The sequence below is a fragment of the Mustela putorius genome, unplaced genomic scaffold, assembly GCF_011764305.1.
Source record: "Mustela putorius furo isolate JIRA1106 unplaced genomic scaffold, ASM1176430v1.1 tig00000127_pilon_pilon_pilon, whole genome shotgun sequence".
In the NCBI taxonomy this organism is placed as follows: Eukaryota; Metazoa; Chordata; class Mammalia; order Carnivora; family Mustelidae; genus Mustela; species Mustela putorius.
Window position 1 is genome coordinate 2434408 of NW_025421288.1, and position 72089 is coordinate 2506496.

At 36.1% G+C, this 72089-nt stretch overlaps 5 protein-coding genes across 5 annotated transcripts; 2 read left to right on the plus strand and 3 right to left on the minus strand.

Moving 5' to 3' along the window:
- Positions 1–2516: 2516 nt before the first annotated feature.
- LOC101682500 (olfactory receptor 4C46-like) lies at positions 2517–3446 on the minus strand. The gene has a single exon (XM_004782177.2). It carries the CDS (start codon positions 3444–3446, stop codon positions 2517–2519), a length of 930 nt encoding a protein of 309 aa, XP_004782234.1.
- Positions 3447–8420: 4974 nt separating this feature from the next.
- LOC123388483 (olfactory receptor 4P4-like) lies at positions 8421–9356 on the minus strand. Its single transcript, XM_045068151.1, has one exon. It carries the CDS (start codon positions 9354–9356, stop codon positions 8421–8423), a length of 936 nt encoding a protein of 311 aa, XP_044924086.1.
- Positions 9357–27965: 18609 nt separating this feature from the next.
- LOC101680493 (olfactory receptor 4C46-like) lies at positions 27966–28895 on the minus strand. The gene has a single exon (XM_004782170.1). It carries the CDS (start codon positions 28893–28895, stop codon positions 27966–27968), a length of 930 nt encoding a protein of 309 aa, XP_004782227.1.
- Positions 28896–45671: 16776 nt separating this feature from the next.
- LOC101680186 (olfactory receptor 4C46-like) lies at positions 45672–46601 on the plus strand. Its single transcript, XM_004782169.1, has one exon. The coding sequence runs from the start codon at positions 45672–45674 to the stop codon at positions 46599–46601; it is 930 nt and encodes a 309-aa protein (XP_004782226.1).
- Positions 46602–61407: 14806 nt separating this feature from the next.
- On the plus strand, positions 61408–62337 carry LOC101681934 (olfactory receptor 4C46-like). The gene has a single exon (XM_004782175.1). It carries the CDS (start codon positions 61408–61410, stop codon positions 62335–62337), a length of 930 nt encoding a protein of 309 aa, XP_004782232.1.
- Positions 62338–72089: the final 9752 nt, after the last annotated feature.

Below are 72089 nucleotides of genomic sequence, written 5' to 3' on the forward strand. Positions count from 1 at the left end.
TTCACATTTTTCTCTGAAAGGTAAAGGGTTTACTTGTGACAAGTGAGTCCTTAGACTTGAAGAACAAAGGAAACAGTATTCTAACAGATAATTCTGATTCCATTGTTCACGCCTCAGTAACTGTGTGTAATGACCCAGTGTTCTTGGAATCATCTAACATTATGTAAGCATTTGTTGTATGTAGAATTCATCATAAGTTGACCAGAGCACACTCTTTTGATATTAGAATTCACAGTGATAGATGGGGCTCCATATCTTTATGTCAGGTCAAACATGCATGCCATCAATTCTGAACCTGTCATATTTTAATCATGAGGTTTACACCAATTGGCTTCATGTCCATGTACCTTCTTGAATTACTTAATCTGCACATTTTAGATAAGCAAATGACTCAAAAGAGGTTTTTGTTGTTGTTGTTGTTTTGTTTTGTTTTGTTTTGTTTTTAGCAATGCTAGGATAGCCAAAATATGGAACATCATCACCAACAGATGCCGGTGAGGATGTGGAACAAGAACTCTCATTCATTGCTGATGGGAAAGCAAAATGGTGCCGCCAATTGGAAAGACACTTTGTCAGTTTTTTATAGAACTTAAACAATTTAGCAATTCCACTCCTTGGCATTTACCCAAAGGAGTTAAAAACTTATGTTTACAAAAAACCCTGAATACACATGTTTAAGTGCATCTTTATTCACAATTGTCCATACAACTGGAAGCAGCCAAGACGTCCTTCAGTAGGTGAGGATAGACAAATTGCAACATCACACAGTGGAGTATTATTCATTGCCAAGAGAAATGAGCTCCAGACCATGAAAAGGTATGAAGACCCTTCCAATGTGTTCCCCAAGGTTCTTGGCATTCAGCTCTATCACAGATATGAGATTTTTCTTATCTTCCCTGTTACTAACTTTCTAGTTTCATATCTTACTAACTAGACTTTTAGGAGCTCAGTGTCCAGCTTATAACCTGATACACAGAAGAAGCTAAATAATTAATTATTGAATAAAGAGATGAGCCAATAGCCACAAGCATATTGAAATGATTGTGTTTTCTGCATACTCTTTTTCACCCTTGGTCTTTATTATGCAACCTCTCCTAAGAATATTCTTACCCTAACACATGCCTATTCACTCTTATGAATCCCTTTCCTCCTTTGTGCCCATTTTTGATGTTTTCATCTAGAAATCTTCCTGAACTCATGGTCTTTGTTGTGTGTCCCTCAAACATGTTTTCATTGTCCTCCTGTGCTGCCACTACCTTCCCATTTATAACATGGTCTTATCATATTCTTCTCCCCTCTGGGTTCCTCTCAGTGGATCTGAAGCTTTTTGATGGCAAGACCTTTGTTCTGCTCTATTCACCACTGAAGGTCCAGCAACCATCAATGCTTCTGATATATTTTTTGTTAGAAGTATCTATTGATTGATAAATGAGGAATAGTATACACACACACACACACACACACACGTATATAAATGTAACATACTTATACTAAAGTTGTTTTGTGTATTTATGGAGCCACATATTTTTATAACTTTTCATAATGAAATGTTACCTAGAAATAATCTAATTAACAGAAAAATGTCATGAATAGCTCACATTCATATGATGATGAAATCTTGCGGAAAGCAGGGAAAATATCAATATAAGATATTCGCTCCATTGAGAATTTCAGTTTCAATCTTTGTAAATACATTGTTAATCAGGAGTTCAAAAAATTTGTGGTTTCCTAAAAAGATTTTGCTAGAAATCTCAGTCTGAATCAGATAAAAGCAGGAAATAAAGTCCATTGTCTCCACTATTATTTCTTTGATTTAAATTTTCTTATGTTATTTAACTTCCTTCATGCCATTATTCACTCATGCAATATTTATTGTGCCTGAGACATTGTGCTGACTTGTAGAAACTATTTTTAACAAATAGTCAAGTACTCTATGGACTGTGACTTTATTTAATAGAAATCCCTCTCAAATAATAAGATGCTCATTAATTTGAGTCATGATTCTTTGTAATGGGTTAGTAGCCTATTATGAGTAACATGAACAATACAATATGACTCTGAAGTCTACAAGGGAATTTGAAAACTTGCGGTAATCTTCGTTATCCCTCAGAGGTTAAAGAGCTCTTCACTTTTACAATACTATAGTCATTTTATACTCTAATTTTATAGAAAACCTGTTATATCATCATTACTGGTATATAAAAATAGGCAGAATTCTTAATAAAATATTTTAGATTTTATAGATAGTGAATATATGGATAATAATATTCATAGTGAATATGAAAATATATATGCCTATACTACACGCTGTATATATACATACATATGTATGTATATATGTAAAAAGCTATGGTAATTTTTTTCTTTCTTGCACACATTTCTGCTCCACTCAGTTCGGAAGTTAGCATTCACAGTAGATTATTTTTTCTTTATTTAGTAGGTAATCCTTTCTAAGAACTTCCAAAATTTCCTTTTGACCTTTGTTTTATTGAATCAGTGCTGAGCTCCAGGCATATTTATTTCTTACTTGAAATAACTTTTCTACTACACAATTTCCTAATGGCATTTTTCATCTGATCGTTTCTTAAGGTATAGATTAACGGGTTTAACATCGATGTTATCATAGTGTAGAATACTGAGACTGCTTTATCAATAGATAAAGTAGCCACAGGTCTCATGTACTCAAATATGCAGGGCACAAAAAATAGGATAACTACTGTGATGTGGGGGACACAGGTGGAGAGGGCTTTGCGCTTCGCCTCCAAGCTGTGGTTCCTTAGGGAATGCAGAATGACCACATAAGAGATCATCAAGAGGAGGAAGAGGAGGACACAAATGAAACCACTGTTGGCAGCAACGAAGAGGCCTAGAGTGTGGGTATCAGTGCAGGCAAGATTGAGCAAAGGGTTTAGATCACACATAAAGTGATCTATGACATTAGGGCCACAGAAGGGTAAAGGGATGATAAAGAGGATCTGTATGGCTCCATGAAGAAAACCTCCCACCCACACCACTCCCATTAACAGGCCACACACCTGCTGATTCATGATGGTCGTGTAGTGCAATGGCTTGCAGATGGCCACATAGCGGTCATAGGCCATCACAGTAAGTAGGATGATATCAGCACCTCCAAAGAAATGTTCTCCAAAAATTTGGACTATATGTGCATTGAATGTGGTAGTGTTCTTTTCACAGAGTGAATCTATGATCAGTTTAGGGTTATTAACAGAAGAATAGCAGGCATCAATGAAAGAGAGATAGGCCAGGAAATAGTACATGGGAGACACCAATAAATGGCTGGTAGTGATAGTTACCATGGTGAGCATATTTCCTATCTCAGAGATGATGTAAATCACCAAAAAGATGACAAATATGATTTTCTGCATCTTCGGATTCTCTGTGAGCCCCAGTAGAACAAACTCTGTCACATTATTTCTATTCTCCATTATTTCATATCATGAATAATTGCATTACCTGAAAAAAATTCCTTTGGATTAATGAAACCTTGAATATATTAAGCTTTTTCATCCAGTAGGTAATAATACATACCTAGATTCTATTGAATTGTGGATTCTCATGTGGTTTTCTGAGATAGAAAATAAATTATGAGTTCTTTAAAATTACATAAATTATTTACTAGTTGACATTTCTGTTGAGTATGGCCATGGGGAACTTTATAAACACACAGACAGGAGATCATTTGTGCACACTTCGTCATCTGAGGTGATTAGTCCTGTAACAGGAAGCATTCAAATGAATACATATTGACAGCTAAGTTAGAAAACGGAGGTAGTTAATGATGTAAAAGCTGTGAATGCATGGTTAGGAATTTTCCGTTTATCCTTAGGAAATGGGAAGCCATGAGAAGATAGTGAGAATATACATGGAGAAGTGAAGGGGAATTTGGAGATAAGAGATAATAATATGAGAGATAATAAGGGATATAATTCTAATAAAGATCTTTATGTGTTGGATGAAGTGGGGTGAGTTTTAGTAAGGGGTTAGAAGTCAGAGACAGAAACCCCAATTAAGAGATTATTTATAATACTTGACCTAGGATTTGTAACAAGGTATTGGTTGTGGGTATGTAAGGTATACAAAAGCTACTATAAAAATAATTAATAATGTTTATTGTTTATATACAATAATATTATATTTGATAATTATATACATATATATTTAGAGAGAGAGAGACTGAAATAATTGATTAATATGTTCATGTCATAATAGCAAGTGTTGTATAAATAGGATCTCATTAAATATGATAACATCCCATTTGTTTGGTATTATTCTATCCTTTTTGAGATGAGGACTCAGTGTCAGAGAATTAGTTTGATGGTAATAATAACAATAACAATATTTACTAAAATTGAGTATTTAGTGGGCTTCAGATTTTTTGAAGATTTTTGCTGATTTAATCCCCACCACAAACCTGTAAGATAACTCCAGCTCTTGTTTTGGCAATTATTTTATATGTTAAGTAATAGAAACATAGAGGAGGTAAGGATCCTGCCAAGATCAATATGCTAATAAAGAACAAGAACTATGATTAGCTCAGATAATACTTCTTCATGGTTCTTCTTCAAATTACTACCCATGTGCTATATTATTATTATCATTAACAACATTGAACTAGTAATCTTTTTATATGACCACAATAATTATAATTGCTTTATTACTACTTTGGAGGCCAGTGTCTATAGCACAACTTCATTAGGACACACACACACACATGCTTGAACTCCCAGTTATCAAATTAAAAAAAAAATCAAAACTAAGAAAATCAAATAAACATTAAAAATATGGTACTGTGTTCATTGAAAGTTCTTTCTATCTTGACTTCTACTTCAGACATAGTTCTCCCTATAATATATCCATCTCCAAATCAAACCTTCTGTTTTTGTTTATTTCTTTTTTTATTTTTTTTTAGTTTTCAATCAAGTTTTCAAACCATGTGTTAAATGTTGAAAAGGATTTCCACTGTGGCTAAGTGCTTTCATCTGAAACTCAAAAAGACAAGGTTAGGATTCTGGTTTTCCACTAGCATCTGCTTTAATCTGCAGTACCTTTCCAACACTTTACATCCTTCTTTTCTCATCTATAAAGCAAGATTAACCATTTCCATCCCAAAGTGTTTATGAGAATTGTTTAAGGAAAACTATTTAAACACATCACCACCATGTCATATGCACCGAGGACTTTCATCTATTTTGTAACTGTGTAGGCACCTAGGATATAGAAATTATCGATATTTTGAGTGATAATTAAGCAATCATTTAGTTGTGCAAGAAGTTCAGGAAGAATCCTCTCCAATTCTACTTTTAAAGAAGGCACACAGACTCAATTATCTGTAGCCTTTGTGACCAGAAAGAATTTTCCATTCATGATCGGATAACACAGCTGATGCTGTTATTTGTTATTTGTTATTTGTTATTTGTTATTTGTACGTATATATCTTCTATGTGAGAAGTGTATTTACATTGTGTTTTCACTCTCATGATTAGTCTAGATTATTAAACTAGTTGTCTCATGGCAAAAACATGGTGTTTGGTGACAAAGAACAGGGTCCTACAATTGGCTTCAATTCCTTGAGTTTCAAATTTTTTTTCTGTCAGCTTAGGTGAATGATATTTACCAACTATCTTTTCAAGAAATGGGGTGAGAATGGAATACTTGAATACTATATTTAAAGGGACTGAAACAATGATTAATATATATGGGAGGCAACAATATTTAAGATGCATCAACAATACTGAACACTTACCTTACAGGCTTAGAAGATCTTAATGACGTTTGGAGGTGTTCAGAAATAATCCCATCTTCAAACTGACCTCCTCTCAGATAGGTAACTTTCAATATGAAAGATACGACACACCCAGGAGGAGACTAGTCAAATAATTTAATACCAAATCAAGTTTTTAAGAACGTGTTTTTATCAATCAAAAGCTTCCCTTTTAGCCTAAAGCCTCGAGTAGTTTTTACAGAACAATTGAGATTTCAATTTAGAATGGATTATTTTGGAAAAAAATATGGAGACATCATCTACATGTTCCTTCCTTTGTCTCCTCTAGGAGACGCGTGGTGATGAATTGTGGTTTTAATTTGTTTTCTCTGATGACTGATGATGTTGAGATTTTCTTTCGTCTTACTATTATCCATTTGTATACCTTCTTTTGTACATTTTTGTTCAAGTAGTTTGCATAATATTTAAACCTAAAGGGTTCTGGTTTCCTTATTACTAAGTTCTAAATATTCTTTACATATAAAACTGGTATTTGTCAAATATATGTTATGTATATTTTTAAAATTTTCACTTTATCCATAGATTGCCTCTTCATTTTTCAAAGTGATATTACCTGATAAGCTCTGAGTTTTAAAACTTTGATGAATTCCAATCTTATTTTTTTTTCTTATGGTTCATGATTATTTTGTATCTGATGAATATTGGTCTACTCCCGAGGTAAAAAAAAAAAAAAAAAAAAAAAAAATGCTCTGGCAGTTTCTATAGATTTAGCTTTAACATGTAGACTTCACACTCATTTTAAGTTTATTTGTATATATGGTATGAGGTGAGGTTGTGGTTTAGATTTTTATTCCTCATATGGATATCCAATGGATCCAGTGTAATTTGTGGAAAAGTCTATATTTTACCCATTGAATTACTTGACTTCTGTGTAAAAATTCATATAATTAGATCTATTTCTGGACATTCTATTGGTTTCAAGGTCTCAGTGTCTACCTTTGTGCCAATACCACACAACATTGATTATGCAGCTTAATAGCAATTCTTGAATTTCAATAGAGTAAGCATCCAAACTATATTCTGTGTGTGTGTATATGTGTGTGTGTGTGAAACTTCGAGATTCCTTTGAATTTGTATATTTTTATATAAATTTCAGAATAGAATTGTTAATTTCTTAAAAAATACTGTTGAGATTGTTACTGGAATTGTATTGAAAACATAGAATGACAAGGTAAAAGCAGAATACTTTTTTTTATTTCATCATTTGTTAAAGTCTTTTAAATTCATAACTATCAATTGAAATTTATCAATATTTTTTACAAAAATAAAAATACCCTTGTGATAGTGACACACAGTAGTGACAGCACAGGGTCAAGCATGTTTGAGAGACACACAGCAAATTCCAGGGGGGTCAGGAAGATTTCCTAGATGAAAACACACCAAAAGGGGCACAAAAGTTGAAAGGGAATCATCAGAATGAATATGCATGTGTTACCTTAGAGGATGGATTCCCAGGAGAGGATTTATAAAAAAGACCAAGGGTGAAAAAGAGTGTGCAGAAAACACAAACATTTCAATACCTTTGTGGCTATTGGCTCATCTATTCATTCAATAATTATTATTGAACCCAGTTATGAGCTGGACACTGAGCTCCTAAAAGTCTAGTTAGTCAGACATGAAACAAGAAAGTTAGTGACAGGGAAGGCCAAGAAGAATCTCATATCTGGGATAGAGCTGAATGCAAGTACCATGAGGAACACATTGGAAGGGCTTTCAAGCCTTTTCATGGCCTGTAGCTCATTTCTCTTGGCAATGAGTAATACTCCACTGTATGATGTTGCACTGATCTATCCTCACCTACTGAAGGACGTCTTGGCTGCTTTCAGTTGTATGGACAGTTGTGAATAAAGCTGCTGTTAAGTATGCATGTGAATGTTTTTTGTGGACATAAGTTTTTAACTCCTTTGGGTGAATGCTAAGGAGTGGGATTGCTAAATTATTTTAGTTCTGTAAAAAGCTGAGCCTTTGGTTAAGTTGCCAGGGTCCTTGGATGGAGCCCTGCATCAGGTCCCCTGCTCAGTGGGAAGTCTGTTCCTACCTCTCCCTTGACCCTTCCACCCCAAAGCCCTGCTCCTGCTCACTCATGTGCGCTCTTTCTCTCAAAAAAAAAAAAATTCTTAAAAGAAATAAAACAGATTCTACTCTAAATATTTGGAAATAATATTCAGAAATTTAAGTTAATTGTTTCAGTTTATTATTATTGTCATTATTGTTGTTGTTTAACATTACAACTTCTGAACTACCAAAGAACGTCCATCACTGTGTGGTCTGGCCTCTAAGTGTAATGTATTAAGAAAACTATCATTAAGGTATTTCCCTTTATAATTCACTAATAATATATCATTGATTTATTTGCTTTGGCTCAATTTTTTTTTAATGAACTTTCCCCTACCTATACCATCTTTATACCCACAAAATTAACTTATTTCACAATTAATTTTGGTAGGCAAGCATCAGTACTTGTTCAATGATCATTTAAATCCTTTGGTCCTATTGCATCCATTCATTCCCTCATATCAGTGATGGTCCATAATCCCCATGATCTAGTCCCTGCCTTCTTCATTCACATCTTCCTCTTTTCTTTCTCAGAGTCGATTAGTCAATGAACTTCTTCAAATTAAGAGTGTGTTTCCTTTGAAAACAATGATGAGCACCAAACCTTTCTCACTGCTTTTTTCATCTCTGAATTTCTCAGAGTATAGATTAAGGGATTGAACATAGGAGCGATGATGGTGTAAAATAGAGCAAATATTTTATCCTCAGGAAAAGTAGTAGGTGGTCTAAGGTAGATAAAGATTGCAGGCCCAAAAAATAAGATGACCACAGTGACATGAGACCAACAGGTGGAGAGGGCTTTGCGTCTTCCCTCAGCTGAGAGATTTCTTAAAGTGAACAATATTATCCCATAAGAAACAAATAAGACAATAAAGGTTACTAAGGAAATCATACCTGAAAAGGCAACCACAAGGACACCAGTGATGTAGGTATCAGTACAGGCCACCTTTAGCAAAGGAAAAACATCACAGAAGTAGTGATCGATTTCATTAGGACCACAGAAGGGCAAACCAATTGCAGTAGAAAACAGAGGTAAGGCATGGATGGCCCCACCAGCCCAAGCAGCTAAGACTAGGAGGTGGCATCTTTTCCTGTTCATGATAATCACATAGTGGAGGGGTTTGCAGATGGCAGCATAGCGATCAAAGGCCATGGCAGTAAGAATGAAGATCTCAATGCCTCCAAAAAAGTGCATGGTAAAGATCTGTAACATGCAATTACTGTAGGAGATGGTTTTTCTTTGCACTAACAGATCAGCAATTAACTTGGGTGTAACTGTAGAGGTGTAGCAGATGTCCGTAGAGGATAAGTGGCTGAGGAAGTAGTACATGGGTTGGTGAAAAAGGGAACTGCATCGAATGGAGACAAGGATCAGAAGGTTTCCTGCCAACAGGGCAACATAACAGAATAAGAAGAGCACGAAGCAAAATATTTCTATGTTCTGGTCATATGAAAGTCCTAGAAGTATGAATTCTGAGATGTTTCTCTGGTTTTTCATATATTTGGTTTTTTTGTAGGCTTCCATAAGGACTTGTATTTCTGAAAGTAAAAAGGATAATTCTAAGTTAATATTAACTGTAGCAATACTATATATAAATTTTTTAATGTATATTTTCATAATTAGTGTTTAGAATAATTTTATGGAAGTGAGCTGCTTATTCTAATTATGCTGTTTTGTAAATCTATCATGAAATAGTTATAATGTCAATAATGAGAATAATTATGTTTTTATCACTATTACTTAGTAATTATTTAAATATTTAAATACTATTTTGAAAACACATTTTATTGCTATTATTATGTTTTAATTAGTATAACTAATACTTTTAATACTTTATTAATGTTATAAATACTTTAATCCTATGAATATTTATTAATGTTCTTATAAATACTTTCAATAAAGAAATACTAATCACATTATTAAGTCTAAAACAAGGAAAGGTTTTTTTTTTTCACTCGTATTTCCTAATTTTTATAACTTACATATAAAATCATCTTCCTTCTTTTAAAATGATCTCAGGAAATGGCCTTACTTTTCTGGGAATAAATCCTGAGGAAATGCGCATTTGTTTGAACTATTGAATTATAAGTCATGTTGAGCATACTATACTTTCCTACCAGGTCAGCTATTGTCAATGGGTGATGTTAAATCAATGGAGTTGCTCTCACAGTAAAAAGCAAAGAGCAGGAGAAAACAATATAGCAAAAGAGAGAATATCAATTAATGACTGAAATCCTGAAAAATATTCAAGAAACCCATTCATTTGCTGTATTTATATTTCATGAGTTAAATGCAATTTCAAAAACACATGCCGTCATTGATGTTTGTGATAGCAATTGATAAAGGAAAGATAAAATTGTCAAGAAACCCATTCATCTGCTGTATTTATGTTTCATGAGTTAAATATTTCAAAAATATATGTTGTCATTAAAGTTTGTGATAGCAATTGATAAAGGAAAGATAAAATTGTCAAACTGCCATATATTTTTGAATTATGCCCTTGTCATGGATTTGTCAGAAAATTTCATATTGAGATACAATCTAAAGATCAAATGCCAATAAAAGGGGATGATACTGAAAGTAACTTGAAGACACTCTTTCTGTTGAGTTAGAACTCAGTGATATTTTTTGTAATAAGGAATAAATGAAAAATTAAGGAATTCACATCTTTGTGTCCAATGTATTATCTTAAGACATCATTTAACCTCATAAATAGACAAATTTTCAATTTGTTCCTACTTTGCTTTCAGGGTCAAGGATCCCTGCCCTCCTTTATTTAATAGAATAAAACAATTATGTCACAGAGTGTTCAGCAGGTAATTATAACTAAGGAATACTTACGGTGTGAGAAAGAGTGACCAATATTCTGCTTATTGCAACGAATAGTAATCTTTGTTTATGAGGTAGAAACAACATTGATATTTCAGATATACCTAATTACTAAACAGCCCCTCAGTCTGGGGCTGTCATTCATGGGAGAGCAGTGAGAGGGATGTCATGAAAGACAGTGTGGAAAAACTCTTTTGAGTCCTTCTCTGAGCAGAAAAGAATACATGTATTCTAGGATTTGCTGATTCTAAAACATTGGAAATAAATTGCCCTCAGTTTTACAAAAACTGAGGATACAAGCAGGATTCCTGCTTGTATTCTAGATCCTCTTTGGAATTTCACCTCCAATAGTACAAAACCCCAGTCTGTATTCTGAAGAAAGTTACCCTATGATCAGTGCTGTTAGGAGAGGTATAAAGGAAGAGGGAAAAGTCAATTGAGGAGACTTATTCTCATGAAGCAATACAGTGATACTTAGGACCCCAACCATGGAAAAACTAAAGGCACAATTGGTAAATAAAGAACTTGAGGCAACCACTGAACAAGGGGTTGAAACAGCAGAAACAGGAAAAGATGTAGAAGCATTGAGGCATTTCAAATAAACTGAGCAGCGTGATTCTTGAGCAAATGGATTCATCTTTTTAGGTCTCCTCTTTCTCATTTCACAACTAAGATATCAATCCAAAATTCAGAATTTTAGTGAGGAATACATGAGCTAATGTGAAATAGCCAGTGACATGTGTGGCTCAAAACCATCATTTTTCTTTCACAGTCTTTCCTCTCTGAGTGACTATTTCAGGACACAGATTGTCATGCACACACACACAGAATCAAGGAAAGAATAAAGAAAATAAAAAAAAGAGCATACATAATATGGGTTTACCAAGTATGATCATGATAAACTCCAATTTGAACAATCTGTTACTGAAATTCTGTTACTATCATAATCCATTGGTTATCCTAACCCGTTCCTTAATGCTAATCACTATTCTAATTTTTTCTCTACAAAAAGGTATGCAAATGCTTACTTTTGATATCATTGAATAAAACTTATGTGTACCTTTTTATTTTGCTGTTTATGAATGAATAGAACCTGTCATATTTAGATAAAAGTATCTACTACACATTCAAACTTTCCCTTAGTGTAACAGAATGTAAGGTGCTATAACTTACCATGGTTGGCTCAGATGAAACTACTCTATTTTAGGAAGGCAGATGTTTTGAAATATAAGAAATTCTGTTATAGTACACACTGTCCATTTCTTAGAGTACAGAAGACGGCCTTTATTCAAGAGTTGGGGAAACAATGAAATTCACTGCCTACTTGAAGATGGTTATCTAACTGTACTCTTTTGCTGCACAAAGGCAGAACTTTGCTTATAGCTAATGTGCCATTTAAACTCACGTATGCTTCAAAGGATTTTATATGCTTTCAAATGAAATTATATAGAAGTGAAATAAGAATAATGCAATTATTCTTCCACATGTATGGTGGGAACCTTCACAAACCAAGGTGACAAAATAATTGACTAACCATAAGATACAAGTGACTGTCTGGTTAGATTTGGGGCTGCATCAGGAAGCATTTCATTTTCAAATACTCACTCTGCCAGTTTGTCTCTAGTACCAAAACCTGGAATCCACTGCAGAGAGTTACAAACCTGGAATTCAAACACACCCACATGAATTCTCTGCAAATATTTTGAAAATTTCAACAAATCGTAAACCTTCTACAATTTACAAGGGAAGTGTACTTCCAATATTCAGTAAGACTCTTTGAAGCAAGAAGTAGATCTTCATCCCTCGGGAAGTGGGCTGCGAATTACAAAACCTGATTTAGCTGTTTAATGATAGCTCAGGAAGAAAATAAGCAAAATGGATTATATATATGCCTGCAAAACTAACGCAAGTATATAGGACCTAGGATTCATCCCTTTATTTTATGTTTATGCCTGAAGACAATTTAGTTCAGCAGAACAGAATACAAACATGAGGCAATGTAAGAATTAATAAGTTTTTGAAATCTTTATGTAATTATATCCCCAAAGGCATTTCTAGACAGGTCTTGGACCAAGTGTTGCAAAGCCATCATCACATAGATGTGCTTGGTACTCTTGGGTATAAATGATCCACAGTTGCCTATATGGGGGAAAAAAAAAATTGACCCATTTTCCCTGAAGGCCCACAAAGATACAGTGTGACTGCCGTGTGCTCTTCCAGAGTTCTGAAGGATAGAAGGGAAATTGTAACTTACCATGGTTGGCTCAGATGAAACTACTCTATTTTAGGAAGGCAGATGTTTTGAAATATAAGAAATTCTGTTATAGTACACACTGTCCATTTCTTAGAGTACAGAAGACGGCCTTTATTCAAGAGTTGGGGAAACAATGAAATTCACTGCCTACTTGAAGATGGTTATCTAACTGTACTCTTTTGCTGCACAAAGTATCAGGTTTGCTTTCAGAATATTAGTAATGTGGTAGGACAAGAGCACCAAAGAAAACCACTAAGAGTCCTTTTTGTTTTTGTTGTTCTTTTTTGAAATTATCAAGATCTTTGGTGTGCAGGGCAGGTAGATAAATGAAATCAGTGATTTGTGATATTATAATTCATATGATGCTAACATTGATGCATGAGATGTTGGAAAATGGTAGACAAAAGAAAAAGAAGAAAGAAGAAAGAAAAAAGAAAGAAGGAAAGAAAGAAAGAAAGAAAGAAAGAAAGAAAGAAAGAAAGAAAAAGAAAAGGAAAGAAAAAGGAAGGGAAAAAGAAAAAAGAAAGAGTGAAACAAATCTTCTCCATAATTTGGGAGTGAAGAAATACAAAAAAAAATTGTGGAAAAATCAGAGGAAAGAAGCCAAGTACAGCAAAGCCTTTAATGTGTTTCCCATCTGGTAACTTTTCGGCTCACTCGCTAGTCACAGGTGGTTTAGACTCAGCTTCATCTGCCTACACCTTTGGGGCCGATGTCTAATAACCCTAAGGAAATGAGGGATTCTAGCTCTTCGTCTTAAAGGACATGATAGCCCAGTGATTTAGAGCTTGTCTACACCAGCGTAATGTCCAGTGTTGACCAAGCTGTCCTTCAGAGCTAGCCTGCACAGATCCACCACAGGAGACAACTGGTCATCTAAGCTTCTCCTGTGCATACACGTGGAAAACACTTAGAGAAGGACACCAGTTAATTCACATCCTCCACTGTTTAGTTCATCCCTCTTTGTATAGTAGTTCTGCTACATAGTTGTAATTTTGGTGAAGTGCAAATCATCATTTTTTATGAGCACTTTTTAGATATATTTATTTATTTTAGAAGTAGAGAGAAATAATGAGCATGGTGGAAGGGGAGAGGAAGAGAGAGAGAAATTCTCTAACAGACTGCACCCTGAGTGCTGAGTCCAGCAAGGGTGCTCTATCTCAGGACCCAGAGGTCACCACTTGAGCCTAAACCTGGATTCTGATGCTCAACCAACTTCACCACCACCAAGGGGCCCTATCTGGGACACCTTTGTTAGACATGTTTACAAAATTTTTCTTGTAATCCAAGGTCATGAAGATATTCTCCTATGTTTTACACAAACATTTTTTAACTTTTACATTTCACATATAGCTCTGTCTATTTTAAATAAAACTGTACAGATGTGAAATATAAATGAAAGTTATTTCTGCTTCCTTTTTTTGTTTGCTTTGTGCAGTAAAAGTGCCCAATATTTCCACCCTCATTTTTTACAAAAACTATTTTTCACCACTTAATTGACTGCAGACTTTTGCTGAGATTAGTGGACCATATTTGTGTGGGTCTACTATTGGGCTCTCTGCTTTGTTGCTCTTCTCTGGTATCTTTATGAAAATACCACATCATTTTGAACACAGCAGTTTGGTAACATCGTTGGAAATCAGATAATGTAAGTTCTCCAAATTCTTTATCTTTTAATGTTGTAGGACCTAATTTGGGGCCTTCATATTTCCATATGAGTTTAAAGGCAGTTTGGAAAAGTTTTGAATATGTTCCTGTAATTATGCTTGAGAAACTGTGAATCTGGAAACGTCTTTGTGGAGAATTCACCTCTTAATAATGTTGAGACATCTGTCCACAAACAGTATTTCTTCTACTTATTAAGGTGTTTATATCCTTAATAATAGTGTAATATACACTTACCTCCAAGGTAATATTAAAGCAATTATAATTATTATGGTTATAATAAATGAGATTACTAGTTCAGTGTTGTTATGTATAGCAATAAAGTGTATGGATAAAAATCTGGAGGAAAATTATTAACTATTAGAATCTGAAATAATCTTGGTTCTGCCCTTAATTAGCTTCTTGATCTTGGCAGGATCTTAAACTTCTCAACGTCTCTATTACATTTTGTATAAAATAAGTATAAAATCAATAGCAGGAAATATCTTACAGGTTTGTGGTGGGGATTAAATCAACAAATGTCTACAAAAACATTCAAAGCCACTAAATATTCAATTTAATAAATATAGTTAATGTTATTATTATCATTAACCTAAGTCTCTGACACTAGGTCCACGTCTCAAAAATGGGTGGAGTAATACCAACCACACAGGATGTTATCAGTATTTAGTGGGATCTTGTGTACAGAGCACTTACTACTATGCCGTGAATATAGCAATGAGTTACTGAAGTGTATATATATTATATTATTCTATATTGTATTATATATATGTATAATATATATACATACACATATATAGTTATAAACATTAAAGTACTATTTTTATGGACCCTACAGAAAGTATGAGTCATGAGAGAATATTTTGAACAACTCTATGATAAATTTAAAAAGACTGACAATGCCAGTTTTTGGTGATGTTGTAGGGAAACAGAAACTCTCATACGTTGCTGGTAGAAATATAATGTAGCACTACCACTTTGAAACACTTGACAATTTCTTAATATTTCGAAATGCACTTAACAAGGGCCTCATGGGTGGCCCATTGGTTAAGCGTCTGGCTTTGGCTCAGGTCTAATTCCTGGGATCAAGCCCCGCATCGGGCTCCCAGCTCCACAAGCAGCCTGCTTCTCTCTCTCCCACTCTCCCTGCTTGTGTTTCTCTCTTGCTCTGTCTCACTCTGTCAAATAAATAAATAAAATCTTTCAAAAAAAAAAATAAAATACACAACATGTAAGTCAGGAATTCCACTCTTAGGTATCAATCGAAGAGAAATGATAATTTATGTCCACAAGAAGGCTTGTATGTGAGTGTTCACATTTCATCATTCACTAGGGCTATTAACTGGACAAAATTCCAATGCTAGAATAGGTATACAAAATATGGTAGAGCCATACAGTGGCACACTATTCTTACTAAAGAGGAACAAACTGCCAATAATACAATATGGAAAACCTCTAAACAGTATGGCAAAAGAAGAAGATAATATTTTCTTTTGGAAATTGTGAAGTATGTGACTTCACAAATGAATCAAGACATAAACTGAGGTGTCCTTGAGATTCCATAATCTCTGACAAAGCTCTGTGGATTCATTTTGTCCCAGCAGTAGTGGTCAATGTGTATACAACTTGTATCATCAGTTCCGTCCTGTACTCAGGAGTGGAAATTCTCACAGTAAATGTGTTTATTACCACTCTCCTCAGCTGAGTTTATACCCCATTTTTATTTAATTTTTCTTTATTTTTTCAATTTCTTTTCAGCGTTCCAAAATTCATTGTTTATGCACCACACCCAGTGCTCCATGCAATATGTGCCCTCCTTAATACCCACCACCAGACTAACTCATCCCCACCCCCTTCCAAAACCCTCAGTTTGTTTCTCAGAGTCCACAGTCTCTCAAGATTCATTTCCCCCTCCGATTTACCCCAATTCACTTTTCCTTTCCTTCTCCTAATGTTCTCCATGTTATTCCTTATGCTCCTTAAGTAAGTGAAACCATATGATAATTGACTTTCTCTGCTTGACTTATTTCACTTAGCATAATCTCCTCCAGCCCCATCCATGCTGATAGAAAAGTTGGGTATTCATCCTTTCTGATGGGGGCATAGTATTCCATTGTATATATGGCCATATCTTCTTTATCCATTTGTCTATTGAAGGCCCTCTTGGTTCTTTCCACAGTGTGGTGACTGTGGCCATTGCTGCTAGGAACATTGAGACACAGCGCTTTTATAACAAAGAGAAATTGGGCAAACTGTCTTCTCAGCAGTTACTAATAAGGAAGTGAAATTTTTTTTTCTTAATTTTTTTTTTTTTTTAATTTGACAGAGAGAGAAACAGAGAGGGAACATAAGCAGGATGAATGGGAGAGGGAGAGGCAGACTTCTTGCTGGGTAGGGAGCCTGATACGGGGCTCTATCCCAGGACCCTGGGATCATGACCTGACCTGAAGGCAGACACAATGACTGAGCCACCCAGGCACCCCATAATAAAGAAGCAGATCTATTGCAAGATTTATGTTTGGAAAATACATCATAAGACATTTGTCAGTCTAAAGTTTGAAAGGGCATGTGCTTAAAATGACCCACTTTGTTACCAGAATAAAGATCATTTTCATGTGTAGAATGGGTAGATCAATAAATGGGCAGAACAATATAATGGAATCAGCAATCAGGTTAAAAGTCATAAATGACAGGGAGCCTGGGTGGTTCAGTGGCTTAAAGCCTCTGCCTTTGTCTCAAGTCATAATCCCAGGATCCTGGAATCTAGCCCTGCATCAGGTTCTCTGCTCACCAGGGAGCCTGCTTCCTTTCATTTCTCTGCCTGCCTTTCTGCCTACTTGTGATCTCTGTCTGCCAAATAAATAAATAAAATCTTAAAAAAAAAAGTCACAAATTACCAGTACACCTGAAGGCCTCTTCATATTTCTTTAAAATGACCACCTTTGGAAAGTAATCACTATCTTTATCTATATGGATGAAGTTTACCTAGTGTTGAATTTGTAGAAAATCAGTAATGCAGATTTTACTCTTCTGTGTCTGTTTTCTCAGTATGTTCATGAGACTCTATGATTTATCTATTTCCTGATTATTTTCATTGATCTGGGTATCTCACTGCATGGATATGTGACAACTGACCCATTCCTTCATTGCTAGACATTCAGGTATTTCGTTTGCAAGGATATTGTGAGTACAGTTGCTTTGAATATTTTAAAACATGTCTTTTGTTGACTGTACATTGTCTATTGATACGTGCTTTTTACAAAAGATACATGTAACTCCTAAGGCATGAAAAACTTGTAACTGAAAGCATGAAAAAGATAGAACAGCCAAAATGCAGTTGCATTTGTTTTTTAATTTATTTTTATTTTTAAAAGATTTATTTTATTTACTTATTTGAAGGAGAGAGGGAGATACCACAAGAAAGGAAGTGGCAGGTAGAGGAAGCCTTCCTCTGCAGGCTTCCCGAAGAGCAGGGAGACCTATGGCAGGCTGGATCCTAGGACCCTGGGAACATGACCTGAGTTGAAGGCAGACACTTAACCAACTGAGCCACCCAGGCACCCAAAATACAGTAGTGTTGGAAGTGGCCAGATACATAGAAAAACAAACAAACAAACAAAAACAAAAACAAACAAAAAACACTACACTCATCAGCTGTTGAGTATGAATTATTTAAAATAGGGGCACCTGTGTGGCTCAGTGGGTTAAAGGCTCTGCCTTCGGCTCTGGTCGTGATCCCAGGGTCCTGGGATCGAGCCCTGCTTCAGGCTGTCTGTTCAGTGGGGACACTACATCCCGCTCTCTCTTTGCCTGCCTCTCTGCTTACTTATGATTTCTGTCTGTCAAATAAATAAATAAAATCTTTAAAATAATTCATCCTATTTTATACCACATGTATATTCTCAACAAGTGTCAAAATATCTGAGTCGTTCAGAGCAATGTATCTAATGACAATGCAGATAAGATATGAAACAATAATAAGAGGGTAACTTTCAATTGAAAATATATGCTACTTTAGAAACATTTTTAATAAAAGTGAGAGGAAATCAAAATTGAAATTAGAGAATTAAAAATAAAGTTAATACAAACACTATTTATCAAAAAAAAATATATACCAATGCTTAGAGGTAAATCCTTTGCTTGTGTTCAAACACAAAATACATTATTACATCAATAGAACATTTGTTTCCATCTAATTGTTACTGCACTTGAAATTAGCCAGAGCAGGAGGTGTTGAATAGCAGTGTTGGATCATTAAATTTTACACCGGAAACTAATATTACACTGTACATTAACTAATTGGAATTTAAATAAAAACTTGAAAAAAAAAAAACTAACTGTAACAATGCTACCAATATTTCCTATAAATAAATAAATACTAAATAAATGCTAAATATTTGTTTTTTTATTTCTTTTTTTTTAAAGATTTTATTTATTTATTTGACAGAGAGAGATCACAAGTAGGCAGAGAGAGAGAGAGAGAGGAGGCAGACAGAGAGAGAGAGAGGAGGAAGCAGGCTCCCTGCTGAGCAGAGATCCTGATGTGGGACTCAATCCCCGGACCCTGAGGTCATGACCTGAGCCGAAGGCAGCGGCCTAACCCACTGAGCCACCCAGGCACCCCATTTTTTAATTTCTTTTCAGCCTACCAGAATTCATTGTTTTTGTACCAAACACAGTGTTCCATGCAAAACGTACCCTCCTTAATACCCACCATCTGGCTCCCCCAAACTCTCACCCCCTGTCCCTTTAATACCCTTAGGTTGTTTTTCAGAGTCCATAGTCTCTCATGGTTCACTTCCCCTTCCAGTTTCCCTCAACTCCCTTCTCCTCTCCATCTCCCTATGTCATCCATGTTATTTGTTATGCTCCACAAATAAGTGAAACCATATGATAATTGACTCTCTTTGCTTGACTTATTTCACTCAGGATAATTTCTTCCAGTCCCATCCATGTTGGTACAAAAGTTGGGTATTCCTCCTTTCTGATGGAGGCATAATACTCTATAGTGTATATGGACCACATCTTCCTTATCCATTCGTCCATTGAAGGTCATCTTGGTTCTTTCTTTCCATAGTTTGGCGACCGTAGACATTGCTGCTATAAACATTGGGGTACAGATGGCCCTTCTTTTCCCTACAGCTGTATCTTTGGGGTAAATACCCAGTAGTGCAATTGCAGGGTCATAGGAATTTCTATTTTTAATTTCTTGAGGAATCTCCACACTGTTCTTCAAAGTGGCTGCACCAACTTACATTCCCACCAACAGTGTAAGAGGGTTCCCCTTTCTCCACATCCCCTCCAACACATTTGTTTCCTGTCTTGTTAATTTTGGCCATTCTAACTGGTGTAAGGTGGTATCTCAATGTGGTTATAATTTGAATTTCCCTGATGGCTAGTGATGATAATCATTTTTTCATATGTCTGATAGCCATTTGTATGTGTTCATTGGAGAAGTGTCTGTTCATAACTTCTGCCCATTTTTTGACATGATTATTTATTTTGTGTGTGTTGAGTTTGAGAAGTTCTTTATATATCCTGGGTATCAACCTTTTGTGTGTACTGTCATTTGTGAATATCTTCTCCCATTCCGTGGGTTTCCTCTTTGTTTTGTTGACTGTTTCCTTTGCTGTACAGAAGCTTTTGATCTTGGAGAAGTCCCAAAAGTTCAATTTCACTTTTGTTTCCTTTGTCTTTGGAAACATATCTTGAAAGAAGTTGCTGTGGCTGATATCGAAGAGGTTAATGCCTATGTTCTCCTCTAGGATTCTGATGGATTCCTGTCTCACGTTGAGGTCTTTTATCCTATTTGATTTTTATCTTTGTGTATGGTGTAAGAGAATGGTTGAGTTTCATTCTTCTACATATAGCTGTCCAATTTTCCCAGCGCCTTTTATTGAAGAGTCTGTCTTTTTCCACTGGATATTATTTCCTGCTTTGTCGAAGATTATTTGACCATAGAGTTGAAGGTCCATATATGGGCTCTCTACTCTTTCCACTGGTCTATGTGTCTGTATTTATGCAAGTACCATGCTGTCTTGGTGATCACAGCTTTGTAGTAAAGCTTGAAATTAGGTAACGTGATGCCCCCAGTTTAATTTTTGTTTTTCAACATTTCCTTAGCAATTCGGGGTCTCTTCTGATTCCATACAAATTTTAGGATTATTGATCCAGCTCTTTGAAAAATACCAGTGGAATTTTGATCGGGATGACATTAGAATATAGATTGCTCTAAGCAGTATAGACATTTTAACAAAGTTTAGTCTTCCGATCCAAGAGCATGGAATAGTCTTCCATGTTTTTGTGTCTTCTTTGATTTCTTTCATGAGTGTTCTGTAGTTCCTCCAGTACAGTTCCTTTACCTCTTTGTTTGGTTTATTCCCAGGTATCTTATGGTTCTTGGTTCTATAGTCAATGGAATCAACTCTCTAATTTCCGTTTCTGTATTTTCATTGTTAGTGTATAAGAAATCCACTGATTTCTGTACATTGACTTTGCATCCTGCCACATTACTAAATTGCTGTATGAGATCTAGTAGTTTGGAGGTGGAGTCTTTTGGGTTTTCATATAAAGCATCATGTCATCTGCGAAGAGAGAGAGTTTGACTTCTTCATTGCCAATTTGGATGCCTTTTATTTCTATTTGTTGTCTGATTGATGTTGCTAGGACTTCCAATAGTATGTTAAACAAGAGTGGTGAGAGTGGGCATCCTTGTCATGTTTCTGATCTCTTTGGGAAGGCTGTGAGCTTCTTCTTATTGAGGATGATATTTGCTGTGGGTTTTTCATAGATAGATTTTATGAAGTTCAGGAATATTCCTTCTATCCCTATACTTTGAAGCATTTTAATCAGAAACAGATGCTGGATTTTGTCAAATCCTTTTTCTTCATCAATTGAGAGGACCATATGGTTCTTCTCTCTTCTTTTATTGATTTTTTCTATCACATTGATTGATTTGTGAATGCTGAAACATCATTGTAACCCAGGGATGAATCCCACCTAGTCATGGTGGATAATCGTTTTAATGTGCTATTGGATCCTATTTGCTAGGATCTTGTTGAGAATCTGAGCATCCATATTCATCAGTGGATTGGTCTGAAATTCTCCTTTTTGGCAGGGTCTTTGCCTGGTTTGGGGATCAGGGTCATGTTGACTTCATAAAAAGAGTCTGGAAGTTTTTCTTCTGCTTCAATTTTTTTTTTTTTTAAACAGCTTCAGGAGAATAGGCGTTATTTATTCTTTGAAAGTTTGGTAGAATTCACCAGGGAATCCATCAGGTCCTGGGCTCTTGTTTTTTGGGAGATTTTTGATCATTGCTTCAATCTCATTACTAGATATCAATCTATTCAGGTTGTCAATTTCTTCCTGGTTCAATTTTGGGGGTTTTTGGTTTTCCAGGAATGCATCCATTTCATCTAGGTTGCTTAACTTATTGGAATATAACTGTTGATAATAACCTCTAATTACTGTTTTTACTTCCTTGGTGTTAGTTGTGATCTCTCCCTTTTCATTCATGGTTTTATTAATTTGAGGTTTCTCTCTTTCTTTTATATTAGTGTGGCCAGTGGTTTATCGATCTTATTGATTCAAAAAACCAGCTTCTAGTTTCATTGATATGTTCTACTATATATCTAGTTTCTACCTCATTGATCTCTGTTCTAATCTTGATTATTTCCCTTCTTATGTGTAAAGTTGGTTTAATTTGTTATTGATTCTCCAGTTCTTTAAGGTATAGAGACAGCTGGTGTATTCTGGATTTTTTTTTTAATTTTTTTTGAGGGAGGCTTGGATGTCTATGTATTTCCCCTTTAGGACTGCCTTTGCTGTATCCCTTAGGTTTTGAACTGAAGTGTCTTCATTCTCATTGGTTTCCATGAATTGTTTCAGTTCTTCTTTGATCTCCTGGTTGATCCAAGCATTCTTAAGCAAGGTGGTCTTTAGCTTCCAGGTGTTTGAGTTCCTTCCACACTTACCGTTGTGATTGAGCTCCAGTTTCAAAGCATTGTGATCTGAGAATACGCAGGGAATAATCTCAGTCTTTTGGTATCAGTTGAGTCCTGATTTGTGACCCAGTATGTGGTATATTCTGGAGAAGGTTCCATGTGCACTTGAGAAGAATGAGTATTCTGTTGTTTTAGGGTGGAATGTTCTGTATATATCTATGAGGTTCATCTGGTCTAATGTGTCATTCAATGTTCTTGTTTCTTTATTGATTTTCTGCTTGGATGATCTTTCTATTACTGAATGAGGTGTGTTAAGATCTCCTACTATTAATGTATTCATATCAATATGACTCTTTATCTTGATTAACAGTTTTCTTATGTAATTGGCTGCTTCCATATTGGGGGCATAGATATTTACAATTGTTAGATGATCTTGTCGGAAAGAACCCTTTAAGGATTATGTAGTGTCCTTCTGTATCTCTGACTACAGTCTTTAGTTTAAAATCTAATTTATCTGATATGAGAATCACTACCCTGGCATTCTTTTGAAGCCCTTTGGTATGAAAGATGCTTCCTATCCCTTTACTTTCAGTTTGGCTGTATTCTTAGGTTTCAAATGGGTCTCTTGTAGACAACATATGTATGGGTCCTGTCATTTTATCCAATCTGCAACCCTGTGTCATTTTATGGGTGCATTTAGGTCGTTCACATTGAGAATGATTATTGAGAGATACATTTTTATTGACATCATGTTACCTTTGATGTCTTTCTTTCTGTAGATTGTCTCTATATTTGTGTTCAATTATATTCTTAGAATTTTTCCTCTTTTATAGAACCCCCTCCTTAATATTTCCTCCAGTGTCGGCTTGATGGTCGCATACTCTTTTAAGCCTTGCCTGTCTTGTAAACTCTTTATTTCTCCATGCATTTTGAACATCAGTCTTGCTGGATAAAGTATTCTTGGTTGCATGTTCTTCTCATTTAGTGCCCTAATATATCTTGCCAGCCCTTTCTGGCTTCCCATGTTTCTGTAGAAAGGTCTGACATTATTCTCATGAGCTTTCCTCTCTATGAAAGGATCCTCTTTGTCCTAACTGCCTTCAAGAGGGCCTCCCTACAATTATAATTCCTCATTCATACTATTAGGTGTCTCAAGGACTTTTGAGAATCTGTAATCTTTGGGGAGACCATTCTGCCTCTAGTACATGAATGCTGGTTCCATTCACGAGAATGGGAAAATTTTCATGGAGAACTTGTTCCACTATATCTTCTAGACTTCTTTCTTTCTCCTCCCTATCAGGGATTCCAATAATTTTGATGTTGGAATATTCCATGGCATCATTAATTTCCCTGATTCTGTTTTCGTGGCTTCTAAGCTGTTTGTTCCAGGCTTCCTCCTGATCCTTTCTATCTGTTTGTCCTCCAGATCACTAATTCTATCTTCTGTCTCAGTTACCCTAGCTTTGAGAGAGTTTAGATTAGATTGGAACTCATTGAGAGCATTATGAACATCATCCCTGGTGGCATTCAGTTCTGCCCTAATCAATTACATTTTGTCATCCATGGCTTTTTCTTACTAAATATATTTTTAAAAAATGACTGAAGTGCCTGTTATTGTTGAGGTTGTGGAGAAATGGGAATGCTTATACGTTGCTTGTGGAAATGTAACATAGCAGCACCATTTTTGAAAAAACTTCGTCAGTTTCTGAAAATGCTAGCATACACTTATAACTCAGCAATTCCACTCTTAGGTATCAACCCAAGAGAAATGATACTTTATGTCCACCATAAGTCTTCTACGTGAGTATTCACAGAGCATAATTCTCTATCGTCCTTACATGGATGTCTATCCATGGATGTCCAAATGTCCATCAGCTAGTGAATAAGTATACAAGTGTGGTAGACACATACAGTGGGATACTTTTCTTTCTAAAGAGGAACAAACTGCTAATAATACAATGTAACAAACCTCTAAAACAGTATGGTAAAGGAAGAAGATAGTATCATCTTTTAAAAGTATTGTTTTTAAAAAGTCTATTTCTCCCCTGGTTATGTCTGTGGTATCATAAATGGATCAAAGGAAAAATTGAGGTGTCCTTGAGATTCCCTAGATCTCTGACTAAAGCTCTGCAGATTCATTATATCCCAACAGTAGTTGTCAATGTGCATAAAATTTGGATCCTTAGTGCCTTTATGTACCTAGAAATGAAAATTCTCATGGTAAATGTATTAGCTTCTGCTGCTTCTACTCACCTCAGCTGTTTATCTTCCTTTTTATTTTATTTATTTTAAAAAAATATGTATTTAGTTGTCAGAGAGAGAAACAGCAAGAGGGAACACAAGCAGGGGAAGCAGGAGAGGAAGGAGCAGGCTTATGGCCAAGCAGAGTCCAATGCAGGGCTTGATCCCAGGACGCTGGAATTATGACTTGAGCCAAAAGCAAACCCTTAATGACTGAGTCACCTAGGTCCCCTTACTCAACATTTTTAATCTCTTACCCTCTACTTCTTCCCTTAGTAGCTGTCCAGTCTCTTTGGAGATGATTCTCTCTTTTCCGTCTTTGCTACCTTATCATGTGGGAACACCTGTCTGTTATGTCACTCCTTCCCACCCAGAAAACTGGCATTCACATTTTTCTCTGAACAGTAAAGTGTTTACTTGTGACATGCGAGTCCTTAGACTTGAATAACAAAGGAAACAGTATTCTAACAGACAATTCTGATTCCGTTGCTCACACCTCAGTAACTGTGTGTAATGACCCAGTGTCCTTGGAATCATCCAACTTTACATAAGCATTTGTTGTATGTAGAATCCATTACTAGTTGACCAGAGCACACTCTTTTGATTTTGAATTCACCGTGATAGATGGGGCTCTGTATTTTTATGTCAGGTCAAACATGCGTGCCATCAATTCTGAACCTGTTATATTTTAATTGTGAGGTTTACACCAATTGGCTTCAACTTCAATTGGCCTTCTTGAATTACTTAATCTGCACATTTTGGATAAGCAAATGACTCAAGGAGGTTTTTTAAGAATGCATCCATTAGGAAGGCCAAAATATGGGACATCATCACCAACAGATGCTGGTGAGGATACAGAACAAGAACTCTCATTTATTGTTGATGAGAAAGCAAAATGGTGCCACCACTTGGGAAGATACTTTGTTAGTTTTATACAGAACTTAAAAAATTTAGCAATCCCACTCCTTGGAATTTATTCAACAGAGTTAAAAACTTATGTCAACAAAAAACCCTGCACACACATGTTTAACAACATCTTCATTCACAATTGTCCATACAACTGGAAGCAGCCAAGGCATCCTTCAGTAGCTGAAGATAGACAAACTGCAATATCAGACTGTGGAATATTATTCATTGCCAAGAGCAATGAGCTCCAGGCCATGAAAAGGTATGAAGACCCTTCCAATGTGTCCCCCATGGTACTTGGCATGCAGCTCTATCACATATATGAGACTCTTCTTATCTTCCCCATCTCTTTCTAGTTTCACGTTTTACTAACTAGACTTTTAGAAGCTTAGTGTCTAGCTTATAAACCGACACATAGAAGAAGCTCAATAATTAATTACTGAATGAATAGATGAGCCAATAGCTACAACATATTGAAATGATTGTGTTTTCTGCATACTATCTTTCACCCTTGGTCTTTGTTTATGCCACAAAGGGAATATTATCATCCTAACACATGCCTATTCACTCTCATGATTCCCCTTCCTCTTTTGTGCCAATTTTTGATGTTTTCATCTAGGAAATCTTCCTGACCCCCTGAACTTTGTTGTGTGTCCCTCAAACATGCTTTCATTGTCCCCCTGTGCTGTCACTACATTCCCATTTATAACATGGTCTTATCATATTCCATTCCCCTCTGGGTGTATCTCAGTGGATCTGAAGCTTTTGATGGCATGACCTTTGTTCTGCTCTATTCACCACTGAAGGCCCAGCAACCATCAATGCATCTGATATATCTTTTGTGTCAGAAATGTCTATTGATTAATGAATGGGAAATATACACACACACAGATATATAAATGGAATATATTTATCCTAAAGTTGTTTTGTGTAAAGATGGAACCACTTATTTTTTAAATCTTTTCATAATGAAATGTTACCTAGAATATAGATATAGATAGATAGATATTGACAAAGATATAGATATAGATACAGATTTTTATTTTTATTTATTTATATTTTTTTGCTGGTAGATTCACTGTAGTTTATCAAAACACACACACAAAGACAGTATCCCACAGTACAAATAATGTGCTCCTGGTATATTTATGTTGGCTAAAAACTCTTTGCTGTTCATGTATCTGGGGACCAGAGTTTATATTTGCTTAATCTCAGGCTTTATTACTTCTCTCCTTAATTCGGTCAATGGTTTAATGAAGCTGTAATGTGTTATATGTATGTAATTTCTTTAGTTCACTACTAAAAGTGAGCATTGGCCTTAACAGAAAAAAAAAAAAAATGTTACCTAGAAATAATCTAATTAACAGAGAAAAATGTCATGATCAGCTTACATTCATATGATGAAATCTTGCTGAAAGCAGGGAAAAAATCAATGTAAGATATTTGCTCTTTCATTGAGAATATCAGTTTCAATATTTGTAAATGCATAGTTTAATGAAGAGTTCAAAAAATTGTGGTTTCTCAGAGAGATCTCACTAGAAATCTCAGTCTGAATCAGATAAATGTAGGGGAAAAGTCCCATGTCTCCACAATTATTTCTTGGTCAAAGTTTTCTTGATGTTATTCAGCTCCCTTCATGCCATTATTCATCATTCAATATTTATTGTGCCCCATCCATTGTGCTGACTTGTAGAACTATTTTTAACAAATAGTTAAGTGCTCTATGGAGTGTGACTTTATTTAATAGAAATGCCTCTCAGATAATAAGATGTTCACTAATTTGAGTTATGATTCTTTGTAATGGGTTAGCAGCCTATGAAGGGTAACTTGAACAATACTACGTGACTCAGAAGTCTACAAGGGAATTTGAAAACTTGGAGGGAAATTCATTACCTCTCAGAGATTAAATTAGACTCTAATTTTATAGGAAGCATGTTATCATCAATACTGGTATATAAAACTGAGCAGAATTCTTAATAAAATATGTTAGATTTTATGGAGAGTGAATATATAGATACTGAATATTCATAGTGAATATGAATATATATATACTATGTGCTACACATATGTATGTGTATACATATGTATATATGTAAAAACTATGGTTAGTTTTTTCTTTCTTGCACACATTTCTGCTCCACTCAGTTCAGAAGGTAGCATTCATAGTAGTTTATTTACTCTTTATTTGGTAGGTATCCTTTCTGAAAACTTCCAAAATGTCCTTTTGACCTTTGTTTTAATTGAATCAGTGCTGAGCTCCAGGCATATTTATTTCTCACTTGAAATAACTTTTCTACTACACAATTTCCTAATGGCATTTTTCATCTGATCATTTCTTAAGGTATAGATTAACGGGTTTAACATTGGTGTTATCATAGTATAGAACACTGAGACTGTTTTATCAATAGATAAAGTAATCGCTGGTCTCATGTACACAAAAATGCAAGGCACAAAGAATAGGATAACTACTGTGATGTGGGAGACACAGGTGGAGAGGGCTTTGCGCTTTGCCTCCAAGCTGTGGTTCCTTAGGGAGTACAGAATGACCACATAGGAGATGATCAAGAGAAGGAAGAGGAAGACACAGATGAAACCACTGTTGGCAGCAACAAAGAGCCCTAGGGTGTGGGTATCAGTGCAGGCAAGATTGAGCAAAGGGTTCAGATCACACATAAAGTGATCTATGACATTAGGGCCACAGAAGGGTAAAGGGATGATAAAGAGGATCTGTATGGCTCCATGAAGAAAACCTCCCACCCACGCCACTCCCATTAACAGGCCACACACCCGCCGATTCATGATGGTCATGTAGTGCAATGGTTTGCAGATGGCCACATAGCGGTCATAGGCCATCACAGTAAGTAGGATGATATCAGCACCTGCAAAGAAATGTTCTCCAAAGATTTGGATTATACATGCATTGAATGTGGTGGTCTTCTTTTCACGGAGTGAATCTATGATCAGTTTAGGGGTATTAACAGAAGAATAGCAGGCATCAATGAAAGAGAGATAAGCCAGGAAATAGTACATGGGAGACCCCAATAATGGGCTGGCAATGATAGTGACCACGGTGAGTATATTTCCTACCTCAGAGATGATGTAAATCACCAAAAAGATGACAAATATGATTTTCTGCATCTTTGGATTCTCTGTGAGCCCCAGTAGAACAAACTCTGTCACATTGTTTCTATTCTCCATTATTTTATATTATGAATAATTGCATTACCTGAAAAAAATTCCTTTGGATTAATGGAACCTTGAATATATTAAGCTTTTTCATCTAGTAAGCAATACATACCTAGATTCTATGGAATTATAGATTCTCATGTAGTTTTCTGAGATAGAAAATGAATTATGAAATCTTTAAGATTATGGAAACTATTTACTCATTGAAATTTCTGTTGAGTATGGCCATAGGGAACTTTGTAAACACACAGGCAGGAGATCATTTGTGTACCCTTTGTCATCTAAGGTGATTAATCATGTAACAGGAAATAGTCAATTGAATACACACTGGCAGTTAAGTAAGAAAAGGGAGGTAGTATATGATGTAAAAGCTATGAATGTAAGGTTAGGAATTTTACCTTTATACTTAGGAAATGGGAAACCACGAGAAGACAGTGAGAATATATATGGAAAAGTGAAGAGGAATTAAAGGAAGACATAATAAGGGATAAAATTTTAATAAATGTCTTCATGTGTCTTGGATGAAGCGGGGTGAGGTTCAGTAAGACGTTGGAAGCTAGAGACAGAAACCCCAGTTAAGAGTTTATTTATTATAGTTGACATAGTACTAACAGGGTGTTGGTTGTGGGTATGTAAAGTATACAGAAGCTACTATAAAAATAATTAATAATGTTTATTTTTTATATAAAATAGTATTATTTTTGCTAAATATACATATAAATATATATATATATAAAGACAGTGAGAGTTTAATAATTGATTAATATGTTCATGGTATAATAGCAAGTGTTGTATAGATAGGATTTCATTAAATACTGATAACATCCTATTTGTTTAATGTTATTCCATCCATTTTGAGATGAGGAATCAGTGTCAGAGAATTAGTTTGATGGTAATAATAACAATAACAATAACAATATTTACTAAAATTCAGCATTCAGTGGGCTTCAGATTTTTTGCAGATTTTTGTTGATTTAATCCCCACCACAAACCTGTAACATAATTCCAGCTCTTGTTTTGACAATTATTTTATATGTTAAGTAATAGAACATAGAGGAGGTAAAAATCCTGCCAAAATCAACATGCTAATTAAGAGCAAGAACTAAGATTAATTCAGATTATACTTCTTCATGGTTTTCCTCCAAAATATTACCCAAATGCTATATTGTTAAGATTAACAACATTGAACTAGTAATCTTTTTATATGACCACAATAATTATAATTGCTTTTTTACTACTTTGAAGGCACGTGTCTATAGCACAATTTCATTAGGACACACACACACACACACACACACAGAAATGCTTGAACTCCCACTTATCAAATAAAAAGAAATCAAAAATTAAAAAAAATAAATAAAAGTTTAAAAATGTGGTACTGTGTTCATTGAAAGCTCATTTTATCTTGACTTATCCTTCAGACTTAGTTCTCCCCACTATAATCCATCCCCAAAGCAAACCATCTGTTTTTGTTTTGGTTTGGTTTGGTTTGGTTTTGGTTTTTTGTTTTGTTTTGTTGGTTTTTTTGGTTGTTTTTTGTTTTGTTTTGTTCTTTTAGTTTTCAATCAAGCTTTCAAACCATATCTTCAAAGTTGAAAAGGATTTCCATTTTAGTTAAGTGCTTTGGTTTGAAAATCAAAAAGACAAGGTTAGAATTCCTATTTTTCTACTTATATCTTCTTTTATCTGGAATACCTTTCAAGCACATTACATCCTTGTTTCCTCATCTATTAAGCAAGATTAATCATATCCATATGAAAGATTTTCATGAGAATTGTTTAAGGAAACCTACTTGAACATATCACCACCATGTTGTATGCACGGAGGACTTTCATCTGTTTTGTAACTGTGTACTTACCTAGCATTTAGGAATTATTGACATTTTGAGAGGTAATTATCTAGTCATTTAACTGTGCAAGAAGTTCTGGAAGAATACTCTCCAATTTTACTTTTTTTAAAATTATTATTTAATATTTTAAATATATATGTATATATATATTTTTTTAATTTGACAAACAGAGATCACAAGTAGGCAGAGAGGCAGGCAGAGAAGGAAAGACAGGGGGAAACAAGCTCCCCGCTGAACAGAGAGACCAATGCTGGGCTGGATCCCAGGACCCTGAGGTCATGAACTGAATCAAAGGCAGAGGCTTTAACCCACTGAGCCACCCAGGTGCCCCTCCAATGTTATTTTTAAAGAAGGCACACAGACTCAATTATCCATAGCCTTTGTTAGAAGAAAGAATTCTCCATTCATGCTTGGATAGCACAACTGATGCTGTGTGTCATTTATTATTCAGACTTATGTCTCCTGTGTGAGAAGTGTATTTCCATTATGTTTTCATTCTCACGATTAGTCTAGATTATTAAACTAGCTGTCTCATGGCAAAAGTATGGTGTTTGGTGACAAAGAGCAGGGTCCTACAATTGGCTTCAATTCCTTGAGTTTCATTTTTTTTTTTCTGTCAGCTTAGGTGAATGATATTTATCAACTATCTTTTCAAGAAATGGGGTGAGGATGGAATACTTGAATATTATATTTTAAGGGACTGAAACAATTATTAATATATAAGGGAGGCAACAATATTTAAGATGCATCAACAATACTGAACACTTACCTTACAGGCTTAGAAGATCTTAATGACATTTGGAGGTGTTCAGAAATAATCCCATCTTCAAACTGACCTCCTCTCAGATAGGTAACTTTCAATATGAAAAATAAGACACACCCAGTAGAAGACTAGTCAAATAAAGTAATACCAAATCAAGATTTTAATAACGTGTTTTTATCAATCAAAAGCTTCCCTTTTAGCATAAAGCCTCGAGTAGTTTTTAAAGAACAATTGAGACTTCAATTTAGAATGGATTATTTTGGAAAAAATATGGAGACGTCATCTACAGATGGCTCTGGCCCCTAAGATGTATAGATAAACACATTCAAATGGGTCATTCTGAGCATATGAATCTTGCTCTGCAAATGGAATCAACAAAAATCACATTTACCTTATAGTGCATGCATATTTAAAGAGTTTTCCATAGGTTCAAGGACCTTGTCATGGTGTTGTTACTTTTTCTCCCAGGAATTAATTATCTCCTCTGATAGAAAGAATTTGTCTTGGAAACCATGTTGACCGTGTCTCTCATGTTTGACAAACATCCAGTTGTGAATAGGGAATTGCATGCCTCGTACTTGGAATCCAAACACATAGGAATACCCTTTCTCTAAATGAACCTGAGCTTCTAAGAAAGCAGAATGTTAGGCAGGTAGAAAAATGGCATATTTCCAGTGTGGTGACCTGTGATGTAGCTAACCTATTGAATCATGTCAAAGAGAACTTTTGCCTCATTAACAATTATATAACTTCTCTGGAACCTGCTTCAGATTGCTTAAGAGCTAGAGCAGTGAGGGCATGAAATCAATGGCTGGCATTTTAAGGTTCTTGACCCCAAAAGCTGTTTTTGTTTGTTTGTTTTCACAGTCACTAGGAGACAGGAAGTAAAAACTAACTCTAAGAAGCTCCCAGCTGGTTATCTTTGGGATTCATGGTTTGGTCAGCATAGAATACTAGGCACCATTAAAATTGTGGAGGCAGATCAAAACACAAGATGAGTCCCAATCGTTCTACAACTATGTCACTTAGTATTGTTGATTCCTTTGAGTAACTCTAGGAGACCTGTGGTGATGTATTATTGTGGTTTTAATGTGTTTTCTCTGATGACTAATAATGTTGACATTTTTTTCTTCTTATGATTAGCCATTTGTATACCTCCTTTTATACATTTTTCTTCAAGTAGTTTGCATAATTATTTAAACCTAAGGGGTTCTGGTTTCCTTATTAATTATTACTTCCTTATTATTTAGAACATAAGTTCTAAATGTTCTTTACATATAACACAGGTGTTTGTCATATGTATGTTATGTATATCTTTAAAAATTTCACCTAACCCATTGATTGCCTTGTCATTTTTAAAAGTGGTGTTACCTGATTAGCTCTGAGTTTTAAAACTTTGACTAATTCCAATTTTAATTTTTTTCTTATGGTTTATGATTATTTTGTATCTAATAAATATTGTTCTACTCCTGAGATCAAAGATATTTATTTAGCAATTTCGATAGATTTAGCTTTAACATGTAGATCTCACACTCATTTTGGGTTCATTTTTGTGTAAGGTATGAGGTGAGGCTGTGGTTTAGATTCTTTTTTCTTCATATGGATATCCAACACATCTAGTATAATTTATCAAAAAGTCTGTATTTGAGCTGTTCATGTCATTTTTATCTGTTAATTATTTACTTCTTGATAACATTTCATTATGAATTGTTGTTTTAAAAAAATATGTGCTGCACACAAACCAACTTCAGGGTAAATATATGCCATTCATTTATATTTGATAATACATCTCTCATTCATTCATTCATCAATAGAAATTTATTGAGTCCAACAAATGTATCAGACATGTTCATGGTTGCTGGTCTTCACAGGTGAGTACAGAGGAACTATGGTCTTGCCTTCAGAGAGTTTCAGATCTACTGAGACACCCAAAGGAGAACAGAAAATGACAGGACCATGTTATAAATGGGCAGGTGGTGGCAGCACAGGGGACAATGAAAGCATGTTTGAGGGACACACGACAAAGACCAGGGGGTCAGGGAAATTTCCTACATTAAAACATGTGAAAAAGGGACACAAAAATTGAGGGGGAAATCATCAGAGTGAATAAGCACATGTTAGACTGAGAGGATTCCTAGGAGATGATGCATAACAAAAGCCAGGGTGTGAGAAAGAAAAATCTAATTGTTTCAATATGTTGTGGCTACTGGCTCATCTTTTCATTCATTAATTATTATTGAGCTTCTACTGTGTGTCAGGTTATAAGGTGAACACTGAGCTCCTAAAAGTATAGTTAGTAAGACATGAAACTAGAAAGTTAGTGACAGGGAAGATCAAGAAGTCTCTCATATCTGTGATGGAGCTGAATGCCAAGTACCATGGGGAACACATTGGAAGGGTCTTCATACCTTTTCATGGCCTGTAGCTCATTTCTCTTGGCAATGAATGATACTCCACTGTGTGATGTTGCAGCTTGTCTATACTCACTTACTGAAGAATATCTTGGCTGCTTCCAGTTGTATGGACAATTGTGAATAAAGCTGCTGTTAAACTGCATGTGCAGGTTGTTTTGTGGACATAAATTTTCAACTCCTTTGTGTAAAAATCAAGGATTGCGATTGCTAAATTGTTTTAGTTCTGTAAAAGCTGACAAATGGTCTTCCCAAATGACTGCACCATTTTGCTTTTCTATCAGCAAAAAATGAGAATTCTTGTTATTCCACATCCTCACCAGCATCTGTTGGTGATAGTGTCCCATATTTTGGCCTTTCTATTGGGTGAATAGTAAAAAAACAAAACAAAACAAAACAAAACCTCCTTTGAGTCATTTTCTTATCCAAAATTTGCAGATTAATTAATTCAAGAAGGCCCATGGACTTGAAGCCAATTGGTCCAAACCTCACAATTAAAATATGACAGGTTCAGAATCTATGCCATGTTTGACCTGACATAAAGATATTGAGTACTATCCATCACTGTGAATTCTAAGATCAAAAATGTGTGCTCTGGTCAACTTATGATGAATTCTACAGAGAAAAAAAATTCTTACATAAAGTTCCATTATTCCAAGGGCACTGGGACATTACACATAGTTTCTGAGGTGTGAGCAATGGAGACAGAGTTGTCTGTTGGAATATTGTTACCTTTGTTCTTTAGGCTTGCGGAATCACATTTTACAAGTAGACTCTTTACAGTTCAGAGAAACATGTGAATGCCAGTTTTGAGGGTGGTAAGGAGTGACGTAACAGACTCATGTTCCCACATGATAACATGATAAGGTAGCAAAGATGGAAAAGAGAGAATCATCTCTGAAACGATTGGAAAGCTATTAAGGGAAGAAGAAGTAGATGGACTAAGTTTAAAAATGGGGTATAAACTCAGCTGAGGTGAGTGGTAACAGCTACATTTACTTTGAAAATTGTCACTCATGGGTACAGGATGGAACTGATGATCCACGTCTTATGAGCATTAACCACTACTGCTGGGATATAATGAATCCACAGAGTTTTGGTCACTGATTAAGGAATCGAAAGGACACCTCAGTTTATCCCTTGATTCATTTGTGAAGATACATACTTCACAACTTCCAAAATAAAATATTATCTTTTTCTCTTACCATACTGTTTTAGAGGTTTATCACATTGTATTATTGGCAGTTTGTTTTTCTTTAGTAAGAATAATGTGCCACTGTATGGCTCTACCATATTTTGTATACTTATTCTAGCCGATGGGCATTGGAATTTTGTCCAGTTAATGGCCCTAGTGAATGATGAAATGTGAACACTCATGTACAAGCCTTCTTGTGGACACAGATTATCATTTTTCTTCGATTGATACCTAAGAGTGGAATTGCTGACTTATACATTAAGTGTATTTTATTTTAATTTTTCCAAAAGATTTTATTGATTTATTTGACAGAGAGAGACAGAGAAAGAGAGGAACATAATCATGAAGAGTGGTAGGGGGAGAAGCAGGCTTCCCACAGAGCAGGAGTCTGATGCAGGGCTTCATCCCAGGAGTCAAACCTGAGCCAAAGGCAGATGCTTAACCAACAGAGCCACCCATGCACCCCATGTTATGTGTATTTTAACATATCAAGAAATTGTCAAGTGTTTTCAAAGTGATATTGCTATATTTCCACCAGCAATGTGTGAGAGTTTCTGTTTCCCTACAACATCACTAAAAACTGGCATTGTCAGTCTTTTTAAATTTAGCATAGAGTTGTTCAAAATATTCTCTTATGACTCATACTTGCTGTAGAGTCCATAAAAATAGTATTTAAATGCATATGACTATATATATGTATATATATTATGTATATGTTATATATATAATGTATAATTATATATGCATGTGTGTGTGTGTGTGTGTGTGTGTGTACAATCCACTAACTGATTGCTATATTCACAGAATAGTAGCAAGTACTCTGTTCACAGAATCCCATTGAATACTGATAACATCTTGTGTGGTTGGTATTATTCTATCCATTTTAAGATGAGGAGACACTGTCAAACACTTAGGTTGATGGTAATAATAAGAACTATATTTAATAAATGAAATATTTAGTGGTTCTGAGTGATTTGCAGATATTTGCTGATTTAATCACAAACCTGTAAGACAATTTCTGCTATTGATTTTATACTTACTTTATACATAATGTAATAGAAACATAGAGAAGTTAAGGTTCCTGACAAGATTAAGATGTTAATTAAGGGCAAAAGCAAGATTGTTTCATATTATAATAGTTATTGTCTTCCCTCCGGATTTTTATACATGTCCTATATTGTTATATTTAACAACCCTGAAGTACTAATCTCTTTTTAATATAACCATAATAATTATAAGTGTTTTAATACTACCTTGGAGGCAAGTGTATGTAACACTATTACATTAGCAGACATGCACTCAGACACACTCAACACACACACACACATCATTTGAATGTGAGTACAGATGATTTTAGTTCTATTTGTAATGTGAGTTCAGTATAATTTCAAGATATAAGGTCAATAGATGCATAGTTCAATTTCATAGTTTGTACTCGTAAATAACAAATGGAAATTGGATTTTAAAAAATTAATTTGTAGACACAGGCACGCAGACATTTGGGGCTAGTACCAAAAGTGATTTGCACAATTTGAATAGCTGCTCCTAGAGTCTTCTCTTCATTTACCTGGGACTGTTTGAGGGCCAGGTGAGGAGAGGTGACAAGACGAAGGAGAAGTAGGAGGCGCTCTTTCAACCAGTCCCCTGAAGTGAGTTGATTATCTACCAAAGAACTCTGATCACCCATGAAATAAGCCTGAGATTACAATTATACACTTCTGGATCTCTACAGGGCCAGAAGATGGAAGTGGACAAACGCATTCATGATGCACCTTGCCTGCATCATGGTTGATACACTCAGCTACATATCCTGTCAGCTGTGTATCACAAAAATAATTAGGAGGAGGAATGCCCAAAAGAGGAAAAATAGACGGTGCCCTCTCCATCAGAGTTATTGGATATGGACATAAATAGTATGTTGAAAAGGGAATTCAGGATAACAATAATCCAGGCAATGGCTAGGTTGGAAAAAGCCTCTAATACAAAATGGAATTGGTTAGGGAAGAAATAAAAGCCACCAGGGATGATATTACAATGCTCTCAATGAGTTCCAATCTAATCTAAATTTTCTAACAACTAGGATAACTGAGGCAGAAGATGGAATAAGTAATATAGAGGACAAACTGATAGGAAGAATCAGGAGGAAGCCTGGAACAAACAGTTTAGAAGCCATGAAAACAGAATTAGGGAAATAAGTGATGCCATGAAATGTTCTAATGTCAGAATTATTGGGATCCCTGATGGCAAGGAGACAGAAAGAAGACTAGAGGATATAGTTGAACAAATTCTCCATGAAAATTTTCCCAATCTGGTAAATAGAACTGGTGTTCATGTCCTAGAGGTAAAAGATTTACCCCCAAGATCACAAAATCTAGAAAGACCTCGAGACACCTGATTGTGAAAATGATGAATCATAATTTTAGACAGGAGCTCTTAAAAGCAGCCAGAAGGAAGAGATTCCTTACATACAGGGGAAAGCCCATTAGAATAACATCAGACCTGTCCACAGAAACATGGTAAGCCAGAAAGGGCTGGCAAGATGTATTCAGGGCACTAAATGAGAATAACATGCATCCAAGAATACTTTACCCAGCAAGATTGACATTCAAAATGCATGGAGAGATAAAGAGCTCCAAGATTGGATAGGTTTAAAAGAGTATGTGACCAACAAGCCTGCACTACAAGAAATATTAAGTGAGGGTTCTATAAAAGAGGAAAAAAACCCTAGAATATTATTGAACAGAAATTTATGGAGACAATCTATAGAAACAAAGACTTCACAGGTAACACAATGTCAATAACAATGTATCCCTCAATAATCACTCAACATGAATGGACTTAATGAGCCTAAGAAATAGGACAGGGCTGCAGATTGAATAAAATGACAGGATCTGCCCATATGTTGTCGACAAGAAACCTATTTTGAACCTACCTTAGGTAGGTTCATGCAGACTGAAGGTGAAGGGATGGAGAAACATCTTTCATACCAATGGGCCTCTAAAGAAGGCTGGGGTAGTGATTCTCATATCAGGTAAATTAGATTTTAAACTAAAGACTGTAATCAGAGATACAGAAGGACACTACATAATTCTTAAAGGGTCTATCAACCGGGAAGATCTAACAATTGTAAATATTTATGCCCCAATATGGGAGCAGCCAATTACATAAGAAAACTGTTAATCAAGATAAAGAGTCATATTGATATGAATACATTATTGGTAGGAGATCTTAACACACCACTCTCAGTAATAGATCATCCAAGCAGAAAATCAATAAAGAAACAAGAGCATTGAAGGACACATTGGACCAGATGGACCTCATAGATATGTACAGAACATTTCACCCTAAAACAACAGAATACTAATTTTTCTTGACTGCACATAGGATCTTCTCCAGAATAGACTACATACTGGGTAGTAAATCAGGGCTCAATTGATACCAAAATATTGAGATTATTCTCTGTGTATTCTCAGATCACAATGCTTTGAAACTGGAGCTCAACCACAAGAAGAAGTTTGGAAGGAATTCAAACACCTGGAAGCTAAAGGCCACCTTGCTTAAGAATGCTTGGATCAACCAGGAAATCAAAGAAGAACTTAAACAATTCATGTAAACCAATAAGAATGAAGACAGTTTGGTCCAAAACCTATGGTATACAGCAAAGGTGGTCCTAGGGGGAAATACATGGCCTTCTAAGCCTCCCTCAAAAAGAAAAAAAATTCAGAATACACCAGCTGTCTTTATACCTTAAAGACTGGAGAATCAATGACAAATTAAGACAACTCCCCACATAGGAAGGGAAATAATAAAGATCAGAGAAGAGATCAATGAGATATAAACAAGAGATACAGGAGAATGCATCAGTGAAACTGGAAGCTGGTTTTTGAAAAAATCAATAAGATCAATAAAGCATTGGCCAAGTAATCCAAAAGAAAAGTGAGAAGGCCAAAATTAATAAAATTCTAGGTGAAAAGGGAGAGATCACAACTAACACCAAAAAATAGAAACAATCATTAGAAATTATTATCAACAGTTATATGCCAATAAGTTAATCAACCTAGAGGTAATCGATGCATTCCTGGAATAGTATAAACTTCAGAAACTGAACCATGAAGAAAGTGACAACCTGAATAGATGGATATCTAATAACGAGATTGAAGCAGTGATCAAAAACCGCCCTAAAAACAAGAGCCCAGGACCTAACGGATTCCCTGTGGAATTCTACCAAACTTTCAAAGAAGAAATAACAACTATTCTCCTGAAGCTGTTTCAAAAAATTGAAGCAGAAGGAAAACTTCCAGACTCTTTTCATGAAGCCAGCATTACAATGATCCCCAAACCAGGCAAAGACCCCACCAAAAAGGAGAATTTCAGACCAATATCCCTGATGAGTATGGATGCTAAGATTGTCAACCAGATCCTAGCTAATAGAATGTAACATTACATTAAAAAGATTATCCTCTCAATTGATGCAGAAAAAGCATTTGACAAAATCCAGCATCTGTTACTGATTTTAATACTTCAAAGTATAGTTATAGAGGAAATATTCCTCAACTTCATAAAATCTATCTATGAAAAACCTACAGTGAATATCATTCTCAATGGGAAAAAGCTGAAAGACTTCCCTTTGAGTTCAAGAATACAACAAGGATGCCCACTCTCACCACTCTTGTTCAACATAGTATTAGAATTCCTACCAACAGCAATCAGACAACAAAGATAAATAAATTGTATTCAAATTGACAGTGAAGAAGTCAAACTCTATCTCTTCTCAGATAACATGATACTTTATACGGAAAACACAAAAGACTCCACCCCCAAACTACTAGAACTCATTCAGCCAGCGATTCAGTAATGCAGTAGAATACAAATCATTGTACACAAATCAGTTGCTTTCTTATACACTAACAATGAAAATACAGAAAGGGAAATTAGGGAATCAATTCCATTGACTATAGCACCAAGAACCATAAGATAACCTAACCTGGGAATAAACCAAACCAAAGAAGTAAACGATCTGTACTCAAAAAAATACAGAACACCCCTGAAAGAAATCACAGAAGACAGAAAAATATGGAAGACCATTCCATGCTTTTGGATTGGAAGAATAAACATTGTTAAAATATCTATACTGCCTAGAGCAATCTATACTTTCAATGCCATTCTGATCAAAATTCCACCAGCATTTTTCAAAGAGCTGGAGCAAACAGTTCTAAAATTTGTATGGAATCAGACGAGATCCCAAATTGCTAAGGAAATGTTGAAAAAGAAAAACAAAACTGGCCGAATCACGTTGCCTGATTTCAAACTTTATTACAAAGCTGTGATCACCAAGACAGCATGGTACTGGCATAAAAACAGATACATAGACCAGTGGAACAGAGTAGAGAGCCCAGATATGGACCCTCAGCTCTATGGTAAAAATCTTAAACAAAGAACTTAAAAATATCCAGTAGATAAAAGACAGTCTCTTTAACAAATGGTTCTGGGAATATTGGACAGCTATGTTTGGAAGAATGAAACTCAACCATTCCCTTCCACCATATACAAAGATAAACTGGAATTGGATAAAAGACCTCAACATGAGGCAGAAACCCATCAGAATCCTGGAGGAGAACTTAAGCAGTAACTTCTTCAACATCGGCCACAGCAACTTCTTTCAAGATATGTCTCCAAAGGCAAAGGAAACAAAAATGAAAATGAATTTCGGGGACTTCTTCAAGATCAGAAGATTCTGCACAGCAAAGGAAACAGTCAACAAAACAAAGAGACAACCTACAGAATGAGAGTATATATTCGCAAATGACAATACAGACAAAGGGCTGATATTCAGGATCTATAATAACTCAACAACTCAACGCACACAAAATAGATAATAATGTCAAAAAATGGGCAGAAGACATGAACAGACACTTCTCCAATGAACACATACAAATGGCTATCAGACACATGAAAAAAAGGTTCATCATCACTAGCCATCAGGGAGATTCAAATCAAAACCACATTGAGATACCACCTTACACCAGTTAGAATGGACAAAATTAACAAGTCAATAAACAATGTGTGTTAGAGAGGATGTGAAGAAAGGGGAAAACTCTTACACTGTTGTTAGGAATGCAAGTTGGTACAACCACTTTCAAAACAGTGTGGAGATTTCTTAAGAAATTAAAAATAGAGCTTCCGTATGACCCTGCAATTGCACTACTGGGTATTTACCCCAAAGATACAGATGTAGTGAAAAGAAGGGCTACCTGTACCCCAATGATCATAGCACCAATGGCCACAGTCGCCAAACTGTGAAAAGAACCTAAAAGCCTTTCAACATATGAAAGGATAAGGAAGATGTGGTCCATGTATACTATCGAGTATTATGGCTCCATCAGAAAAGATGGACACCCAACATTTTATCAACATGGACAGGATCGGAAGAGATGATGCTGAGTGAAAAAAGTCAAGCAGAGAGTCACTTATCATATGACTTTGTTTATTTCTGGAGCATAAGACATAACATGCAAGACATGGGGAGATGGAGAGAATGAAGTTGGGGCAATTTTAGGAGGAGATGAACTATGAGAGACTGTGGACACTGAAAAACAATCTGAGGGCTTTGAATGGGCAAGGGGTGGGACGTGGGGTGAGCCTGTGGTGGATAATATGAAGGGCACGTATTATATTGAGTACTGAGTGTGGTGCATAAACAATTAACACTGGAACACGGGGAAGAAATTAAAATATATATATATATGTATATATACATATATATATATTTTTTAGATTGGACTTTGACAAAGTTTTAAAACACAGTGCTAATCAGGTAACACCACTTTTAAAAATGACAAGGCAATCAATGGGTTAGGTGAAATTTTTAAAGATATACATAACATACATATGACAAACACCTGTATTATATGTAAAGAACATTTAGAACTTATGTTCTAAATAATAAGGAAGTAATAATTAATAAGGAAACCAGAACCCCTTAGGTTTAAATAATTATGCAAACTACTTGAAGAAAAATGTATAAAAGGAGGTATACAAATGGCTAATCATAAGAAGAAAAAAATGTCAACATTATTAGTCATCAGAGAAAACACATTAAAACCACAATAATACATCACCACAGGTGTCCTAGAGTTACTCAAAGGAATCAACAATACTAAGTGACATAGTTGTAGAACGATTGGGACTCATCTTGTGTTTTGATCTGCCTCCACAATTTTAATGGTGCCTAGTATTCTATGCTGAATCCCAAAGATAACCAGCTGGGACACTGTTGTTAGGAATGCAAGTTGGTACAACCACTTTCAAAACAGTGTGGAGATTTCTTAAGAAATTAAAAATAGAGCTTCCGTATGACCCTGCAATTGCACTACTGGGTATTTAGTTAGTTTTTACTTCCTGTCTCCTAGTGACTGTGAAAACAAACAAACAAAAACAGCTTTTGGGGTCAAGAACCTTAAAATGCCAGCCATTGATTTCATGCCCTCACTGCTCTAGCTCTTAAGCAATCTGAAGCAGGTTCCAGAGAAGTTATATAATTGTTAAGGAGGCAAAAGTTCTCTTTGACATGATTCAATAGGTTAGCTACATCACAGGTCACCACACTGAAAATAGGCCATTTTTCTACCTGCCTAACATTCTGCTTTCTTAGAAGCTCAGGTTCATTTAGAGAAAGGGTATTCCTATGTGTTTGGATTCCAAGTACGAGGCATGCAATTCCCTATTCACAACTGGATGTTTGTCAAGCATGAGAGACACGGTCAACATGGTTTCCAAGACAAATTCTTTCTATCAGAGGAGATAATTAATTCCTGGGAGAAAAAGTAACAACACCATGACAAGGTCCTTGAACCTGTGGAAAACTCTTTAAATATGCATGCACTATAAGGTAAATGTGATTTTTGTTGATTCCATTTGCAGAGCAAGATTCATATGCTCAGAATGACCCATTTGAATGTGTTTATCTATACATCTTGCTTCTTCCCTATGGGGCCAGAGCCATCTGTAGATGACGTCTCCATATTTTTTCCAAAATAATCCATTCTAAATTGAAATCTCAATTGTTCTGTAAAAACTACTCGAGGCTTTATGCTAAAAGGGAAGCTTTTGATTGATAAAAACACGTTATTAAAATCTTGATTTGGTATTAAATTATTTGACTAGTCTCCTACTGGGTGTGTCTTATTTTTCATATTGAAAGTTACCTATCTGAGAGGAGGTCAGTTTGAAGATGGGATTATTTCTGAACACCTCCAAATGTCATTAAGATCTTCTAAGCCTGTAAGGTAAGTGTTCAGTATTGTTGATGCATCTTAAATATTGTTGCCTCCCTTATATATTAATAATTGTTTCAGTCCCTTAAAATATAATATTCAAGTATCCATTCTCACCCCATTTCTTGAAAAGATAGTTGGTAAATATCATTCACCTAAGCTGACAGAAAAAAAAAAAAATGAAACTCAAGGAATTGAAGCCAACTGTAGGACCCTCCTCTTTGTCACCAAACACCATGCTTTTGTAATGAGACAGCTAGTTTAATAGTCTAGATTAATCATGAGAGTGAAAACACAATGGAAATACACTTCTCACATAGAAGATATATAAGTACAAATAACAAATGATACATAGCATCAGCTGTGTTATCTGATCATGAATGGAAAATTCTTTCTGGTCACAAAGGCTACAGATAATTGAGTCTGTGTGCCTTCTTTAAAAGTAGAATTGGAGAGGATTCTTCCTGAACTTCTTGCACAACTAAATGATTGCTTAATTATCACTCAAAATATCAATAATTCCTATATCCTAGGTGCCTACACAGTTACAAAATAGATGAAAGTCCTCGGTGCATATGACATGGTGGTGATGTGTTTAAATAGTTTTCCTTAAACAATTCTCATAAACACTTTGGGATGGAAATGGTTAATCTTGCTTTATAGATGAGGAAAGAAGGATGTAAAGTGTTGGAAAGGTACTGCAGAGTAAAGCAGATGCTAGTGGAAAACCAGAATCCTAACCTTGTCTTTTTGATTTTCAGATGAAAGCACTTAGCCACAGTGGAAATCCTTTTCAACATTTAACACATGGCTTGAAAACTTGACTGAAAACTAAAAAAATAAACAAACAAAAAACACAAAAGAAAACAAAACAAAAAACAGATGGTTAGCTTTGGAGGCAGATTATAGTAGGAAGAAATTAGTCTGTGAAAGAAGTCAAGATTAAAAGAGCTTTCAATAAACATAGTACCACAGTTTTTAATTTTTATTTGACTTTTTTTTAATTTTTTTACTTGATAATTGGGAGTTCAGTCATGTCTTTGTGTGTGTGTGTGTGTTTGTGTGTGTGTGTCTTAATGAAATCATGTTATAGACACTTGCCTCCAAATTAGTAATAAAGCAATTATTTTGTGGTCATATAAAAAAGATAATTAGTTCCATATTGTTAATTATAACAATTTAGGGCATGGGTAATAATTTGGAGGAAAACCATGAAGAAGTATAATCTGAACTAACCTTAGTTCTTGATCTTGGCAGGATCATTACCTCCTCTATATTTCTATTACTTAACATATAAAATAATTGTCAAAACAAGAGCTGGAGTTATCTTACAATTCGTGGTGGGAATTAAATCAGCAAATATCTACAAAAACACTGAAGGCCATTAAATACTCAATTTTAGTAAATATTGTTATTGTTATTATTACCATCAAACTAATAGTCTGAAACTGATTCCTCATCTCAAAATGAATGGAATAATACCAAACAAATGGGATGTTATCAGTATTTAATGAGATCCCATATATACAGCACTTGTTATTATACCATGAACATATTATTAAGGTCTCTCTCTCTCTTTCTCTCTCTCTCTATATATATATCATTAGCAAATATAATACTATTGTATATAAAAAATAAACACTATTATTTTTATAGTAGCTTTTGTATACTTTATTTACCCACAAACAGCATTCTGTTAGTACTATGCCAACTATAATAAATAATCTCTTAACTGGGGTTTCTGTCTCTGGCTTCCAATCCCTTACTGAACTTCACCCCACTTCATCTAAGACACATGAAGACATTATTAAAATTTTATCCCTTATTATCTCTTCTTCTAATTTCTCTTCACTTTCCCATGTATATTCTCACTGTCTTCTCATGGTTTCCCATTTCCTTAGGATAAAGGGAAAATTCCTAACCTTGCATTCATAGCTTTTACATCATAAACTACCTCGCTTTTCTTACTTAACAGCCAGTATGTATTCATTTGATGACTTCCTGTTACATGACTAATCACCTCAGATGATGAAGTAAGCGCAAATGATCTCCTGCTACCTGTGTGTTTACAAAGTTCCCCACGGGCATACTGAACAGAAACTTCAACTAGAAAATAATTTATGTAATCTTAAAGAACTCATAATTTATTTTCTATCTCAGAAAACCACATGAGAGTCCACAATTCCATAGAATCTAAGTATGTATTGCTTACTAGATGAAAAAGCTTAATATATTCAAGGTTACATTAATCCAAAGGAATTTTTTTCAGGTAATGCAATTATTCATGATATGAAATAATGGAGAATAGAAACAACGTGACGGAGTTTGTTCTACTGGGGCTCATAGAGAATCCAAAGATGCAGAAAATCATATTTGTCATCTTTTTGGTGATTTACATCATCTCTGAGGTAGGAAATACGCTCACCATGGTAACTATCTCTGCCAGCCCATTATTGGGGTCTCCCATGTACTATTTCCTGGCCTATCTCTCTTTCATTGATGCCTGCTATTCTTCTGTTAATACCCCTAAACTGATCATAGATTCACTCCGTGAAAAGAAGACCACCACATTCAATGCATGTATAATCCAAATCTTTGGGGAACATTTCTTTGGAGGTGCTGATATCATCCTACTTACTGTAATGGCCTATGACCGCTATGTGGCCATCTGCAAGCCATTGCACTACACAACCATCATGAATCGGCGGGTGTGTGGCCTGTTAATGGGAGTGGTGTGGGTGGGAGGTTTTCTTCATGGAGCCATACAGATCCTCTTTATCATCCCTTTACCCTTCTGTGGCCCTAATGTCATAGATCACTTTATGTGTGATCTAAACCCTTTGCTCAATCTTGCCTGCACTGATACCCACACTCTAGGCCTCTTCGTTGCTGCCAACAGTGGTTTTCTCTGTGTCTTCCTCTTCCTTCTCTTGATCATCTCCTATGTGGTCATTCTGCGTTCCCTAAGGAACCACAACTTGGAGGCAAGGCGCAAAGCTCTCTCCACCTGTGTCTCCCACATCACAGTAGTTATCCTATTCTTTGTGCCTTGCATTTTTGTGTACATGAGACCTGTGACTACTTTATCTATTGATAAAGCAGTCTCAGTGTTCTACACTATGATAACACCGATGTTAAACCCATTAATCTATACCTTAAGAAATGATCAGATGAAAAATGCCATTAGAAAATTGTGCAGTAGAAAAGTTATTTCACGTGAGAAATAAATATGCCTGGAGCTCAGCACTGATTCAATGAAAACAAAGGTCAAAAGGACATTTTGGAAGTTCTCAAAAAGGAATACCTACCAAATAAAGAGTAAATAAACTACCGTGAATTCTACCTACTGAACTGAGTGGAGCAGAAATGTGTCAAGAAAAAAAAAAAAAACTAACCACAGTTTTTCATATATATACACACACATATATATGTGTATATATATAGATACAGTATGTACTATAGGCATATATATATTCATAGTCACTATGAATATTTACTATCTATAAAATATAACATATTTTATTAAGAATTCGACTCATTATTATATACCAGAATTGATGATAACATCCTTTCTATAAAATTAGAGTCTAAAATGTCTATAGCATTGTAAAAGTGAGCCCTTTAACCTCTGAGGGATAACTAAGATTATCCCAAGTTTCCAAGTTCACTTGTAGACTTCAGAGTCATATTGTATTGTTCATATTACCTGTCTTAGGCTGCTAACCAATTAGGAAGAATCATGACCCAAATTAATGAACATCTTATCATCTGAGAGGAATTCTTATTAAAGTCACACTCCATAGAGTACTTGACTGTTTGTTAAAAATAGTTTCTACAAGTCAGCACAATGTCTCAGGCACAATAAATATTGAATGAGTGAATAATGGCATTAAGGAAGTTAAATAACATCAAGAAAATTTAGATCAAAGAAATAAGAGTGGGGACAAGGGACTTTCTTTCCTACTTTTATCTGATTCAGACTGAGATTTCTAGCAAGATCTCTTTGAGAAATGACAATTTTTTGAACTCCTGATTAAACTATGTATTTACAAAGATTGAAACTGAGATTCTCAATGAAAAAAAAAATATCTTACATTGATATTTTCTCTGCTTTCAGCAAGATTTCATCATCATATGAATGTGAGCTGTTCATGACATTTTTATGCTAATTATATTATTTCTAGGTAACATTTCATTATGAAGAGTTTTTAAAAATATGTAGTTCCATCTATACACAAAACAACTTCAGGAAAAATATATTTATATCTGTGTGTGTGTGTGTGTGTGTATTATTCCCTATTCATTAATCAATAGATATTTCTAGACAGAAAACATATTACACACATTGATGATTGCTGGGCCTTCAGTGGTGAATAGAGCAGAATAAAGTTCTTGCCATCAAAGCTTCAGATCTACTGAGAGATACACAGAGGTGAGCAGAATATGAGAGAATTTATGTTATAAATGGGAAGGCAGTGGCAGCACAGGGGAGCAAGGAAAGCATGTTTGAGGGACACACAACAAAGACCAGGGGGTCAGGAAGATTTTCTAGATGAAAACATCAAAAATGGGCACAAAGGAGGAAAGGGAATCATGAGATAGGCATGTGTTAGGATGAGAATATTCCCTTTGTTGCATAACAAAGACCAAAGGTGAAAAAGAGTATGCAGAAAACACAATCATTTCAATATGCTTGTGGCTATTGGCTCATCTATTCATTCAATAATTAATTATTTAGCTTCTTCTGAGTGTCGGGTTATAAGCTGGACACTGAGCTCCTAAAAGTCTAATTAGTAAGACATGAAACTAGGAAATTAGTGACAGGGAAGATCAAGAAGAGTCTCATATTTGTGATTGAGCTGAGTGCCAGGTACCATGGGGAATACATTGAAAAGATCTTCATAACTTTTCATGGCCTGGAGCTCATTTCTCTTAGCAATAAGTAATACTCCACTGTCTGATGTTGCAATTTACCTATCCTCACCTATTGAAGGACATCTTGGCTGCTTCCAGTTGTATGGACAATTGTGAATAAAGATGCTGTTAAACATGTGTGGGCAGGTTTTTTTTGTAGGCATAAGTTTTTAATTCCTTTGGGTAAATGCCAAGGAGTGGGATTGCTAAACTGTTTAAGTTCTGTAACAAAATGACAAAGTGTCTTTCCAACTGGCGGCACCATTTTGTTTTCCCATCAGCAATGAGAGTTCTTGTTCCACATCCTCACCAGCATGTGTTGGTGATGATGTCCCATATTTTGACCATCCTAATAGATGTATTATTAAAACCTCCTTTGAGTCATTTGCTTATCCAAAATGTGCAGATTAAGTAATTCAAGAAGGCCCATGGACTTGAAGCCAATTGATGTAAACCTCCCAATTAAAATATCACAGGTTCAGAATCGTTGGCATGCATGTTTGACCTGACATAAAGATCTGAAGCCCCATCTATCACTGAGAATTCTAAGATGGAAAGACTCTGCTCTGGATTCTACATACAACAAATGCTTACATAATGTTAGATGATTCCGAGGACACTGGGTCATTACACACAGTTACTGAGGTGTGAGCAATGGAATCAGAATTGTCTTTTAGAATACTGTTTCCTTTGTTCTTCAAGTCTAAGGACTCACATGTCACAAGTAAACCCTTTACCGTTCAGAGAAAAATGTGAATGCCAGTTTTCTGGGTGGGAAGGAGTAACATAACAAACAGGTGTTCCCACATGATAAGGTAGCAAAGATGGAAAAGAGAGAATCATCTCTGAAGAGACTGGGCAGCTACTATGGGAAGAAGAAGTAGAGGGGATGAGATTAAGAATGTTGGGTAAGGGGACCTAGGTGACTCAGCCATTAAGGGTTTGCCTTTGGCTCAAGTCATGATCCCAGCGACCTGGGATCAAGCCCTGCACTGGGCTCTCTGCTTGGCCCGAAGCCTGCTTCTTCCTCTCCCACTCCCCCTGCTTGTGTTCTCTCACTTGCAGTTTATCTCTCTGACAAATAAATACATAAAATCTTTTTAAAAATAAATAAAATAAAAATGGGGGGTAAACAGCTGAGGTGAGCAGAAATCTATACATTTACCATCAAAACTTTCATTTCTGGGTACATAAAGGAACTAAGGATCCAAGTTTTATGCACATTGACAGCTACTGTTGGGACACAATGAATTTGCAGAGCTTTGGTCAGAGATCTAGGGAATCTCAAGGACACCTCAATTTTTCCTTGATCCAGTTATGATACCACATGACATAACCAGGAGAGAAATAGACTTTTTAAAAAACAATACTTTTAAAAGATGATACTATCTTCTTCCTTTACCCTACTGTTTTAGAGTTTTATCATATTTTATTATTAGCAGTTTGTTCCCCCTTAGAAAGAATAATATCCCACTGTATGGTTCTACCATATCTGTATACTTATTCACTAGCTGGTGGACATTTGAATTGTGTCCATGTAAGAACCATAGTGAATTATCCTACTGTGAACACTCATGTAGAAGACTTAGGGTGGACATAAATTATCATTTCTCTTGGGTTGATGCCTAAGAGTGGAATTTCTGAGTTATAAGTGTATGCTAGAATTTTCAGAAACTGACAAAGTTTTTTCAAAAATGGCAGTGCTATGTTACATTTCCATAAGCAGTGTATGAGCATTCTCATTTCTCCACAACCTCAACAACACCAGGCATTTCAGTCACTTTTTAAAAATATATTTAGCATTTATTTAGTACTTATTTATTTATAGGAAGTATTGCTAGCATTGTTACAGTTAGGGTTTTTTTTAAAGTTTTTATTTAAACTCCAATTAGTTAACATAGAGTGTAATATTAGTTTCAAGTGTAGAATTTAATAATCCAACACTGACATTCAAACCTCTTGTTGTGGCTAATCTCAAGTGTAGTAAGAATTAGATGGTAACAAATGTTCTATTGATGTAATAAAGTATTTTGTGTTTGAACACAAGCTACGGATTTACCTCTAAGCATTGGCATACTTTGTTGATAAATAGTGTTTGTATTAACTTTATTTATAATTATTCTCTAATTTCAATTATGATTTCTTTTCACTTTTTATTTAGAATGTTTCTAAATTAGAATTCATTTGCAACTGAAAGTTATCCTTTTACTGTTGTTTCATACCTTATCTGCATTGTCATTAAATATGTTGTTCTAAGTGACTCAGATATTTTGACACTTGTTGAGAATATACTTGTGGCATTAAATAGGATGAATTATTTTAAATAACTCATACTCAAGAGCGTGTAGTGTTTTTATATATCTGTTTATATATATGAGTGTAGTGTTTTTATACATCTGTTTATATATATGATATATATTATATCAATATATGCCACTTCCTGGCAGCCCACGAAAGAAGAATGAGTCACAAACAAGTCAGCAGCAAGAGAAAGGGAGCAGGGGACAATAGAATAGACTGTTGCCCGGAACAACTCCTCAGTCCCTTTTTTGTTAGATATAGAAAGTAATCAACAGAAGAGCTGAAGAAGGATGAACATTAATTGTATGCTTTGTAGATAAACAACAAGGAAGGCAAAATATGTCTGGTCAAACAGTATAAAGTTTATAGCTGTGCAAACACATTCAAAGGACTTATATAATTAGCCACAGGTGTTCTCAGGGTGGGTGGGGGGAGATAACAGTAAAATGAAGCAGGCAGCATTCTGCCCTGAGCCAGGCATCCCCAGCTCTCGGCTTCAAGGCCCTATATCGTCCTCTCTCCCAGAGGCCTGTTGCCAAGTATGTGTTTTTCTTGAGGCTAGATCTAAACATGCTTGGTAACTAGTAAAATTACCCATGGGTTATATTTTAAGTAATACATTGTTCTGAGGGACAGTTACAAATATACATATTTATATAGATAGATATAGATATAGATATTTATATAAATAAAAGATATAATAACAAAATTACACATGAATATAATTTTGTGTGTATATATATATGTGTATGTGTGTGTATATATATATATTCTGGCCACTTCCAACACTACTGCATTTTGGGTGCCTGAGTGGCTTAGTTGGTTGGTTAAGTATCTGCTTTTAGCTCAGGTTCTCAGGGTCCTGGGATCCAGCCTGCCATAGGTCTCCCTGCTCTGTGGGAAGCCTGCTTCTGCCTTTTCCTCTACCTGCCACTTCCCTTCTTGTGGTCTCTCCCTCTCTCCTTCAAATAAGTAAATAAAATAAATCTTTTAAAAATAAAAATAAAATAAAATAAATACAACTGCATTTTGACTATTCTATTTTTTTCATGCTTTCAGTTACAATTTTTTCATGCCCTAGGAGTTATGTGTATTATATGTATCTTTTGTAAAAAGCACGTATCAACAGATGATCTGCAGTCAACAAAAGACATGTTTCAAAATATTCAAAGCAACTGTACTCACAATATCCTTGCAAATGAAATGCCTGAATGTCTAGCAATGAAGTAATGGGTCAGTTGTCACATATCCATGCAGTGAGATACCTCAGATCAATGAAAATAATCAGGAAATAGATAAATCATAAAGAATGAGTCTCATGAACATACTGAGAATAACAGACACTGAAGAATAAAATCTGCATTACTGATTTTCTACAAATTCAAACACTAGATAAACTTCATCTGTTTTATAGATAAAGATAGTGATTACTTTCCAAAGGTGGTCATTTTAAAGAAGTATGAAGAGGCCTTCAGGTGTACTGGTAATTTGTGACTTTTTTTTTTAAGATTTTATTTATTTATTTGGCAGACAGAGATCACAAGTAGGCAGAGAGGCAGGCAGAGAGATGAAAGGAAGCAGGCTCCCTGGTGAGCAGAGAACCTGATGCAGGGCTAGATTCCAGGAGCCTGGGATTATGACTTGAGACAAAGGCAGAGGCTTTAAGCCACTGAGCAACCCAGGCTCCCTGTCATTTGTGACTTTTAACCTGATTGCTGATTCCATTATATTGTTCTGCGCATTTATTGATCTACCCATTCTACACATGAAAATGATATTTATTCTGGTAACAAAGTGGGTCATTTTAAGCACATGCCCTTTCAAACTTTAGACTGACAATTGTCTTATGATGTATTTTCCAAACATAAATCTTGCAATAGAACTGCTTCTCTATTATGGCTCAGTCATTAAGTGTCTGCCTTCATGTCAGGTCATGATCTCAGGGTCCTGGGATCGAACCTCACATCAGCCTCCCTACTCAGCAGGAAGACTGCTTCTTCCTCTACAACTTATCCTGCTTTTGTTCCCTCTGTTTCTCTCTCTGTCAAATAAATAAAAATATAATCTTAAAAAGAAAAAAAAAGACTCACTTCCTTATTAGTAGTTGCTGAGAAGGCAGTTTGTCCAGTTTCTCTTTGTTATAAAAACACTGTACCCCAATATTCCTATAAGCAATGGCCACAATCACCACACTGTGGAAAGAACGAAGTTGGTCTTCAACAGACAAAAGGAAAAAGAAAATATGACCATATAAACAATGGAATATTACACCCCCATCAGAAAGGATGGATACCCAACTTTTGTATCAACATGGACAGGACTGGAAGAGATTAGGCTGAGTGAAATGCATCAAGCAGAGAAAGTCAGTTATCATATGGTTTCGCTTACTTACGGAGCATAAGGAATGACATGGAGAACATTAGGAGAAGGAACGGAGAAGTGAACTGGAGTAAATTGAAGTGGAGAAGAATCTTGAGAGACTGTGGAATCTAAGAAACAAACAGGGTTTTAGAAGGGAAGGGTTAGTCTGGTGGTGGGTATTAAGGAGGGCATGTATTGCATGGAGCACTGGGTGTGTGTGGTGCATAAACAATGACTCTTGGAACACTGAAAACATAAAAAAAAAGTTAGATTACCTATTATTAGCTCTTAATTATATAAACTTATATGTTCTGTTTTATGATGCTAAGAAGGAATAAAATTTAATCTGTAAACATTAAAAAAAAAGAAAGTAAAACACTGTTTGATTTTTCTTCCACATTAGTTTTTTCCTGCTATTCATGTTTCTTTGCACAGTACCTCCAGAATGCCTGTAGTTCCTGTATCGCATGTGTATAACCCAAAACAGTTTCAGGGACACCTGAATGATTCAGTCAATTAAGCCTCTGCCTTCAGCTTAGGTCATGATCTCTGGGTCCTGGGATCAAGTTCCACATCTGGCTCCCCACTCAGTGGGAAGTCTGCTTCTCCCTCTCCCTTTGTCCTCCACCCTGCTTGTGATGTCTCTCTCTCTCTCTCTCTCTCTCTCTCTCACACACACACACACACACACACACACACACACACACACAAACACATATACTCTCTTGCTCACTTTCAAATAAATAATAAAATCTATAATAATAAAAAATTAAGAGTCTTAAAAATGATATTTTCTACTTATGATGGGTTTACTGGGACATAACACCATTGTAAGTGGAGGAAGAACTCTAGTTGAATCATGCAAAAAGAGCCACTTCACACTGACTTCTTTCGCTCTGAAATATGTATTTAGGATTCCTGCGTTATGTGTACATTTTGGATTATGCTATTTATAAAGGAAAATAACCTGCCATATTTTATTTTTTTTACCTTTTTTTAAAAATTTAATTTCTTTTCAGTGCAACAGAATTCATTGTTTATGCACCACACCCATGCTCCATGCAATACATACCCTCCTGAATACCCACCACCAGGCTCCCCCAACCTCCCACCCCGCACCCCTTCATAACCCTCAGATTGTTTTTCAGCATCCATAGTCTCTCATGATTCATCTCCCTCTAAAATTTGCCCCAACTCTCTTCTCCTATCCATCTCCCCACGTCCTCCAAGTTATTTCTTACGCACCACAAATAAGTGAAACCATATGATAATTGACTCTCTCTGCTTGACGTATTTCACTCAGCATAATCTCTTCCAGTCCCATCCATGTGGATACAAAAATTGGGTATTTATCTTTTCTGATGGAGGCATAATACTCCATAGTGTATATGGACCACATATTCCTTATCCATTTGTTCATTGAAGGGCATTTTGTTCTTTCCACAGTTTGGTGACTTAGCCATTGCTGCTATGAACACTGGGGTGCAGATGGCCCTTCTTTTCACTACATCTGTATCTTTGGGGTAAATATCCAGTAGTGCATTGCAGGATCATAGGGAAGCTCTATTTTTAATTTCTTTAGGAATCTTCACACTGTTCTCCAAATTAGCTACACCAACTTGCATTCCCACCAACAGTGTAAAAGGGTCTCACTTTCTCTACATCCTCTCCAACGCACGTTGTTTCTCGTCTTGCTGATTTTGGCCACTCTAACTGGTGTAAGGTGGTATCTCAATGCGGTTTTAATTTGAATCTCCCTGATGGCTAGTGATGTTGAATATTTTTTCATGTGTCTGATAGCCATTTGGATGTCTTCATTGGAGAAGTGTCTGTTCATGTCTTCTATCCATTTTTTGACATGATTATCCGTTTTGTGTGTGTTGAGTTTGAGGAGTTCTTTATAGATCCTGGAGATCAGCCTTTTGTCTGTACTGTCATTTGCAAATATCTTCTCCCATTCCGTGTGTTGCCTCTTTGTTTTTTGACTGTTTCCTTTGCTGTGCAGAAGCTTTTAATCTTGATGAAGTCCCAAAAGTTCATTTTTTGCTTTTTATTTCCTTTGTCTTTGGAGACATATCTTGAAAGAAGTTGCTGTGGCTGATATAGAAGAGATTACTGCCTATGTTCTCCTCTAGGATTCTGATGGATTCCTGTTTCACATTGAGGTCTTTTATCCATTTTGAGTTTATCTTCGTGTATGGTGCAAGAGAATGGTTGAGTTTCATTCTCCTACGTATAGCTGTCCAGTTTTCCCAGCACCATTTATTGAAGAGACTGTCTTTTTTCCACTGTATATTTTTTCCTGCTTTGTTGAAGATTATTTGACCATAGAGTTGAGGGTCAATATCTGGGCTCTCTAGTGGAACAGGTCTATGTGTCTGTTTTTATGCCAGTACCATGCTGTATTGGTGATCACAGCTTTTTAGTAAATCTTGAAATCAGGTAACAGGATGTTTCCAGTTTTGTTTTTCAACATTTCCTTAGCAATTCAGGGTCTCTTCTGATTCCATACAAATTTTAGAATTATTTGTTCCAGCTCTATGAAAAAAGAACCACATGTTCCTCTCAATTGATGCAGAAAAAGCATTTGACAAAATCCATCATCCTTTCCTGATTAAAAGGCTTCAAAATATAGGGATAGAAGTAACATTCCTGAACTTTGTAAAATCTATCTATGAAAAATGCACAGCAAATATCATCCTCAATGGGAAAAAGCTCACAGCCTTCCTGTTGAGATCAGGAACATGGCAAGAGTGCCCACTCTCACCATTCTTGTTCACACAGCAATCAGACAACAAAGAGAAATAAAAGTTATCCAAATTGGCAATGAAGAAGTCAAACTGTCTCTCTTCACAAATGACATGATACAGATGTAATGATGGATGACATGATGACATGATATGGAAAACCCAAAAGACTCCACCCCGAACTACTAGATCTCATACAACAATTCTAGGATTCTAGAATTCTAGAAATTCTAGTAATGTGGCAGGATACAAAGTCAATGGACAGAAATCAGTTGCTTTCTTGTACACTAACAATGAAAACACAGAAAGGGAAATTAGAGAATCAATTCCATTGACTATAACACCAAGAACCGTAAGATAACTGGGAATAAACCTAACCAAAGTAGTAAAGGATCTGTACTCTAGGAACTATAGAAAACTCATGAAATAAATTGAAGAAAAGACAAAAAGGTGGAAGACAATTCCATGTTCTTGGGACAGAAGAATAAACATTGTTAAAACGTCTATACTGCCTAGAGCAATCTATATTTTAATGTCCTTCTGAAACTGCCATATTTAAAACAAGGTTCCACCCACACATTCAAACGTTCCCTAATTATAACAGAATGTAGAATGCTATAAACATACCATGTTTGACTCAGAAGAAATTCTGTTTTAGGAATATAGATTATTTGAAATATTAGAAGTCTTTGCTATTGTACATATTAAAGCATTTACTGGTCTTTTAAAAAAAATATTTCATTTATTTACTTGACACAAAGAGAGAGAGAGGGAGAGAGAGGGAGAATAAGCAGGGAAGCAGTAGAAGGAGAGGGAGAAGCAGGCTTTCATCAGAGCAGGGAGCCCATATGGGACTCGATCCTAGGATCCTGATACCATGACCTGAGCCTAAGCCAGACACTTAAGCAACTGAGCCACACAGGCACCCCAACTAGTCTTTTTAAAATAGAAATATAGAGGAATGCTTAACTGAAGAGTTGGAGAAACAATAAAATTCACTGCCTACTTGGAGATTTTTTATTTAACTCTACTGTTTTGCTCCAAAAAAGGCAGAATTTTGCTTATAGCAAATGTGCCATTGAAACTAAGGTATGCTAAAACTTCTTTAGAGTAATCAAATTCTCATATGCTACAAGAGAAGTTAGATGCTTTAGAGTGAAACTATATGAAATAAATATTTTAAAAACTCACATAATTAGCCTAGCACATGTGTGCTGGGACCCTTCCCAAACCAAGGTGACAAGGGTAATTCACTAACCATAAGGTCTGAGTGGCTGTCTGGTTAGATTTGGGACTGCATCAGGAAGCATTTCATTCTCAGATACTCACTCTGCCAATTTGTCTCTAGTACCAAAACCTAGAGTCAAATGCAGAGAGTTACAAACCCAGAATTCAAATAAATCCAGATGAATTCTCTGGAAATATTTTCAAATATCTTAATCTTTCTACAGTTTATAATGCTTCCAATAGTCACCGAGACTCAGTGGTGCAAGAAGTGGATCTTCATCCCTCAAGAAAGCAGCCTGAGAATTTCGAACGCTGATTTAGCTGCTTAATGATAGCTCAGAAGGAAAATAAGCAAAATGGGTTTTTATATTCTTGCAAAAGCTAATATGAGTATATTGGTTCTAGGAATCATCTCTTTATTTTATGCCTCTTCCTGAAGACAATTTGGTTCAGAGGAACAGAATACAAACTTATATGACTATGTGAAAATTAATAGGTCTTTGATTTTTTTTTTTTTTGTAATTATAATCCCAAAGACATTTCTAGACAGGTCTTGGCCCAAGAGTTGCAAAACCATTGTCACATTAATGTGCTTGGTGCTCTGGGGTATAAACTTTCTGCAGTTGCCTCTATGGGACAAAATTGGTCCCTTTTCCCTGAAGGCCTCAAAAGGCTATAGAGTGTGACTGCCCTGTGCTCCAGCTTTCTGAAGAATAGGAGGGAAATTGCAGCCTATAAGAGCACCAGGTTAGTACAGGAAAAGCTGAGATGAAGCAGAACAAGGAGCCAAAGATGACAAGTTTCAGTCCTTTTTTAGGAAATTATAGAGATCTTTGGTGTGCACGGCAGGTAGATAAATGAAATTAATGATTTGTGATATTTTATTGGTGTTAGCACTGATGAATGAGCTGATGGAAAACAGTAGACCAAAAAATAAAGAAACAAAGATATAAGCAGCTCTTCTCCAAAATTTGGGAGGGAGGAAATGCACAAGTAATGTAGAAAAATCAGACGAAAGAAGCCAAGTACAGCAAAACCTTTAATGTGTTTCCCATCTGATTCCTTCTCTGCTCACTGACTAGTCACAGGTGATTTACACTCAGCCTCATCTGCCTGCACCGAAGCCGTCAGTCTCTCTCTTCCACATGCCAACCCATGCAGGTGACGTTTTTGCATGCAAGAAGGGTCAGGAAATAAAATTTTATAATATTTAATCTGCTTCAGATCAATCTACTTAGCCAAAGGATAACAAAAATGCACTGAGAGATTGTTGGTTGGATTAAGCTTATTATATTACATCTTGTCATAATACTGCATATTTCAACACACATATTATTAGCTTTACTATGTAGATAAAAATACAGAAGGTTCTAAAGGTTGAATAATTAGTTCAAATAACCAGTAAGCAACTGGAGCAAGAACATGTTTTATTCTAGTTTATGCTTCCTTTGGGGCTGAGGAAATGAGAGATTCTAGCACTTCTAGCACTTCGTCTTAAAGGACATGATAACCCAGTGATTTAGAGCTATCTATACCAGTTTGTGTCCAGTGTTGACCAAGCTATACTCCAGAGCTAGCCTGCACAGATCCACATCAGGAGACAGCTGGTCATATCTCTAACCTTCTCCTGTGCACACACATGGAAAACACTTAGAGAAGAATACCAGTTAATTCACATCCTCAACTGTTCAGCTTATCCTCCTTTGTATACTAGTTCTGCTGCATAGTTGTAATTTTGGTGAAGTGCAAATCATCATGTGTCATGAGCACTTTTTTTTTAGATCTATTTATTTATTTTAGAAGGGGAGAGAGATAATGAGCATGGTAGAATGGCAGAAGGAGAAAGAGAGAAATTCTCTAACAGACTGCACCCTGAGTGCTAAGTCCAGCAAGGGTGCTCCACCTCAGGACCCTGAAGTCACCACCTGAGCCCAAACCTGGATTCCAATGACCAACCAACTTCTTCACCACTAAGGTGCCCCTATGTGGGCCACCTTTGTTTCACATATTTAGAAAATTTTTCTTGTAGTCCAAGGCCATGAAAATCTTTCCCTATGTTTACACCAACATTTTTTAACTTTTACATTCCACAAATAGCTCTAAATCCATTTTAAATTAATCTGTACATGTATGATATACAGATAAAAATCCTTTCTGTTTTGTTTTGTGCAGTAAAGATACCCAGTATTTCTACCCTCATTTTTTGCAAAAATATTTTTTCACCGCTCAATTGATTCCAGACTTTAGCTGAGAGTAGTCAGTTATATAAGTGTGGGTCTACTACTGGGCTCTCTAGTTTGCTTTGTTGGTCTTCTCAGGTATTTTTATGAAAATACCACATCATTTTGAACACAACAGTTCTGTAACATCACTGGAAACCAGATCATGTAAGTTCTCCAAATTCTTTCTCTTTTAATGTTGTGAGACCTAATTTAGGGCCCTCGTATTTCCATATGAATTTTAAAGCTGTTTGGAAAAGTTTTGAGTTTGTTCCTGTAATTATGCTTCAGAAAATGGGAATCTGGAAATGCCTCTTAATAATGTTGAGACATCTGTCACAAACAGTATTTCTTCTATATAGTAAGGTGTTTATATTCTCTTAACAAATGTTTTGCTTTCAGAGTACATTTGCCTTTTATCTTTCTACATTTATTCTTTTCTAAAGTATTTTTTAAAGATTTTATTTATTTATTTGACAGACAGAGATCACAAGTAGGCAGAGGAGCAGGCAGAGAGAGAAGGGGAAGCAGATTCCCTGCTGAGCAGAAAGCCCCTTATAGGGCTTGATCCCAGGACACTGAGATCATGACCCCAGCCAAAGGCAGAGACTTTAACCCACTGAGCCACCCAGGTGCCCCTATTATTATTTTTATTAACATAATTTACTATTAGTCCAGAAGTACAAGTCTGTGAATCATCAGGCATACATTTTCACAGCACTCACCATAGCACATACGCTCCCCAATGTCCATAACCCAACTACCCTCTCCATAAGTGATATTTATTCTTAATTATTTTATAATTTTAAGACGTTACAAATGGATTTTTAAAATCCAATTTCTATTTGTTAGTTACTAGTACAAACTATGATATTGAAATGTGTATGTATTGATGTTTTGTCTTGAAATTATGTTAAACTCACATTACCAAGTAGGAGAGCTAAAATTTTCTGTATTCATAGTCAAATGATTACCTATACAAAAGTTCTAAGTGTCTGTGCATGTGTCTGCTAATGTAAAAGTGTTATATACACTTGCTTCCAAAGTAGTAATAAAGCAATTATAACTATTATGGTTATGTAAAAAGGAGATTACTAGTTCAGTTTTGTTAATTATAACAATATATAGCATGGTTAAGATCTTCAAAGAAAATCATTAACTATTATAACCTGAAGGAATCTTGGTTCTGCCCTTAATTAGCATCTTGAGCTCCCCAGGATCTATAACTTCTCTATCTTTCTATTGCATAATTTATAAAATAAATATGGAAACAATAGCAGGAATTATTTTACAGGTTTGTGGTGGGGATTAAATCAGCAAATGACTGCTAACACATTCAGAGCCACTAAATATTCAATTTAATAAATATAGTCATTGTTATTAGTACCATTAACCTAAGTCTCTGACACTGTTTTCTCATCTCACAATGGATGGAATAATACCAGCCACAATGGATGTTATTAGTATTTAATGGGATCCTGTGTACAGATCATTTGTTACTATGCCATGAATATAGCAATCAGTTATAAATACATACATATCCATATATATATACCCATATATATATGTATATATATAATAACATTATGTATTTAAACAAAATCATTATGATTTATTTATGGTCACTTCTATATACTTTCTTTACAGATCTACCACCAATGCCCTGTAAGTCTTCTGTTAAGTATTAGAAAGAACGTTCTAAATGGGGTTTCTTTCTCAAGCTTCCGTCCCCTTCCTGAACTTCACCCCACTTCACCCAGACACATGTAGATCTTTATTAACATTATATTCCTTATTTCCCCTTCCTCATATTCTACTTCATTTTTCCATCGAGAGTCTCAATTTCTGCCATTTTTCCCCTGTTCATAAGAAAAGAAAAAAATTCCTTAATCTTGCATTCATAACTTTTACATTAGAAACTACCCTCCCTTTTCATACTCAGCTGCCATTATGTGTATGATCCACTACTTCATGTTAGGTTTACTCACCACAGATGATGAAGTGTACACACATGTTCTCTTGCCTTTCTGTTTACAAAGTTCCCCATGGCCATACTCAACAGAAACTTCATCAGGGAGATAATTTTAGTAATCAGCAAAAACTTATTTTCTGTCTCAAAAAACTTCATGAGATTCCACAATTCACTAGAATCTATGTAATTTTTATTTGCTAAATTAAGAAGCTTAATAAATTCAATGTCACATTAATCAAAAGTTGTTGTTTTTTTTCTTTTAAGGTAATGCAATTAATCCTAAAATGACATAATGGAGAAAAGGAACAATGTGACAGAGTTTGTTCTACTGGGGCTCACAGAGAATCCAAAGATGCAGAAAATCACATTTGTTGTCTTTTTGGTCATCTACATCGTCTCTCTGGTGGGAAATGTGCTCACTGTGGTCACTATCACCGCCAGTCCATTATTGGGATCCCCCATGTACTTTTTCCTTGCCAATCTCTCTTTCATTGATGCCTGCTATTCTTCTGTTAATAACCCTAAACTGATCATAGATTCACTCCGTGAAAAGAAGACCACCACATTCAATGCATGTATAACCCAAGTCTTTGGGGAACATTTCATTGGAGGTGCTGATGTCATCCTACTCACTGTGATGGCCTATGATCGGTATGTGGCCATCTGCAAGCCATTGCACTACACAACCATCATGAATAGGCAGATCTGTGGCCTGCTAATGGGAGTGGTGTGGGTGGGAGGCTTTCTTCATGCAGCCATACAGATCCTCTTTATCATCCCTTTACCTTTCTGTGGCCCTAATATCATAGATCACTTTATGTGTGATCTGAACCCCTTGCTCAATCTTGCCTGCACTGATACCCACACTCTTGGGCTCTTTGTTGCTGCCAACAGTGGTTTCATTTGTCTGTTAAACTTTCTCCTCTTGATGGTCTCCTATGTGGTCATTCTGCGTTCCCTAAGGAACCACAGCTTGGAGGCCAGGCGCAAAGCCCTCTCCACCTGCGTCTCCCATATCACAGTGGTTGTCCTATTCTTTGTGCCCTGCATATTTGTGTACATGAGACCTGCAGCTACTTTATCTATCGATAAAGCAGTTGCAGTGTTCTACACTATGATAACACCAATGTTAAACCCCTTAATCTATACTCTGAGAAATGACCAGATGAAAAATGCTATTAGGAAATTGTGTAGTAGAAAAGTTATTTCAAGTGAGAATTAAATATGCCTGATGCTCAACATTGATGCAATGGAAACAAAGGCCAAAAGGACATTTTGGACGGACTTAACAAGGAATACTTACTGTATAAAGAAAATAGTAAGCTTCTGGGAATGACAGACTCTGCACTGTGTGGAACAGGAAAGTGTGGAAGAAAGTAAAAACCTAGTCGCAGAAACACACACACACACACACATATACACGTTCACTATCTATAATTATACATCAGCCTTATACATCAAGGTTAATGTAACATGTTGCCTATAAAATTATGGTATTAAAGGACAATAGAATTACAAAAGCAAAGATCCATTTAACCTCTGAGGGGTAACAAGAGCTCTCCAGAGTTTTCAAATTTCCTTGTAGCCTGAATGTCATTTTCTAATGCTCATGTCACCCATCTTAGGCTGCTAAACGTTCAGAAAAAAAATGATGACTCAAATAAATTAACATCCTATTATTTAAGAGGAATTTCTATTTATAAAATAAAACCGCACTCCATAGAGTACTTGCCTACCTGTCCAAAATATTTTCAACAAGGCACCGTAATGTCTGGGGCATAAAAAGTATTGATTGAGTGAATAATGTTATAAAGGAAGAGAGTTATAGTCAGGAAAATATACAGAAAAGCAATAGTACTAGAGACCAGGGGCTTATTTCTTATCTTTCACTGGTCTAGGCTCTGCCAATTCTAGCTAAATCTCTTTGAGAAAGTACAATTTTTTAAACTCTTACTTAAACTGTGTAATAAGAAAAAATTGAAACTGGGATCCTTAGTATTAGAGAAAATAGTTTACCTTGATACTCTCCCTGCTCTCAGCAAGATGTCATCATCATATAAATTTGAGCTGTTCATGTCATTTTTCTCTGTTAATGATTTACTTCTTGGTAACATTTCATTATGAATTGTTGTTTTAAAAAAACAACTGCTATCTACTCACAAAACAACTTCAGGGTAAATATATTCCATTCATTTATATTTGATCATATATCTCTCATTCATTCACCAATAGAAATTTCTTGAGCCAACAAATGTATCAGACACACTGATGGTTGCTGGTCTTCAGAGGTGAGTACAGAGGACCTAGGATCTTGCCTTCAGAGAGTTTTAGATCTACTGAGACACCCAGAAGGGAACAGAAAATGATAACGCCAGGGCACCTGGGTGGCTCAGTGGGTTAAAGCCTCTGCGTTCAGGTCAGGTCTTGGTCTCAGGGTCCTGGGATCAAGCCCCACATTGGGCTCTCTGCTCAGCAGGGAACCTGCTTCCTCCTCTCTCTCTCTCTGCCTGCCTCTTTGACTACTTGTGATCTCTATCAAATCAATAAATAAAAGCTTTAAAAAAAAAAAAGAAAATGATAAGGCCATGTTATAAATGGGCAGGTGGTGGCAGCACAGGGGGAAATGAAAGATTGTTTGAGGGACACAAAACAAAGACCAGGGGGTCAGGAAAATTTCCCAGATGAAAACATATCAAAAAAAGGCAAAAATATTGATGGGGAATCATCAGAATGAATAAGCATATGTCGGCTGAGAGGATTCCCAGGAGAGGATGCATAACAAAAGTGGGAGGGGGGTGAAAAAGAAAAATCTAATCGTTTCACTACATTGTGGCTACTGGCTCATCTATTCATTCAATAATTATTATTGAGCTTCTACTGTTTGTTGGGTTATAAGCCAGACACGGAACTCCTAAAAGTCTAGTTAGTAAGACATGAAACCAGAAACTAGTGACGGGAAAGATCAAGAAAAGCCTCATATCTGTGATGGAGCTGAATGCCAAGTACTATGGGGAACACATTGGAAGGGTCTTCATATCTTTTCATGGCCTGTAGCTCATTTCTATTGTCAATGAATAATACTCTGTGTGATGTTGTGGTTTATCTATCCTCACTTTCTGAAGGACGTCTTGGTTGCTTCTAGGTGTACGGACCATTGTGAAAAAAGCTGCTGTTAAATGTGTGCAGGTGTTTTTGTGGACATAAATTTTCAACTTTTTGTGTAAAAAATCAAGGAATAGGATTGCTAATTGTTTTAGTTCTGTAAAGGCTGACAAATGGTCTTCCCAAATGACTGCACCATTTTGCTTTCCCGTCAGCAATAAATGAGAATTCTTGTTGTTCCACACCCTCACTAGCATCTGTTGGTGATAGTGTCCTACATTTTGGCCTTTCTAATGGGTGAATTGTTAAAAAAACAAATAAGAAAACAACACAAAAAAAACAAACAAAAACAAAAAACAAACAAACAAACAAAAAACCCACCTCCTTTGAGTCATTTTCTTATCCAAAATGTGCAGATTAATTAATTCAAGAAGGCTCATGGACTTGAAGCCAATTGATCCAAACCTCACAATTAAAATATGACAGGTTTGGAATCTATGCCATGTTTGACCTGACTTAAAGATGTTGAGTCCTATCCATCACTATGAATTCTAATATCAAAAAAGAGTGCTCTGGTTAACTTATGTTGAACTCTACATACAAAAACATTCTTACATAAAGTCCAATTATTCCAAGGGCATGGGGTCATTACCCACAGTTTCTGAGGAGTGAGCAATGGAGCCAGAATTGTCTGTTGGAATATTGTTTCCTTTGTTCTTTAGGCCTGAGGACTCACATTTTACAAGTTGACCCTGACAGTTCAGAGAAACATGTGAATGCCAGTTTTGTGGGTGGGAAGTAGTGACATAACAGACATATGTTCCCACATGATAAGGGAGCAAACATGGAAAACAGAGAATCATCCCTAAAGAGTCTGGGAAGCTACTAAGGGAAGAAGAACTAGAAGGAATAAGTTTCAAAATGGGGTATATTTACAATTGTTAGATCTTCTTGATGGATAGACCCTTTGAGAATTGATATAGTGTATTTCTTTAACTCTGACTATAGTCTTTAGTTTAAAATCTAATTTATCTGTTCCAGATGTATTCTTAGGTTGAAAATGGGTCTCTTGTAGACAACATATGTATTGGTCCTGTCATTTTATCCAATCTACAAATCTGCGCTATTTTATGGGTGCATTTGGGCCATTCAGGGTTTGAATGATTATTCAGAGATATGTTTTTATTGAAATCGTGTTACCTTTGAAGTCTTTGTTTCTGTAGATTGTCTCCATAAATTTCTCTTTAATGAAATTCTTGGGCTTTTTTCCTCTTTTATCAGACCCCCCCTTAATATTTCTTGTAGTGCCAGCTTGATGGTCACATACTCTTTTAAACCTTGCCCATCTTACCCATGCATTTTGAATGTCAGTCTTGCTAGGTAAAGTATTCTTGGCTGCTTGTTATTCTCATTTAGTGCCCTGAATACATCTTGCCAGCCCTTTCCTGCTTGCCATGTTTCTGTGGACAGGTCTGATGTTATTCTGATGGGCTTTCCTCTGTATGTAAGGAATCTCTTCCCCCTAGTTGTTTTCAAAAACTCGTGTCTAAAATTGTGATTCAGCATTTTCACAATAAGGTGTCTGGAGGTCTTTCTAGATTCTGTGATCTTAGGGGGAGACCTTTCTGCCACAGGGAGATTCAAATCAAAACCACATTGAGATACCACCTTACCCCAATTAGAATGGCCAAAATGGGGGAGGAGTCAAGATGGCAGAGAAGTAGCAAGCTGAGACGACATCAGGTAGCAGGAGATTAGCTAGATAGCTTATTTAACCATTGTGAACTACTACAAATTCAATGGGAAATCAAAGAGAAGAAGAGCAACAATTCTAGAAACAGAAAATTGACCACTTTCTGAAAGGCAGGACTTGTGGAGAAGTTAATCCAAAGTGACAGGAAGATAGATGCAGGGGAGAGGCCAGCTTCTGGCAAGCGGTGGAGCAAAAGAGCTCAAAAGCAGGACTTTTAAAAGTCTGCTCCGTGGTGGGACATTGCTCCAGAGGCTAAACCAGGGGGAAGCCCACATGGGGTCAGTGTAACCCCAGGTCCTGTGGGGTCACAGAAGGACTGGGGGCATCTGAGTGTCACAGAGCTCACAGGTATTAGAGCAGGGAAGCCGGCTACAGCGACAAAGCCAAGGAGTGAGCTCTCAGCTCGGGGTTACCTAGAACCGGTCACAGGCTGGGTGAGCTCAGAGCGTGGCCAGAGGCCACGGAAATGGAAGTGACCAGGCGCTTTTCTCCATGTGCGAGCATTTGAGTGCTTTCCTCCAATCGCAACCAGAGGCCAGGGAGTGGGGGCGGTTGGGCCTCTGAGGGCACACTGAGGAGCTGGACCCCAATCTCTCAGCTCCTCAGGGCTGGAGATTGGGAGGCCACCATCTTCATTCCTGTCCTCCAGAACTCTACAGAAAGCACTCAGGGAACAAAAGCTCCCAAGAGCAAATTTGAGCAGATTACTTAGCCCAGCCCCTGGTAAGGGCAGTGCAATTCCACCTGGGGCAAAGACACTTGAGAATCACTAGAACAGGCCCCTCCCCCAGAAGATCAACAAGAAACCCAGCCAACACCAACTTCATTCACCAAGGAGAACAGCGAAATTCCAGAGGAGGAGAAAGCAAATCTTATCTGGACAAAATAACAAGGCAGAAAAACTCACCACAAAAAAAAAAGAGCAAGAGGCAGTACTGAAGGCTGGGGACCTAATCAATACAGACATTGGTAATATGACAGATCTGGAGTTCAGAATGATGATTCTCAAGGTTTTACCTGGGCTCGAAAAAGCCATAGAAGATATTAGAGAAACCCTCTCTGGAGAGATAAAAGATCTTTCTGGAGAAATAAAAGAACTAAAATCTAACCAAGTTGAAATACAAAAAGCTATTAATGAGGTGCAATAAAAAATGGAAGCTCTTACTGCTAGGATAAATGAGGCCCCTCCCCCAGAAAACAAACCAAGAAAGAAAAAAAAAAAAAAAGAGAGAGAGAGAAAACAAGAGAACAACCACTACTTCATAGGAAAACTTGTATTGTTGACTCGTACCCACTATTCCAGAACTTTTTTTTTTTTTAACACATAGGTAATTTTTTTAACCTATTTACCATCACAGCGAGCTGTACAGTACATCAAATTCCATAATACCCTTCTAACCTGAAATTTTTGATACATACACCTATGTTTTTCTTTTGCATTTTTATTTTTTGAATTCTTTTTTTTTTAATTTTAGTTTAGTTTAGTCTAGTTTATTCCTTTTTATTTTTATCCTCTAATATTCATATAGAGTTAAACTTCAAAGTAATCCCCTTTCCCCAATCAATACTACCCCTATAGGTAAACCAATTTTTAATCCCCTTTATCTTAGGAAAGTTGAGTCCTTTAACAAAGATATCAAGATACATCCAGGAAGAATCAAAACAACCTTCCTCGCACACACTGAGAATTTATAAGAACTCTCCCATCTTCTTCTTCGTCCAGTGTTTCTGTGTTTTTGTGTTTGTCCTGATAGCATATAAATCTTACAATTAGGGTTCTTTTTGAAGAGGTTCTTCCTTTATTTGCATATATATATAGTTTTTTTTTTTGTCATAGACTTGTATCAGTCTTTTTGTCTCTTTTTGTTTGTCTACTTCATAAATCTTACCTTGGGGCCCATGTGGGCTGAACCTTCTCTTTCATCCTCCCTTTCTTTCCTCTCTTTCTCTCTCTTTTTCTTTTCTTTTTCTTTTATTTTGTCTCTCGTTTGGGTGGGGAATCCTGATTGCTCAGAAGTGTTCCAGGGTGCACCTTGACTGCGCCACAGTTGATACATCCAGCTACATCTGTTCAGTCATCTCCCACCAAAATGAGTAGGAGGAGGAATGCCCAACAGAAGAAAAATACAGAGGATGGAACTTCTGCAACAGAGCTAACGGCTATCAACATAGACAATATGTCGGAAAGAGAATTCAGGCTAACAATTATCCAGGCAATAGCTAGGTTGGAGAAAGCCATGGATGACCAAATGGAATTGATTAGGGCCAAACTGAAAGCCAACAGACAGGATGTTCACAATGTTAGGGCAGAGCTTAAAGCTACCAGGGAGGAGGTTCACAATGCTCTCAATGAGTTCCAATCTAATCTAAACTCTCTCAAAGCTAGGGTAACTGAGACAGAAGATAGAATTCGTGATCTGGAAGACAAACAGATAGAGAGAAAGGATCAGGATGAAGCCTGGAACAAACAGCTTAGAAACCACGAAAACAGAATCAGGGAAATAAATGATGCCATGAAGCGTTCCAACATCAGAATTATTGGAATCCCTTAAGGGAAGGAGAAAGAAAGAAGTCTAGAAGATATAGTGGAACAAGTCCTTCATGAAAATTTTCCCAATCTCGCAAATGGAACCAGCGTTCATGTACTAGAGGCTGAACGGTCTCCACCCAAGATTATACATTCCAAAAAAACATCATGACACCTGATAGTCAAATTGAGGAATTATAATTGTAGGTATAATCTCTTGAAATCTGCCAGGGCAAAGAGGCTCCTTAATGACAGAGGGAAGCCCATCAGAATAACGTCAGACCTGTCCACAGAGACCTGGCAAGCCAGAAAAGGCTGGCAAGATATATTCAGGGCACTGAATGAGAAGAACATGCAACCAAGGATTCTTTATCCAGCAAGACTGACATTCAAAATGGATGGAGAGATAAAGAGTTTCCAAGACTGGCAAGACTTAAAAGACTATGCAACCACCAAGCTGACACTGCAGGAAATATTAAGGGGGGTTCTATAAAAGAGGAAAAATCCTAAGAATAGCATTGAACAGAAATATGGAGACAGTCTACAGGAAGAGAGACTTCAAAGGTAACTCGATGTCAATAAAAACATATCTATCAATAATCACTCTCAATGTGAATGGCCTAAATGCACCCATAAAACGGCACAGGGTTGCAGATTGGTAAAACGACAGGACCCATCCATATGCTGTCTACAAGAGACCCATTTTGAACCTAAAGATACACCCAGACTGAAAGTGAAGGGGTGGAGAAGCATCTTTCATGCCAATGGGCCTCAGAAGAAGGCTGGGGAAGTGATTCTCATATCAGGTAAATTAGACTTTAAACTAAAGACTGTAGTCAGAGATACAGAAGGATACTACATAATCCTTAAAGGGACTATCCACCAAGATGATCTAACAATTGTCAATATCTATGCTCCCAATAGGGGAGCAGCCAATTACTTAAGAAAACTGTTAATCAAGATAAAGAGTCATATTGATATAAATACACTAATCGTAGGAGATCTTAACACGCCCCTCTCAGAAATAGACAGATCATTGAAGCAGAAAATCAATAAAGAAACAAGAGCATTGAATGACACATTGGACCAGATGGACCTCATAGATATATACAGAACATTCCACCCTAAAACAACAGAATACTCATTCTTCTCAAGTGCACATGGAACCTTCTCCAGAATAGACCACATATTGAGTCACAAATCAGGACTCAACCGATACCAAAAGACTGAGATTATTCCTTGCATGTTCTCAGATCACAATGCTTTGAAAGTGGAATTCAATCACAAGGAAAAGTTCAGAAGGAACTCAAACACCTGGAAGCTAAAGACCACCTTGCTTAAGAATGCTTGGATCAACCAGGAGATCAAAGAAGAACTGAAACAATTCATGGAAACCAATGAGAATGAAGACACTTCAGTTCAAAACCTATGGGATACAGCAAAGGCGGTTGTAAGGGGGAAATATATAGCCATCCAAGCCTCCCTCAAAAAAATTGAAAAATATAGAATACACCAGGTGTCTCTACACCTTAAAGAACTGGAGAATCAAGAACAAATCAAACCAACTCCACACATAAGAAGGGAAATCATCAAGATTAGAGCTGAGATCAATGAGGTAGAAACCAGAGATACAGTAGAATGTATCAATGAAACTAGAAGCTGGTTTTTTGAAAGAATCAATAAGATCGATAAACCATTGGCCACACTAATCCAAAAGAAAAGAGAGAATGCCCAAATTCATAAAATTATGAATGAAAAGGGAGAGATCACAACTAACACCAAGGAAGTAGAAATAATCATCAGAAGTTATTATCAACAGTTATATGCCAATAAGCTTAGCAACCTAGATGAAATGGATGCATTCCTGGAAAACATAAACTACCAAAATTGAACCAGGAAGAAATTGACAACCTGAATAGACCAATATCTAATAACGATATTGAAGCAGTGATCAAAAACCTCCCAAAAAACAAGAGCCCAGGACCTGATGGATTCCCTGGGGAATTCAACCAAACTTTCAAAGTAGAAATAACACCTATTCTCCTGAAGCTGTTTCAAAAAATTGAAGCAGAAGGAAAACTTCCAGACTCTTTCTATGAAGCCAGCATTACCCTGATCCCCAAACCAGGCAAAGACCCTACCAGAAAGAAGAAATTCAGACAAATATCCCTGATAAATATGGATGCTAAGATTATAAACAAGATGCTAGCAAACAGGACCCAACAGCACATTAAAAAGATGACCCACCATGATCAGGTGGGATTCATCCCTGGGCTACAAGGATGGTTCAACATTCACAAATCAATCAATGTGATATAGCAAATTAATATGAGAAGAGAGAAGAACCAAATGGTCCTCTCAATTGATGCAGAAAAAGCATTTGACAAAATAAAGGATCTGTTCCTGATTAAAATGCTTCAAAGTAGGGATAGAGGGAACATTCCTGAACCCCATAAAATCTATCTATGAAAGACCCACAGCAAATATCATCCTCAATGGGAAAAAGCTTGCAGTCTTCCCATTGAGATCAGGAATAAGACAAGGATGCCCACTTTCACCACTCTTGTTCAACATAGTATTAGAAGTCCTAGCAACATCAATCAGACAACAAAGAGAAATAAAATGTATCCATATTGGCAATGAAGAAGCCAAACTCTCTCTCTTCGCAGATGACATGATTCTTTATATGGAAAACCCAAAAGACTCCACCCCCAAACTACTAGAACTCATACAGCAATTCAGCAACATGGCAGGATACAAAGTCAATGTGCAGAAATCAATGGCTTTCTTATACACTAACAATGAAAATACAGAAAAGGAAATGAGAGAATTGATTCCATTTACTATAGCACCAAGAACCATAAGATACCTGGGAATAAACCTAGCCAAAGAGGTAAAGGATCTGTACTGGAGGAACTACAGAACACTCATGAAAGAAATTCAAGAAGACACAAAAAGATGGAAGACCATTCCATGCTCTTGGATCAGATGAATAAACATTGTTAAAATGTCTATACTGCCTAGAGCAATCTATACTTTTAATGCCGTTCCGATCAAAATTCCACTGGTATTCTTCAAAGAGCTGGAGCAAATAATCCAAAAATTTGTATGGAATCAGAAGAGACCCCGAATCACTAGGGAAATGTTGAAAAACAAACATAAAGCTGGGGGCATCACATTACCTGATTTCAAGCTTTATTACAAAGCTGTGATCACCAAGACAACATGGTACTGGCATAAAAACAGACACATAGACCAGTGGAACAGAGTAGAGAGTGCAGATATGGACCCTCAACTCTATGGTCAATTAATCTTTGACAAAACAGGAAAAAATATACAGTGGAAAAAAGACAGTCTCTTCAATAAATGGTTCTGGGAAAACTGGACAGCTATAAGTAGAAGAATGAAACCCGACCATTCTCTTACACCTTACACAAAGATAAACTCGAAATGGATAAAAGACCTCAACGTGAGACAGGAATCCATCAGAATCCTAGAGGAGAACATAGGCAGTAATCTCTTCGATATCAGCCACAGCAACTTCTTTCAAGATATGTCTCCAAAGGCAAAGGAAACAAAAATGAAAATAAAC

Coding starts and splice junctions, on each gene's coding strand:
- LOC101682500 (XM_004782177.2), bottom strand. CDS start 3,446: ATGGAGAATAGAAATAATGTGACAGAGTTTGTTCTACTGGGGCTCACA.
- LOC101681934 (XM_004782175.1), top strand. CDS start 61,408: ATGGAGAAAAGGAACAATGTGACAGAGTTTGTTCTACTGGGGCTCACA.
- LOC123388483 (XM_045068151.1), bottom strand. CDS start 9,356: ATGAAAAACCAGAGAAACATCTCAGAATTCATACTTCTAGGACTTTCA.
- LOC101680186 (XM_004782169.1), top strand. CDS start 45,672: ATGGAGAATAGAAACAACGTGACGGAGTTTGTTCTACTGGGGCTCATA.
- LOC101680493 (XM_004782170.1), bottom strand. CDS start 28,895: ATGGAGAATAGAAACAATGTGACAGAGTTTGTTCTACTGGGGCTCACA.